Source organism: Gymnoscopelus microlampas, assembly GCF_963454915.1.
Source record: "Gymnoscopelus microlampas genome assembly, chromosome: 17".
Classification (NCBI taxonomy): Eukaryota; Metazoa; Chordata; class Actinopteri; order Myctophiformes; family Myctophidae; genus Gymnoscopelus; species Gymnoscopelus microlampas.
Genome location: NC_139954.1, coordinates 44,668,041 through 44,740,129, shown reverse-complemented (window position 1 = coordinate 44,740,129; position 72,089 = coordinate 44,668,041).

Here is a 72,089-nt window from a genome sequence, read left to right as displayed (position 1 = left end):
CCAAATTCCAAATAAACATTCGCCAAACTTCACAAAAAGGGTCACAGAAAGTTGAAATCAGTAACACAACTTACGACATTGCGTCCACAATGCTTCCAGGTGGGTTAGATGGGTTTAAAGGCTCACAGCTCTGAACAGGTGAGGTTTGTCTTCTCTGTGCATTGCTGCATCAACAGGTGCTGACAGGAAGTGACTCTTGTTATTAGTGTTTTCAAAATAAAATGCACTGGTACACGCCTTCACAATAACGTGGTATTCACGAGCATTTCTAATGTAAATAGGAATACAAACATGTTGCATAGAATTACTCAAAGTAAAAAATAAACAAAACAATTAACATAATTATGCAATTATTTGACAGCTTTAGTTACTAGTTACTTTGCAGATTTAGATTATTATCCGATCTACAAAATAGCCGATCTACAAGCTCACAATGCGTCACAATGCGTCATGCATTATGAGCTTGTAGAGCTGCTATTTTCAAAAGATTTGAATACATTTTGAACTTGCAAAAATGGGACATTCTGCACCATGAGTATACTTTTACTTCTTGTACTTTAAGTACATTTTGATGCCAATGCTTTTGTACTTTTACTCAAGTAAATTTTGATTACCGGACTTTTACTTGTAACAGAGTATTTCTTCACTGCAGTATTGATACTTTTACTGAAGTACAAAATGTGAGTACTTTTTCCTGAGATAGAGAGCCTCTTCAGGCATGGCAACGCGGTGCCGCCACGGCTTGTATACGTACGGGGCAGAAAGCAGAAAAAGGGATGTCAGTGTTTTCACAGTCACAGAGAGGAGGGGAGGTATTGATAGCTTCATTTATGTGTGCTGGGCTCCAGCGCTTAACTCACTGCCGTGTCGGATGGAACAAGCTGCCGCTTAATGATTATTGACAGGCTGGAGAGGATTGTTCTTTGGCTCTGAGAAGACGGAGAGAGAGAGAACAAGAGCAGGGGATTGATTGATCTCATTTTCCCCCCGGGAACTTTTCCATTCCGTTAAGAACACATTCGTTTCGTCCGGGAGTAATGGTCCCGACACGTAGAGGCCTTCACTACAAAACTCCCCTCCTTTTGCAGTTATTGATGTGACTCGAGCGCAGCCCTGAAGACCAAATAAATAAATACAAAATAAATAAAAACATCAGATCAGATCTCCCACAGAGCATTTTATGAATGTATTGAAAGTGCGGGGGGGGGGGTGATCAGTCCTTGCCAACCCCATGAATCACAACATCAATTAACCCATTGAGACCGGCATCTGTGTCATTTTTTGATTTGAGCTAAAAAGCATTATTTTACACTTTGACTATTCAAAAATAGCAGATATACAAGCTCATAGCGTGGCACCGAGTGCCGCGCTACGAGCTTGTAGATCTGCTATTTTTGAAAATTCGTGAAAATGTGTGCAAATCTTTGAATACATATATTTTTAAAGCGAAAATGTTTAACTCAAATCTTCGCTTCTGGGGGGTCCCTGGAACAAAAATATTTTGATGGGGGTCCGCGGCCAAATACATATCATTTTGGGGGTCCTTGACATGAAAAATATTGAGCACCACTGATATAGAAACATGACGTTTTTCAGAAAACTGTTGAGATTCAGGAGACATGTATAGAATCGGCTTCAGGTCTCAATGGGTTAAAGTCTAACGCATTTCTCCTCGTTGCCCCTTGGTGTTTACATAGTTCAGAGATCCAATAATCACTGCTCGTATATCACAGGAAAAATGTAGAAAGTTCAAAAAGAAAAAGCCAAAAGTATTACATGTTAGCATCCAAGAACCGAGAGACATATGAATACAATTTGAGTCTTGGCGGCGAGGTGGAAGGAGGGTTTCACAAAGTCGCTGCGTTCCCCTTACAAAAGGAGGAGGGGAGGGGGGGGGGGGGTGTTATTCTTCAAATTGCTGTTATGTTTTTCCTTTCTTTTTTTTTACAAATACATAAATATATACAGCAAATCGTTGCTGTCAGGTAGAAAGCTATTATCTCCATATTTCATACTTTTTATGTTCCCCCCGCCCCCCCCCTTATTTAATGCTCTACTTTGTCACACAAAAGGAGCAAAAATAGCAGATCTACAAGAAATCTCTGATTTCTGAGTTTGAATCCTGAAAGGTAACTGTCTTCTTGGACATGAGAGGTTTCCACCAGACAGAGATGACATGCAAAGGGAGAGAGAGAGAGAGAGAGAGAGAGAGAGGATGGATAGTACTGTACACTGGTATTGAACTGGATAAGTGAGGTGAATAATCCAAGTTTGTATTACTATACTTATGAGGACATCAATACTTTAGGACAGCCATTTTATGAATGCCATTTAAAAAAGATATATATTTTGCCATTTTTAACCGTAAGCCTAAAGCCGAAAAACAGCAGATCTATAAGCTCACAACGCGTCGCGCTGCGACGTGTTGTGAGCTTATAGATCGGCTGTTTTTCGGTGCATGACACTGGCGTGTAACTAAGTATAAATCATGTTTATAACTCTAATTCCAATCCCTAAACCTAACCTCTAAATGTCTAATCCTAACCTGAATGTTTTTCTAATTGTAAACGTATCTCTAAAAATGTTTTTTTTAACTATAAAACAACCATTTGTCTTGTGACGACCAGGAAAACGGTCCTCACAATGTAGATTTCTTCAAATTCTACTATACTTGGTCTTCGCAAGTATAGTAATACAAACACACACACACACGCACGCACGCACGCACGCACGCACGCACGCACGCACGCACGCACGCACGCACGCACGCACGCACGCACGCACGCACGACACACACACACACACACACACACACACACACACACACACACACACACACACACACACACACACACACACTGTATAAGTAAAAGTACAGTATGACATCAATGATGGAACAGCACACCCATTACCAGTATATAAAAAACTAGCATAATAGTATAATATTCAACATTTATACTGAAACACATTGGATTATGAGCATTTAATGTACTCTAGTATCACATTAAAAAAAACGTGTTTATACTGGATGTGACTGCTTCCTCTTGCCGTTGGCTGCCTCAAACGATAACATTGGGACATTTCCACGGATCTATCACACACGTTTCTCTCCTCTCTCTCCGCGAAAGAAACATCGTTGTAACTGCAGCTGTCACAGACGACTGTGTGGCAGAGACGAGAGTCAAGATATTAAGGAAGATGTAAGTATTTCCCATATTTAAAACATTCTAATAAAGTTCAAGATCCTAGAAGTTATTGTAAGGCGGGGGGGAGGCGGCTGAAGTTAAGCAGTCAACACCTGGTCTGAGTCAAAGTAATTGGCCTGGGCGTGACTAATACACCTGTTGTGCATTGAGCTAATTGATGACGAACACAGGCTATATCATCCAAGCTTGTATCAATTATCCTCAACATCTCATTTCCATGTGGCTGTCTACGGCTGTGGTTCTCAAAGTGGGGTCCGGGGACCCCCAGGGGTCCTTGGGGGGGGGGGGGGGGGGGGTTCCCAGCCAAATGATTGCTAGTTGGGAACCAAATGGACCCTTATGTGTCTGTAACTCCGACGGCGTACAGATGGAACCGGGTCCATTTCGTTCCATGTGTACACTCTTATTACTCTTAAAATTAACACTCATTAACACTATCAAAATGGTATAATATTCGAGTCCAATGCATTTCAAAATGGTTGAGAATCACACGTCTCACACGTCTCTCATGTGAGTCCTTTGCATGGCACATCTTTTCAAACGGGGGTCCGCGGGCCAAATATATATCAATTTGGGGGTCCTTGACATGGAAAAGTTTGAGAACCACTGGTCTACGCTACGGTATATAGTTACAACAACTAAGGCATGATGTTACATGATGGAAATAAAGAGCACTTTGATCTCTAAAGAGTCCCGCGGTCGTCTGTCCGTCCGTCTCCACCATTGAGCCTGTCACAGTACCGAGTAGGCCTACATCTATTCTGCCACAGCACAGTCGCTCAGTCAAATAGGTCCCATTGTTCTTGTTATTGTGCAAATAATCACTCTGTGTTGTTGAGGCTATTGTGCAGATACCACTGTGTGTGTGTGTGTGTGTGTGTGTGTGTGTGTGTGTGTGTGTGTGTGTGTGTGCGTGCGTGCGTGCGTGTGTGCGTGTGTGTGTGTGTGTGTGTGAGACTTGGCTCATCCCTCTCCCTGTAGTCACAGGAACTAACTGGGACCCTCTGATTTAGTTGCTGAAATGTTAACAAACGTGGAGCCAACACTTCCCTCACACTGCGGTGCCACTTCATCTATTACCACTTATGGAAAATACCTTCCTCGTGAAAAAAAAAAACTGCAGGGAGGGGGGACCGTACGGGGGCCCGTGATTGGCCCCGCCGAAGGATGTGGTTAAGTCACATATTCAATCCCTCATCATCGCCGCGGGGACGGGGCTCTCTCTCTCTCAGATGTGTGTTCTGTTGTGATTCTGATTGGCGGACGTGCCGCGGGATCGAGGGCCGTGTGTAAAAACAACAGCGAAGAGAGAGAAAAAAAAAAAAACACACTGCGCCTTTCCTGGTGTAAATCAAGTATACGACGGCCATTACGACTCCCCTCTCTGTCACTTCCATTAGATCCTTGGCAGCGGCTTGCATTACTCTTGGCATGCTCCAAAGAGGAGATCCACCCTGTGTAATTGCAGCCCCCTAATTGCTCAGGCACCGCTCGCTCGGGCTTTTTGGAAAAGGAGCCCCATCTAGATGCTAGTCCTTCAGGCAGCCCCCAAAATGAATGCCATGTGCTTGGGAGAACGCCTCAGCCACTGCTGAGAGGGCTGAGGTGGCGCCGTGACGCCTCGGGCCCAGCCGGCATGCCTGTCGCTGCCAAGAGGAACATAACTCAGCCGTTCCGTCTTAACCCTTTGAGACCTGGCTGGAACGCATATGTGTCATTTTTTTTTTTTAGATTTGAGCTCAAAAGCATTAGTTTACACCTTTGGCTATTCAAAAAATAGCAGATATACAAGCATATAACGCAAAGCTATTTTTTTGAAAAATCGTGAACATTTTTGGAAATCTTTCAATATATGTTTTAAGACGAACATTTTTTAACTCCGATCTGTGCTTCTGGGGGTCCCTGGAACAACATATTTTTTAGGATCTAGAAGACATTTGTAGAATCCCCATGCAGAAGCAAAGATTTGAGTTACAAACGTTCGCTTTAAAAATATATATATATGCAAAGATTTGCACATCATTTCCACGATTTTTCAAAAAAAGCATATCTGCAAGCTCATAGCGCGGCACTCGGTGCCGCGCTATGAGCTTGCAGATCTGCTATTTTTGAACAGCCCAAAGAAATCTAAAAATGACACGCAGGCGCGTTCCCGGTCTTAAAGGGTTAAACAGCAGACACTCCCCTCCTCACACTCGGCTCTGTCTCTCACTTCAACCCCCTCGCTTCTTTTCTTCTGTCTCTCCTCTCTCTCTCTCGGACTTTTTTTCCTCTTTTTCTCTCTTGTCCCGTGCGGTCTATCTCTCTCGTGTAACGCTCGGCACATCATCCCACACTCCGACTCTCTCCTCCCCTCTCTCTCTCTCCCTCTCTCCTTCGCAAAGCCAACAACCTTTTGTTCAAGGAAACTGGTCTCTGATGTCACCGTATGCATGGCATAAGGGCATAGGGGGGGAAACGCTACTATACGGGCCACAAACTCCCCCAGAATGTGGAACGCCACTCACTCACTCACTCGTCTCGTCCGGCCGGCCCGTTTATTTGGGAGCGTGCAACCCAACTGTGTATCTCTTCTTCTTCCATTGTGGGGCTTCCAGAACATTCTATTAAGTGCCAATTCCCTTCCATTGTGGGCCGCGTTATATTATACATTTAAGGTCAATTCCAACAGAGATGGGGGGGAGTTGTTGGAGTGCAAAGCTTTTTGATGTTTGAAAAACGGGACGAGAGGCGATGTGCGGTCTAACGTCACTTCTGTCAGTCATATCTGAAATGGCTCGGAGCGGAGGTTTTTAAGGGCCTAAAACTTCCTGTGGGCATTATAGCCACCTGGACTTATAACCCCAAACCCCTCCGACAAGCCCTCTGAACTTCCCTTTCAAATGTCTCTCTGCTCTCTCTATATACCCTACTGCCCCAGAGAATGGGGCAGGAAATGGGCTAAAAATAGCCCAAATCAAAGGTATGTTATTGGAGTGTAATGAGAGAGGGATGTGCTGTTGTAACAGGGGAACTTTTTTTTCTCTTTCTTTCTTTCTTTCTCTTTCTTTCTTTTTTCTTCCCTGGACATTCCTGAGCTTTTTTTCTCATGTGAAAGCTGGGGTTGGCGCCTTGGCAGGCACTAGAGGGACACATTTATTTTGCTTTCAGGTTCAACACACTGTGTGTCAGGGCTCATGGGCTCAGGGCAGGACAGCACTGTATACACGGCGTGGCCGTGGTCAACGGAGGTCAGCCCTGACTGAGGCGAGAGAGAAAAAAAAGAAAGAAGAAAGACAAATCAACTCTTTTATTTTAACCCAGTAAGACCTGAGGACGCATCTGTGTGTCATTTTTTGATTTGAGCTAAAAAAGCATTATTTTACACTTTGGGCTATTCAAAAATAGCAGATCTACAAGCTCGTAGCGCGGCACCGAGTGCCGCGCTACGAGCTTGTAGATCTGCTATTTTTGAAAAATCGTGAAAATGTGTGCAAATCTTTGAATATATATGTATATATTTTTAAGCGAACATTTTTAACTCAAATCTTTGCTTCTGGGGGTCCCTGGAAAAAAATGTTTTGAGATGGGGGTCCGCGGTCAAATATATAATTTTGGGGGTCCTTGACATGAAAAAGTTTGAAAACCACTGATATTATAGCAAAACATACGTTTTTTCTTAGGATTCTTGTTAGGATTTAGAAGACATTTGTAGAAGCAAAGATTTGTGTAAAACATGTTTGCTTTAAAAATTACTTTAAAAAATGTGTAAAAAAAACAACATGATTTTTCAAAAAAATAGCAGATCTACAAGCTCATAGTGCGGCACTCGGTGACACAGATGCGTCTTAGGTCTTAAAGGGTTAAGTCCTGAACGGGCTTTTCTTTTTCCTGGATATTATTGGAAATAAGAGATGGTGATGTATGACAGCATGTTGTTGACCTAAGTCACTTTTTTTTTACCCCTTTTGCAAACACGTTTTTTTTTTATGGCTTATAAGGATCAGGCGACTAAATTATCACCGACCAGGTCAAGTAACAGTAATAATAGTTTAAATTTCACTGATTTAAGGAGCCATGTCTGGCCTCTTAACCCATTAAGATCCAGGAACGTATCTGTGTCATTCTAAGATTTCTCTGGCTATTCAAAAAAATAGCAGATCTACAAGCTCATAGCGTGGCTATGAGCTTGTAGATCTGCTATTTTTGAAAAATCGTTTAAAAAAAAAATGCAAATCATTGAATGTATATATATATTTTTAAAGCGAACATTTTTAACTAAAATCTTTGCTTCTGGGGGGTCCCTGGACCAACATATTTTGAGATGGGGGGTCCGCGACCAAATACATATAATTTGGGGGTTCTTGACATGAAAAAAGTTCGAGAACCACTGATTATAGCAACATACGTTTTTTCAAAAAACTGTTGAAGACACTGATTTAGAAGACATTTGTAGAATCCCCCAAAAGCAAAGATTTGAGTTTGAGTTACAAACACATTTTCAGGATTTTTCAAAAATAGCAGATCTACAAGCTCATAGCGCGGCACTCAGTGCCGCGCTGTGAGCTTGTATATCTGCTATTTTATAGCCAAAAGAAATCTAAAAAAAATGACACAGATGCGTTCCCGGTCTCGACGGCTTAATGTATTCGTGTCTTTTCAAAACAAGCCTATAGCATTGGATAATATTTTTCATCATCATGTCCCCCCAGTCTCCCCCCCCCCCCCCCCCCCCCTCGCGGTCCCACCGTCGTACTCCAGAAGAAGTGCATTAAACGTCTGCAGAGCACCTGAGCAAGTGTGCGCCTAATGAACGGAAACCTTGTAAAATTAACTTCATTACCGAGGTTTCAAATAAAAACAGCTTGAAAAGCTCCTCTCTCAATTTTCTCCCTTCAGAGAGGCCCGGCAGGCAGGCAGTAATTTGGACCTGGCCCCTCTTCTCTCCTTTTCATCATTCTCAAATTAACCCTTTAAGACCGGGAAAACGTCTGTGTAACCACTTTAAACCATTATTTATTTTATACTTTGGCAATTAAAAATATTCCAGATATACAAGCTCATAGCTCATATTTTTTTAAGCAAACACTTTTAACTCATCTTTGCTTCTGGGGGTCCCTGGAACAAAATATTTTGAGATGGGGGTCCGCGGCCAAATACATATAATTTTGGGGTCCTTGAAATGAAGACGTTTTGAGAAAAAATTATATTATATTATCAACATAATTTTTTTCAAAAAACTGTTAGGAATTAGACGACATTTGTCGAATCCCCCAGAAGCAAAGATTTGAGTTACAAATGTTTGCTTTAAAAACAAATATATTCAAAGATTTGCACAAAATGTTCACGGTAAAATAAATAAATAGCAGATCTACAAGCTCATAGCGCAGCACTCGGTGCCGCGCTATGAGCTTGTAGATCTGCTATTTTTGAATAGCCCAAAGTATAGTACCAGATAATGGTTAGATACTGGTTAAAGTGGTTAAAATCTAAAATGACACAGATGCGTTCCCAGGTCTTAAAGGGTTAAATGCAGGGGGGGAATCCGATTAGAAAATTCGCCCCTCAGATATATATACACAAATATGAAACGGTAGATGAAATCTTTCGGGGGGGGGGGGGGGGGGTGGGGTGGGGTGCACCGCTTGCTTGCTTTCTCCACCGCGAGTTCTCTTGTTGAGAGTTTCAATATGCCACATTTATTTCTCTAACGCCCAAGAGGAGCTAAGAAAATGTTGAGCACACATTTCTAACCGTGATTCGTTTTACGGCAATTACAAACATCTGCCACCGTCGGGGGGGTACGAGGCAGGTTTTAAAAAGTCTGATTTATACTTTGACACGCGAAGGTGTGTAGCAGAGTGCCCGGGAAACAGCAGATCGACAAGCTCACAGCGCGTCGCTGACGCGACGCGCTGTGAGCTTGTCGGTCTGCTGTTTTTCCGGGGCACGCACGCGACACACCACCGCACGAAGGAGTATAAATGAACCATGAAGTGCGTCTCACTCAAACATGTGCGCAACAGCCACTCCGAGGAGGCCCATACCTGCACCCGTCCATCAATATGCAACCCCTGCTGTTCCTGTAGCTGTGTGTGTGTGTGTGGCGAGTGCGCACGTGTGTGTGTGTGTGTGTGTGTGTGTGTGTGTGTGTGTGTGTGTGAGTGTAAAAAGACGCTTTCACCTATACCCATAACTGTATGGTAGTCTGCTTATCATGTCTAGCATAAATACACAACCGATCAAGATCTTGTGTTGCATTTTTTTTGACTCTGACATAATATCTTTTGTCTTAAACTGAGTAAAGATGTTTCTCTTATCTCGTACGTCTTAAACTGAAAATCCAAATAAAGAAATATAAATTGTGTGTGTGTGTGTGTGTGCGCGTGTGCGTGTGTGTGTGTGTGTGCGATTGCGTGCATAGCGTCTGCTGTCTAACAAACTGGGAGCTTTACTTTAGTGCAGTGAGGACAGACACACACACACACACACACACACACACACACACACACACACACACACACACACACACACACACACACACACACACACACACACACACACACACACACACACACACACACACACACACACACACACACACACACACACACGCTGAATTATTGAACATGTATGTTTCATCACCAGCAGCATGCCGAGCTGATTTGGATCTGTATAAATGAGGACTCCACTATGGAGATAGTGTGTACTGTATGTAGCCTAGTGTTAAGACTCTGTTAGGTCTATATATGTAGGTCTGTAATCCACCAGAGGAGAGGTACTACTGGTACAGATAGTTAAAGCTGTGCTACAGTAGGTCTATAATCCACCGGAGGAGAGGTACTACTGGTACAGTACAGGACAGGACACAGACTAACATCTGGTGCCCTCCTTGTGAAACGAGTTCAAAGCGCTGCAGCTCCTTGATTATTTAAACTTTGAGCCAAATTAGACAGGCTTCTTTTTCCACAGTGGTGTTTGTGAACGTGTGTGTGTGCGCGTGTGTGCGTGTGTGCGTGTGTGCGTGTGTGCGTGTGTGTGTGTGTGTGTGTGTATGCATGTGCGTCGCTGCATGCATGCGCTCGTTCGTTCGTGTATTTGTTCGTTTATATGTGTGTGTGTGTGTGTGTGTGTGTGTGTGTGTGTGTGTGTGTGTGTGTGTGTGTGTGTGTGTGTGTGTGTGTGTGTGTGTGTGTGTCTGTGTCTGTGTCTGTGTGTGTCTGTGTCTGTGTGTGTGTGTGTGTGTGTGTGTGTGTGTGTGTGTGCGTGTGTGTGTGTGTGTGTGTGTGTGTGTGTGTGCGTGTGTGTGTGTGTGTGTGTGTGTGTGTGTTTTAGTACTCCCCAGAGAAGCTCTCAGTGAAGAGAAAGAGAGACATTTCTATAACAGGGATACTTGCTGCATGTTATCTTTTTCCTTTAGTATCTGATTCCAAATGTCAGGTTGCCCAGAACTACGACATTGACTTGACTTTGAAGTCTTTGAAACCCATACAGTACCTTGGACTGCATGCGGACATTTCCTGTGTGTGCACGCGAATGTGTGTGTGTGTGTGTGTGTGTGTGTGTGTGTGTGTGTGTGTGTGTGTGTGTGGTGACGTGGTCACATGTGTTATCTTTTCTAGGGTACAGAGTCAATTTTTCACATTTGGGTTTTTTTAACATCCAAGGATGGACTAAATCAGAACGATAATGGCTCCTTTGTTAACTTCAAGTCCTCCATATAAAGGGCTGGCTGAAGAGCAGCTGGATCAAAACCCTCAATTAATTGAGTTGTTACAGGGTTCTCTTTATTACAATACCCATGTTGTTCTGCTTTATACCGCTCTAGCACAGTTTTGGGTCTCAACCTGTGGGCCGGGTGCCCCGCTAGTGGGCCGTGAGGATATAGCTGGTTGGCCCCCAAATTAAATAATCCATCGCCAAGACAGTACATTTTCAGGGGATTCCCAGGGCAATAAGAGGGACAAAGAAGGGCATTTAAAATGCTGAATTATTTTGATGATCACTGCTTTTATGATGCTAATTAATTTGAGCAACTGGTCAAGGACCTCTTCAAATCACCTTTCGCCTCATAATGAGTCTGACACCTTCTTCAACACACATTCTTTTGTTCTCATGTATATGGATGTCTGTTGAAGGGAAAAACGGGGGTGTGTAGTGACAACTTCTTTTCAGGGGCTAAACAGTGAATTTTTAAGGGCAGAATAGGGAGGAAAAAATGCATTTTCAGGGCACTTTCAGGGAAAGAACAGTAACGTGTGAAGTTTTGAAGTGGCACATCTGTATGTCCAAAACTGGTACTTTTCAGGTCAAATTCACAGAGCGCCGCGTTTCGAGCTTGTAGATCTGCTACTTTTGATGTGGCACTGTAGTATGGTCAAGTGGGGCGTTAATTTACGAGAAAAACAAACATTTAGAATATGGAGATATAAAAAAAATGATGTAAACAAAGTCATGGCATAAGGAGTTTTCATTGTGATCCCGATCAATAGGAACATAAACTATACTGTGTGCGTTAGTTGCATCGATCCAAGCCGGAACACAATCAATGAATTGATCATTAAAATAAACATGATCTGAACATGGATTAGCATGTTAATAAAATAATGGCTGCATTATATTCATCTGTATGACAGAATATTAAGAACTGTAGGCAGACAGTACAGCAATGCACACAGACGCACACAAACACACCTACTGTATGAGCATGTGTGTGTGTGTGTGTGTGTGTGTGTGTGTGTGTGTGTGTGTGTGTGTGTGTGTGTGTGTGTGTGTGTGTGTGTGTGTGTGTGTGTGTGTGTGTGTGTACGAACGATTGAACATGTAAACGTGTATGTATGTATGTATGTATGCATATGTATTTATAATGACACACACACTCACACGCACATGCACACACATACACATGCACACACATACACATGCACATACATGCACATGCACACACACATGCACCCAAATACACAAATGTCCAAACACAGACATACGCGGTACACGCACGCACGCACGCACGCACGCACACACACACACACACACACACACACACACACACACACACACACACACACACACACACACACACACACACACACACACACACACACACACACACACACACACACACACACACACACACACACACACATTCCTGTGTACAAAACGGGTATAAAAACAGAACATTGATAAAGGTCACATGACGAGTTCAAAACAACACAGAGGTGAGTCATGTGTGAAGAAAGCTTTTCCTTTTTCCCAGGAAACGGCGAACAGAGCCACGGATACGTTACATTCCAGAGCTGTTTCACTATAACATGAGTGAACAAAAGCATGTACAAAAAAAAAAAGAATTAAAAAAAAAACAGCCGTCATGCGTGTGCTCGCCTCGTTGCTGACCGGGACACCACCAGGCCCAGTGGTGGAAAAAACACTCACATTTTTACTTGAGTAAAAGTATCAATACTGCAATGTAGAAGTATTCTGTTACAAGGAAAAGTCTGGTAATCAAAATGTACTTAAAAGTATAAAAGTATTGGCATCAATATATTTTTAAAGCACCAAAAGTGAAAGTACTCATTATGCAGAATGTTACGTTTCACAAGGTATCATATTATGTATAAAATGTACTAAAATCTTTTGAAAAAAGCAGATCTACAAGTTTTTACTGTACTGTATGCTTTTTATATAATAATTAAAATCTAAGTAACTAGTAACCAAGTTTTCAAATAATTGTGGTGGAGTAAAAGTACAATATTTGCCTCTGAGTTGTAGTGGAGTAGAAGTAAAAGCATTGGAAATTGGATATACTCAAGTAAAGTCAAAGTACCTCAAAATTGTACTGAAGTGCAGTACTTGAGTACATGTAATTAGTTACTTCCCAGCACTGCATCAGGCTGGGACACTGTCTCCTCCCCTGCACCCCGGGCCTGACATCAGGCTGGGACACTTCAAACAACAAGGAGGGACAGAGAGGACAGACCTTTCCCACATAAGGAAGGACTGTACTTAAGTACAGTTTTGAGGTCCTTTTACTTTACTTGAGTATTTCAATTTACTTTCTACTTCAACTCCACTACATCTCAGAGTCAAATATGTTTTACTTTTTACTCCACTACAATTATTTAACTTTAGTTACAAGTTACTTTGCACATTTAGATTATTATCACAAAACATGCAATAACCAGTTCAGACCTATATATATTCCGGCCATTTGAAAATAGCAGATCTACAAGCTCACAATGCGTCGCAACGCGACGCATTGTGAGCTTGTAGATCTGCTTTTTTCAAAATATTTTTTTATACATTTTGAACGTGAAATGGGACATTCTGCACAATGAGTGCTTTTACTTTTGGTCCTTAAAGTACATTTTGATGCCAATACTTTTGTACTTTTAGGCCTACTCAAGTACATTTTTAATACCGGACTTTTTACTTGTAACAGAGTATTTCTACACTGCAGCATTGATACTTTTACCTAAGTGAGTACTTTTTCCACCACTGACTAAGTGGTTAGCCTAAGTAAAAAAAGAAATCAGAGTACTTTTTTTCCCCCAGCATTGCACACATCAGGGCACTTCTTTGAGAGACAACTCCCGCGCGAGAGTCGCCGGACGCCGCGTGAGACAGAGTCCATCTCCAGCTGTTGTGAAAACAAAAACAGAGCCTGTGAAGCCGATATGTGAACCTCATACGCCGACTTCGACTTATTCCCGTTAATAACACTTACTGTTAGGTCTGTTGTTGGAAGCAGCAGCAGTGGAGACGTGATAGCAAAACACCATTACGCTGCGGCCCCTGGAGACGCGGAGGGAGGCTGATGGTTGATATCTACAAAGAACAAGGCCGCTGTCTCCGCCGTAGCATCTTGACGATGATGTCGTCTTCATGATCTTTAGTTGAGACTCTTTAAAGCAGTGGTTTTCAACCAGTGGTCCGGGGACCACCAGTGGTCCTTGAGGGAGTTCCAGGGGGTCCTCAGCTAAATTATAGATACGAACCAAATGGACCCTTATGGATCTGTAACTCTGAGAGTGTACAAATGGTACCAAATGGACCCGTACACTCTCAGAGTTAAATTAACATTGATTTTATAATAAAAATTGGGGTCCCAGAGATAGAAATGCCATTAAATGGGGGTCTGTAGCCCTAATGCATGTTAAACTGGGGGGTCCTTGAAATTAAAATGGTTGAGAATCACTGCTAGAGCCGTAAAAATCGTCTCTTATTGGGGATCCCTGGCATAACTTTTCAAATGGGGGTCCCTGGGCTAATGTGTGTCAATTTGGGGGTCCTTGACGCAAAAAAAGGTTGAAAACCACTGCTTTAAAGGACAACTTTAGTTTTTTACAACCAAGGTTTATATTTTAGCTTGTAATGAAAGTAAATAAATGATGAGTGTTATTTTTTTTTAATTTACTGCTTTCTATAGTTTTAGCAATTTTCGCAATCTTTTTTACAGTTGGCGGGGGGCATTCTGTCCGGTGGCTAAATATGTCTTTTTTTTACACAATAACCCAGCGTTTTCTTAATTATTATTTACAGTAGCTCTTCTAGCCCCCAATAACTCACATCTGGCCATCAAAGACCACAGGACCTTTTTTATTGTGTAAAAATGGCATATTTAGCCACCGGACAGAATGCCCCCACCCACTGTAAAAAAAAATATCACGAAAATTGCTAAAACTATAGAAAGCAGCAAATAAAAAAAAAAATAACACACATCATTTATTTACTTTAATTACAAGCTAAAATATAAACCTTGGTTGTAAAAAAAACAAAGTTGTCCTTTAAAAGGAATCCCTGGCTAATGAGCCAAATATGCCTTAATACCAATGGTGGAAAAAGTACTTAAGTAAAAGTATCAATACTGCAATGTAGAAATACTCTGTTACAAGTCAAAGTCAGAAATTCAGAATTTACTTGAGTAAAAGTACAAAAGTATCAAAATGTACTTGAAGTTACTTACTTCTTACGCCTGCTCTGGGGCATAGGCCGTCAACAAGCGATCTCCAGGCATCTCTGTCTCGAGCTGTTCTCTCCCGTTGGTTCCAGGTCATCTTCATGGGGTCTTGGTGTCTGCCTCCAGGACTCTCCGCCAGGTGTTTCTTGGCCGACCCCTTTTCCCGCTTGCCCTGCGGGTTCTCTTGTTGGCGTTTCTGTAACAAAGTAGTGTTTTACGGGGTAGGGTTGTTGTTAGCCCCCACGCCCAACCCCCAACCTGGAGGGCCAGGTGCAGTGGTGGAAAATAACTAAGTACATTTACTTAAGTACTGTACTTAAGTACAATGTTGAGGTATTTGTACTTTACTTGAGTATTTCCAATCTCCAATACTTTTACTTCTACTCCATTACATCTCAAAGGCAAATATTGTACTTTTACTCCACTACAATTATTTGAAAACTTTAGTTACTAGTTACTTTTCAGATATAAACTATGATATAATGAAACATACATTAACCATTTTAGCCCTATTTTATACATAGGCTATTTGAAAATAGCCGATCTACAAGCTCACAACGCGTCGCATAGCGACGCGTTGTGAGCTTGTAGATCTGCTATTTTCAAATATTTAGTACTTTTACTTTTGTTACTTTAAGTACATTTTGATGCCGATACATTTGTACTTTTACTCAAGTCAATTTTTCATTCTGGACTTTTAATTGTAACAGAGTATTTTTATATTGCAGTATTGGTACTTTTACTTAAGTAAATAATTTAGTACTTTTTCCACCACTGGCCAGGTGCCACTTTTCGTCCGGCCTCTACTCTAGAAACCTGCCCGGCATGGTTGCACCTGCTGAGGGTACGAACCCCCTCCGGTATAGCCTTCTGAGTCACGGAGGCAACGCAAGCCTCTCCACCACGTCAAGGTAGCAGCACAAGGAGAAGTCTCATTATGCAGAATGTCCCATTTCACAAGTTTTCAAATGTATACAAATCTTGAAAATAGCAGATCTACAAGCTCACAATGCATCGCATCACAAGCTTGTAGATCGACTATTTTCAAATGGCCGAAATGTATATACAGATGTGCCACTTCAAAACTTCACACGTTACTGTTCTTTCCCTGAAAGTGCCCTGAAAATGCATTTTTTTCCTCCCTGTTCTGCCTTTAAAAATGCACTGTTTTGCCCCTGAAAAGAAGTTGTCACTACACACCCCCGTTTTTCCCTTCAACAGACATCCATATACATGAGAACAAAAGAATGTGTGTTGAATAAGGTGTCAGACTCATTATGAGGCGAAAGGTGATTTGAAGAGGTCCTTGACCAGTTGCTCAAATTAATTAGCATCATAAAAGCAGTGATCATCAAAATAATTCAGCATTTTAATTGCCCTTCTTTGTCCCTCTTATTGCCCTGGGAATCCCCTGAAAATGTACTGTCTTGCCGATGGCAGGACATTTGAAGTTTTGAAATGGCACATCTGTATGTATATAGGGCTGAAGTGGGTAATGCATATTTTGTAATAATAATCACAATCGACAAAGTAACTAGTAAGCAAAGTTTTCAAATAATTGTAGCAGAGTCTGAGTATTATATTTGCCTCTGAAATGTAGTGGAGTAGAAGTAAAAGTTAGCAATACCTCAAAATTGTACTTAAGAACAGTGCTTGATTAAATATACTTACTTAGTCACTTTACACCACTGTATTTCCCGTTGTATTTCCTTAGGCATTTTAAAACTCCACTGAGTATCCCTCCTGACAGAGATCCCAGTTGATCTGAAGCCACAATCTTACCGGTGCTAATTGAGTGGTGTCAATTTGCACTTCAGAGAAACCAAACCACTGTCTTGTTCTTCTCAGGTATTAACTTTGATATCTGGCAGCGAGCTGCTGGATAAGTAGTGTTTGAATCGATGTGCTTGGTTGGCAGCATCAGCATCATTTGTGTTTAAATGGATGGATGTCACATTACATACATATTACTTACTTATGTTGGCAATCTTCACTGATCTTGGCTCTAAATGACACTTATAATTATTATAATTAGTATTACTATTATTACAATTAGGGTGATGTTTGAATGAAATGAAGGGCCGTTGCTGGAAATCTTAGCATTGTATTTAAAGTATTAGATAGCAATGGATAATATACAGTAAAACTGTGATAAATTATGACATGATGATATCTATTCTGATCTACAAGCTCACAACGGGTCGCGATGCAACACAATGTGAGCTTGTAGATCAGCTATAAAATATATATATATATATTTTTAAAGTAACCAGTAACGAAAGTTTTCAAATAATTGTAGTGGAGTAAAAAAGTACAATATTTATATGAGGTGGAGTAGAAGTAAAATGATTGGAAATAATGGACAGTAAATGTACTTAATGACTTTCCATCACTGGTTATTAATGCCAGTGGTTCTCAAAGTGGGGTCTGGGGACCCCCAGGGGATACTTGAAGGGGTTCCAGAGGGTCCCCAGAAATAAATTGTTAACATTAGCGTGATTAGCGTCACAATCAATTTAACAACTTTAACCATATTGTATACTTTGTCTATTAAAAAATGACAGAACTACAAGCTCACTATTTTTTTTTTACTTTCAGAAAAATCTTGAATATTTTTTGGAACATTTTGAATAATTTACAATTTTCCTTGTAATGCACTTCTCTTCTGGGGGTCCAACATCTTTTGAGGTCAAATAGATTTCAATTTGGGGGTCTCATGACATGAGAACCCACTGGCACTGTCTCCTTATTAGTCAGGTTGCTTAGGACCAGATTTTAGGAAAACGTGCTCTCCATCACCATAAGTTTCATTTTGGACGGGGAGCCACGTCATCAAGATGGCAGAAGGCGGCCATCTTGGATTTCAAAGATGGCCACCATGGGAATATCAACAAGTGACTATTTCCGCCATGATTTGGACATTTGGTTCATTCTGGCAATATATCTGATACGAGCGGTGCGTCATAATCACCCGTTGCTGAGCTTCGTGAGACGTTTTAAACCACATCGTGTTGTACCGCAAACTTAACTTAAACTGTCATTTACTTGACTAATTAGTCAATGATAAACACACAAAATGAGAAACACATGGCGTGGCTTCGATGTGGATCTCTGCCATCATGGTGATGATGTCATATTGATGACATCACTCTTGCCCAATTATGGAGGAGGCGGCATCCTGCACTCATCGCTGTTGCTAGGCATGCATGGCAACCGATTATGTTGTGAGTGAGGTCAGACCAAAGCTCTGCTCAGATATATGAGGTGTGAAGTTACTTTAGACTTCCACTTCTAGACCCGAAGATGCTGTGTCCACACGTGTTGTGAGAGAAAGGTATACAGAACTTTGGTAGACAAAGAATACAGGGAGATAGAGAGGGCACATTTTCCAGCCTCAACAGAACCTACAACTCTGTTCCCATCACAGTCCATGTACAGCAGCAGCGTTGACCATGAACCGCCACTCCTGGGAGGAGTGTGGTCCCAATCCTCCCAGACTAAGCTCTCTTGCTCTGAGTGTACCTTCACGTCTCATCCGAGCCACGACGACCTCAACCGCCAAACGGTGCTGAGGCATGGACATATCTGCTCAGAGGCCCGTCAGCAAATAGTCAGCTCTGTAACCAGCCGGAAACAAGGTGACACAGACCCACCAAAATCTCAAAGTCATCAACGGTTTACCGAGGTTTTAACTCAACCAGGAGATGTAAAGAAAAATCAGACGATTTACAAAGGAAAGAAAACTCACATCTGTAAACAGTGTCACAAAAGTTTCAGTAAGTCAGGTAGTCTGAACAGACACCAGCATGTCCACACTGGAGAGAAACCTTTCCACTGTAAACAGTGTGACAAGAGTTTCAATCAGATAGGTCACCTGAAGATACACCAGCGTGTCCACACCGGAGAAAAACCTTTCCACTGTAAACAGTGTGACAAGAGTTTCAGTGAGTTAGGTAGTCTGAGGAAACACCAGCGTATTCACACTGGAGAGAAACCTTTCCACTGTAAACAGTGTGACAAGAGTTTCAATCAGATATGTCACCTGAAGACACACCAGCGTGTCCACACGGGAGAAAAGCCTTTCCACTGTAAACAGTGTGACAAGAGTTTCAATCAGATAGGTCACCTGAAGACACACCAGCGTGTCCACACGGGAGAGAAACCTTTCTACTGTAAACAGTGTGACAAGAGTTTCAGTGTCTTAGATAGTCTTAAGAAACACCAGCGTATTCACACTGGAGAAAAACCTTTCTACTGTAAACTATGTGACAAGAGTTTCAGTGTCTTAGATAGTCTTAAGAAACACCAGCGTATTCACACTGGAGAAAAACCTTTCCACTGTAAACTATGTGACAAGAGTTTCAATGACTTAGATAGTCTTAAGAAACACCGGCATTTGTGAAACATGTATGATGATGATCCATAATGATCTCACAGAGCATTCCCATCCACGCTGGAGGCTAATATAACCAAATCAGGCTGTTGCTGCATGGTTACAGAGAGAGAGGAGCAACGATCCGGTGGGAGGTTACCATAATGCTTCATTCATGCACGTACCGCATGCTGCAGACCGCATGCTGCAGAAATACAAGGTTGTCCAGTTTTAAAGGTGTCCTACGACTAACAAAGATGAAAATGATGTAAATATGTATTGCTAGAATGAACATATTTATTTGATCTTGGTACAAACAAAAATCAAGTGGTATACTCAATAGCTTAAATGCATTCCTTGACAACAAAATGAACCTTCTAAATGGCTTGGAAGCCGAGATATTGGCACTTATAGCTATTACATGGTGGCCATAATTGAAATCCAAGATGGCCGCATTCTTGATGATGTGGCTCCTACCAAATATTTAAAGTTATGGTGATGGGGAGCATGTGGAAAGAATCTGGTGCTTTTGTTCGCTGTGTCCACATCTGGACCTAAGCGACCTGACTAATTGCCAGAATGAGCCAAATGTTCAAATATTGGCAGAAATAGTCACTTGCTGATATTTTCAATAGCTTTATCAAATTCCTTGACCCCAAAGATAAATATTTTGACACCAAGATTGAACTTCTAAGTGGCTTGGAAGCCGAGATATTGGCACTCATAGATATTACATGGTGGCCATCTTTGAAATCCAAGATGGCCGCCTTCTGCCATCTTGATGACGTGGCTCCCCGTCCAAAAAGAAACTTATGGTGATGGAGAGCATGTAGAAAAAAATTGGCGCTTTTGTCAGCCCTGTCCACATTTTTTTGCTAACAGTATAGTGCTGGCTTAAAGGAGTAGTTCACCCAAAAAATGTCTTAGTTCCTATCAATTACAAACCCCAGATGTTTTAGTTTTTGTCGCATTCCTAAGTCAATAATTTGATTACCGGTGGAAAGATGCTAATGTATCCGGTAGGAGACTCAAAGGAGACTCGTTGAGTCTCCTACCGGAAATGCAGCCGTCATCAAATTATTGGCTTAGGAATGCGACAAAAACGAAACAATCTCCATGAATTCAAGGCTTTTTTTTGGGTGAACTACTCCTTTAACAGTAACTACTCAGAGCTTGCTCAAGTCATGGGGCACAACACAGCACAGCAATGACACCAAATTGAACCGTAAAAAAAAAAAGAGGGTTGCCATGATTGCAAAAAAAGAAAAACAAGGAGGGCTCAGAAGCGTCGCTTTGCTTCATTCTTTGTGGCAGACCCACAGTGCTAAATGCGGTGAGCAAATAAGATATTCAGGGGTCTCATCATCGGGGATGATTGATGTAATGATGATGACAATGTGCAGGGCCTAGTGTCGCAACTTGTGTTGCATGCAATTGTCGAGTCAATATGCCATGATGGCACGCATGCCTCCTTCATGTGTGCACGGAATGATGTGAACCGTTGCACTTACAATAAAGCCCCTACGTCGTCTCTATCGGGGTGGAAAACCTCATAGAGTACTATGTCCATAACTGTTACTTTTCAGGATTCAAATTCAAAAATGAACAAAAGTAGCAGATCTACTTTTGTGTGACGCTGTGGTATGATCAAGTAGGGGTGTTAATTTCAGTGGTGTAAAGCAGTGGTTCTCAAAGTGGGGTCCGGGGACCCCCAGGGGTACTTGAGGGGGTTCCAGGGGGTCCCCAGCTAAATGATGGACAGGGACCAAATGGACCCTTATGGGTCTGTAACTCTGAGAGTGTACAAATGGAACCAAATGGACCCTAACGGGTCCATTTGGTTCCATTTGTACACTCTCAGAGTTAAATTAACATTGATTTTACAATATGAATTGGGGTCCCAGAGATAGAAATGCCATTAAATGGGGGTCCGTAGCCCTAATGCATGTCAAACTGGCGGTCCTTGAAATTAAAATGGTTGAGAATCACTGCTAGAGCCGTACAAATCTTCTCTTATGGGGGTCCCTGGCTTATCTTTTCAAATGGGGGTCCGCGGGCTAATAAGTGTCTATTTGGGGGTCCTTGACATGAAAAAGTTTGAGAACCACTGGTGTAAAGTAACTAACTCAGCTTGTGTCAGATGTAAGACAGGGACGGGGGGTTATTCGTCGTACGATGAATAGTGAAAACTATATTAAAAATATATATATATCCAAAGACATGCACAACATTTTCAAGATTAAATAGCGTGATGCCGTGCTATGAGCTTGTAGATCTGCTATTTTTGAATAGCCAAAGCTAAGTGGTTAATAATGATTGTACTCCTGCAAGGACCACTGGTGGTCCCCGGACCACTGGTTGAGAACCACTGTGCTACAACATTGTCTCTGTTTTAGTGGATCCATGCTGTGGAACGCCCTCCCAGACCATCTGAGAGCACCACAGTCCGTTGACACCTTTAAAAGGGGACTAAAACACCTTTCTTTTTTTTGCCTAGATGGACTCAGTGATGCCATGTGTGTTTGTTTAACTTTTAAAACGTCTTCTTAACTGTGTTTAGCTGACCTTTGATCTGTATTCATTTTCACTGTTTTATTATTATTGTTTTTTTTGTTCTTTGTTTTTAACATGTAGCACTTTGAGATTTGTTTCAAATATAAAGTGTGTTACAAATAAAATGTATTATTATTATTATTATTACTCTCCGCAGGAGAGTTTTGTTTTCACTTTCTAAATATGACACACCGATTGGTCAAGCCTCACGTGACACGTGACAATACGGAGAAATATTGTATAAATACACGGCGTCACTTTGGCGGTGTCTTTGTCACCGCCAAAGTGAGGTAAGACAGGAACCATCACGAAATGGCTGCATGGCTGATACATAATTGGCAAATAGGACAGATAGGACACTTACACAGACGGATAGGACACTTATAGTACACAGACAGGACGGATAGGACACTTATACAGACAGGACGGATAGGACACTTATACAGACAGGACGGATAGAACACTTACAGTATACAGACAGGACGGATAGGACACTTATACAGACAAGACGGATAGGACACTTATACAGACAGGACGGATCGGACACTTATACAGACAGGATGGATAGGACAGTTAGAACATAAGAATTAGAACATTCCCAACATTCCCAACACAAGTCTGGTAAGAGTGAGGTAAGACAGGAACAATCACGAAATGGTTGAGAAATGGCGGATACTGTAACAATTGGATAGGACACTTACACAGACAGGACGGATAGGACACTTACACAGACAGGACGGATAGGACACTTATACAGACAGGACGGATACAGGACGGCATAAGAAGTAGAATATTCCTAGAAGTAGAACACTCCCAACATTCCCAACACAAGTCTGCCGGCGGAGAGTTGTGCTCCGAGGAGCACTTTTTCTAGTTATTATTATTATTACTCTCCGCAGGAGAGTTTTGTTTTCACTTTCTAAATATGACACACCGATTGGTCAAGCCTCACATAACACGTGACAATACGGTGAAATATTGTATAAATACATGGCGTCACTTTGGCAGTGTCTGTGCCACTGCCAAAGTGAGGTAAGACAGGAACCATCACGAAATGGCTGCATGGCTGATACATAATTAGCAAATAGGACAGATAGGACACTTATATAGACAGGAGGGATATGACACTTACACAGACGGATAGGACACTTATAGTACACAGACAGGACGGATAGGACACTTATACAGACAGGACGGATAGGACACTTATACAGACAGGACGGATAGGACACTTACACAGACAGGACGGATAGGACACTTATACAGACAGGACGGATAGAACACTTACACAGACAGGACGGATAGGACACTTACATAGACAGGAGGGATATGACACTTACACAGACAGGAGGGATAGGACACTTACAGTATACATATACAGACAGGACGGATAGGACACTTACACAGACAGGAGGGATAGGACACTTACATAGACAGGACGGATAGGACACTTATACAGACAAGACGGATAGGACACTTACACAGACAGGAGGGATAGGACACTTACATAGACAGGACGGATAGGACACTTATACAGACAAGACGGATAGGACACTTATACAGACAGGATGGATAGGACAGTTAGAACATCAGAATTAGAACATTCCCAACACAAGTCTGGTAAGAGTGAGGTAAGACAGGAACAATCACGAAATGGTTGAGAAATGGCGGATACTGTAACAATTGGATAGGACACTTACACAGACAGGACGGATAGGACACTTACATAGACAGGACGGATAGGACACTTACACAGACAGGACGGATAGGACACTTACATAGACAGGACGGATAGGACACTTATACAGACAGGAGGGATAGGACACTTATACAGACAGGACGGATAGGACACTTATACAGATAGAACATTCCCAACAGCGGAGAGTTGTGCTCCGAGGAGCACTTTTTCTAGTTATTATTATTATTATTATATGTGTCTATGCAGATCACTGGTTCGCAAAAATGTCATGTCAAGGACCCCCAAATTGATATGTATTTGGTAGCGGACCCCCATCTGAAAATGTTTTGTGCCAGGGACCCCCAAAAGAGAAGATATGTGTAAAAAGAAATTGCTTACAAAATAAATATATTCAAAGATTTGCACAAATTTTCAAGATTTTACAAAAGTTGCAGATCTACAAGCTACGAGCTTGAAAAATCTGCAATTTTTGAATAGCCAAGGTATAAAATATGGTTTAAGTAGTTAAAATGATTGCGACGGTATATTAACCAATTTTGCTGGGGACCCCCTGGTAAGGAGCCCTGGGGGTCCCTGGACGCCACTTTGAGAACCACTGCAGCAGACATAACAAAGTTGAACTGAATTGAACATTTTTAATGAACTTGAACTTGAAAATGAACATTATATTGACATGAACGTGGGATGAAAATCCTTGTAACAAAAACTACATTTTTCAGAAGATTACAGAAAGGGGCTTCAGAGGCCAAACAACACTGAATGACTGTTTCTCTGTACGGCCAGTTACATTTGAATCACATTACAGGGGAATAAAACCTTCCGACTCCGGCAGAAACACCTAATTTATGGTGGCCAGAGGACTGACATTAAAGGTGGACTACTTAAGCGTTGATAATGCATGAACTAAAACTGAATGTTCTTTTTTTACCCTATTTTTTTTCTCTTTTTCTCTGCTATAGGGGCCATGCATGTAAAGTGAAACATTTCATCATTGGATCAAAGTTGGAATGTGAATTTATGTCACAGCATTACAACCAATAGACCGGAGATAATCAGTTCTATCTAAAGTATGATGTCCTTTGAAGCACAGGATAGGACTGGACATACAAGCAGGAAAAATCCATTACTGATCAAGTCCCGACCTCAGGATTTGCTTGGCAGGCACAACCTACGCTGTCATTAACCCTTTAAGACCGGGAAAGCATATTGCGTAATTTTAGATTTCTTTGACTACTCAAAAATAGCAGAAGAGCTTGTAGATCTGCTATTTTTGAAAAATCTTGAACATTTTGTGCACATATTTGAATATATATGTTTTTTAAAGCCACCGTTTTTAACTCAAATCTTTGCTTCTGGGGGGTCCCTGGAACAACATTTTTTGAGATGGGGGCCAAATACATTTAATTTTGGGGTCCTTGACATTAAAAAGTTTGAGAATCTCTGATTATAGCGACAGAACTGTTGGATTTAGAAGACATTTGTAGAATCCCCCAGAAGCAAAGATTTGGGTTACAAATGTTCGCTTTAAAAATATGATATTCAAAGATTTGCACAATTTTTTCACGATTTTTCAAAAATAGCAGATCTACAAGCTCATAGTGCGGCACTCGGTGCCGCACTATGAGCTTGTATATCTGCTATTTTTTAATAGCCAAATAAATCTGAAAATGACACAGATGTGTTCCCGGTCTGAATGGGTTAAATGTGACTTTTTCAACATGTAAGCAAGCAGAAATCACTTTGACTGCCTATATATCAGTGGCATAGCTGTTTGTGCGCGCAAGGTACACCAAAGGGCCTGTCAAAACCTCAAGACACACCTGTATTCATATGTGTGTAAAAGAGCCTTTATAACATGTGGTATCATTCTTGCTTTGTCATTTTTTTTTTACTATTGCCAAATAAAAAGTGTATCCACTTAAGCCATAATATTTCATACTTTCACAAATAAAATAAAAAAGGGTAAAATAGCCAATCTACAAGCTCACGTGTTGTATTGTGACACATTGTGTGCTTATAGATATGCTAATTGTGTTACTTCTTCTCTCCTAATGCTCAACAGTATTGTGAAAAACGTATGTTTCCATATCAGTGGTGCTTAATCTTTTTCATGTCAAGGACCCCCAAAATGATATGTATTTGGCCGCGGACCCTCATCAAAATCATTTGTTCCAGGGACCCCCAAAAGCAAAGATTTGGGTTAAAAATGTTCGCTTTAGAAATATATATATATTCAGAGATGTGCACACATTTTCACGATTTCTCAAAAATAGCAGATCTACAAGCTCATAGCGCGGCACTCGGTGCCACGCTATGAGCTTGTAGATCTGCTATTTTTGAATAGCCCAAAGTGTAAAATAATGCTTTTTAGCTCAAATCTTTAAATGACACAGTTCCAGGTCTTAATGGGTTAATACAAAAAAAGAGGGGAGGATTTCAAAAGCAGAGGTATGGACACCCCCCCCAGGCCCCAGCCCCCCCCCCCCCCCCCACCACCAAATCCAACCCTGATACTAACCATAAAGCTGCCTTACCGTTTAATGTGCCTGAAGTTGTGTTTCTCTGTGATGGCCCTTTCTTGTCATGTGTTTGTGTGTGTGTGTGTGTGTGTGTGTGCGTGTGAGTTTACAACTGTGGTGTGGTTATATATGCCTTTTCAATTTGGCACGGCCAACAAAGCCAGCCAAGTTGTTTGGTTTCAACTCTTCATGTATTTTGGATCTTTGTATCTGGTTTTTATCTTCAACATTTTGTGGTGTGGGGGTTGTTTCGCCACAGTCATGCTCAAAGCAATTGATGTGTCCATAATTAATACACAACTCAATGAATTTATACATAATTGGCATCGCGATTGAGACTGTTAGCTGCAACGCGTGCGCGTACGTGTGCGCGTACGTGTGTGTGTGTGTGTGTGTGTGTGCGCGTGTGTACGTGTGTGTGTGTGTGTGTGTGTGTGTGTGTGTGTGTGTGTGTGTGTGTGTGTGTGTGTGTGTGTGTGTGTGTGTGCGCGTTGTTAAATGAAAACGACAACACTATCTTCTTTCTGTTGCAAAAATTGGTTCATTGCCAAAACTGCCAGGAACGATTTTAAAGGAGTAGTTCACCCCAAAAAAAACATATTTTCTATAAATTACACACCCCATGGAGACTCGAATTCATGGATTATGTTTTGTCGCATTCCTATAAGCCAATAATTTGATGACCGGGTGCATTTCCGGTATAGGAGACACAAAGAGTGTACTTTGTGTCTCCTACCGGATACATTATAGCATCTTTCATGCCGGTAACCAAATTATTGGCAAAAAACAAAAAAAAGATCCATGTATTCAAGGCTTCATTGGGTGTGTAATTGATAGAAAATAAGTCATTTTTTGGGTGAACTACTCCTTTAAGACCCTGCTCCGTTTTCCAACCAGGTAAGAGTATATCTGTCTCATCGCTCATGTTCTTTTTCAGTCGACCTCTCGCCAGAGGTCCGCAACTGTTTCTTTAACTACATTTTTTTTTACATTTTGATTGGCAAGTATAAATAAAACCTGAAAATAAAACCTGTTATTTGTAACAGTAAGCACAAAAAAAGCGAAACTTGGTTTGCTGGCAGCTCCGAAGCCACAGAGTTAGCCTCTTGCTCCGAAATATGGCAAATCATCCAAACAGCTCCTGGCAAGCTCCGTCCCGCACCCATCAATGACAATTTATATCAAGCTTCTTTAACCCTTTGAGACCGGGAACGCATCTCTGTGTCATTTTAAGATGACTTTGGGCCATTCAAAAATAGCAGATCTACAAGCTCATAGCGCGGCACCGAGTGCCGCGCTATGAGCTTGTACATCTGCTATTTTTTGAAAAAAATCGTGAAAATTTGCGCAAATCTTCGAATATATATATATTTTAAAGCGAACAATTTTAACTCAAATCTTTTCTTCGGGGGGATTCTACAAATGTCATCTAAATCCTTACTGTTTTTTGAAAAAAAATATGTTGCTATAATCACTGGTTCTCAAACCTTTTTCATGTCAAGGACCCCCAAAATTAAATGTATTTGGCTGTGGACCCCCATCTGAAAATATTTTGTCCCAGGGACCCCCCAGAAGCAAAGATTTGAGTATAAAAAAAAATTGCTTTAAAAAAAAATATATATATATATATATATATATATCCAAAGATTTGAAAATATTGTTCAAAAATTGCTGATCTACAAGCTCGTAGCGCGGCACTCGGTGCCGCGCTATGAGCTTGTATATCTGCAATTTTTTTAATATCTTAAAATGACACACAGATGCTGTTCCCCGGTCTTAAGGGGTTAAAAGACAACTAATTATGATCCACTGCACAAATAACATAAGCAATTTATCTATTGCTTACATTAGGATCCTTGAGTGTGTGTCCTGTTTCGCAGCGTGGGGTTTGGCCCCGGGCCAAAAGCGAGAGAGAGAGAGAGAGAGAGAGAGAGAGAAAAAAAAAAAAACTTGGCAATCCCCGATTCCGTGGTTATTAATATTCCGCAAGGCCTGAGAAAATAAACTTCCTGTCAGTGGCTGTTGTTGCCATGGCATCTCAAGTTGACACAGCAGTCAAAACTTTCAGCTGGCAACCAACCGAGGGGCGAGTTAAAGCCCCGATGGCTTCAACACTGTATTGTGTTGTTCATCACCTCTTTCAGCCCAGGCCAAAAAAAAAGCCCTAACCATTCATTATATTTCAATTTATGGTTTTCTTTCCTTTCATTTAGCCTTTTACAACCCCCGGCCCCCAACCCACCACCCCCGCCCTCCTCCACCCCCTGACCCCACAACCCAGTGGTGGAAAAAGTACTCGTATTTATTTTTACTTAAGTAAAAAGTATCAATACCGCAGTGTAGAAATACTCTGTTATACGAGTCCGGAATTAAAAATGCACTTGAGTAAAAGTACACAAGTGTTATCATCAAACTTAAAGTACCAAAAGTTAAAAATACTCATTAGGCAGAATGTTTTCAAATGTATAAAATCTTTTGAAAATTAGACCTATAAGCTCACAATGCGTCGCATCGCTTGTAGATCGGCTATTTTCAAATGACCAAAATGTATATAGGGCTGAAGTGGTTAATGTATGTTTTGTAATAATAATAAAAATCTCCAAAGTAACTAGTAACTAAAGTTTTCAAATAATAACAAGTAAAAGTAATGAAAATTGGAAATACTAAAATAAAGTAAAAATGCATACATAAGTACAGTACTTGAGTAAATGTACCACTCCCCCCCCCCCCCCACCCCACCCTTAGCCCCCTGCGTTTCAATGTGACTGGCGAAAAACAATCTGTGACTATACGAAAGAGAAAAGGGCCCAGTGTGGCGAAGCAGGATGTGTCTCACTGAGGTCCCCATATCAACACATTCTCACTCCCAACTAGTCACTTAATGAAGAACCGTCAGTAGCACCTAAACGTCCGATTATGAAGGTCCTGGTTCCCCTAAAAGTCCGATTTTGCAGTCCTGGTTATTTCTCCCTAACGCCCTAAAAAGTCCAAACGGGACTATGTCGTTTGCGCATGCGCAAATGAACGTTCAACATAGTGTGGTGGATTGCTCCATTTACAACGCTAACGTCCAGGTCATAAACGATCAGATTTCAAATATGAAGTGCTTAACTAAAGGCCACGGATGTTATAATTGTGTACGTTCCAGCTTGAGTACCCATATCTTCCGTATTGTTCAATAAAAAGCCTTTTAATCCGATCGACGGCCATTTTCTCCGTCTTTTCATCAGCTTTCAACTATGCGATCCTATCGGTCGGGAGGTGTATTGCACATTATAACTCTATGCGAAAATGGCCGACGATTGGATTAAAATGCTTTTTATCCAACAATACGGAAGATATGGGTACTCATGCTGAAACGTCGGCATGTATAACATCCTGGGCATTTAGGTAAGCACTTCATATTTGAAATCTGAACGTTTGTGTAGACGTTACAGTTGTAAATTGAGCAATTCATCACACCAGGTTGAAGAATGTCCATGACCGTCATCTTTCAGGCCTACCGCTGATAACCATTAGCACATTGGTTCTCAAAGTGGGGTCCGGGGACCCCCAGGGGTACTTGAGGGGGTTCCAGGGGGTCCCCAGCTAAATGATGGACAGGGACCAAATGGACCCTTATGGGTCTGTAACTCTGAGAGTGTACAAATGTAACCAAATGGACCCTAACAGGTCCATTTGGTTCCATTTGTACACTCTCAGAGTTAAATTAACATTGATTTTACAATATGAATGTGGGTCCCAGAGACCTACATGCCATTAAATGGGGGTCCGTAGCCTAATGCATGTCAAACTGGGGGTCCTTGAAATTAAAATGGTTGAAATCACTGCTAGAGAGCCGTAAAAATCTTCTCTTATGGGGGTCCCTGGCTTATCTTTTGAAATGGGGGTCCGCGGTCTAATAAGTGTCTATTTGGGGGTCCTTGGCACGAAAAAGTTTGAGAACCATTGCATTAGCACATGAAGTCAATTCATTGTTTAATTTCAAATAAGTTTAATTTCACTTATACCACTTCATTCTGTTGATGTTTCTATTTTACTGCTACAGCAATTCATCACAAGGCTTTTTCTTTACTATTTAGCATAAACATAGTCCTGGTTATTTCTCCCTGGTTATTTGCCCCCCCCCTCCCCCTTTTTTGTACATACTTTTTATTTTATTTTGATCATGTTTTGTTTTGTATATATTTCATTATTTTCTCATGACCTTTTTTTGTACATAATTTTTTTCCCCTCTGTATTCTCATGTTGATTTTTGAACTGTTTGGTTTCTACTATATATGTCTATGAAATTAATTCAAGGACCCCAATGGAAACAAGCCCGCAAGGACTTTTTTGGCCGGACCTTTTAGACAAAAGCATTATAAATGTTACTGTGTTGTTTTACATTCTTTTGCCTAATAAAAATTTCAATCAATCAATTCAATCAATCAATCCCTAACGCCCTAAAAAGTCCAAACGGGACTATGTGGTTTGCGCATGTGCAAAGGAACGTTCAACATGGTGTGGTGGGTGTGGTGGGGATTGCTCCATTTACAACGCTAACGTCCAGGTCATAAACGATCAGATTTCAAATATGAAGTGCTTAACTAAAGGCCATGGATGTTAAAATGGTGTACGTTCCAGCTTGAGTACCCATATCTTCAGTATTGTTCAATAAAAAGCCTTTTAATCCGATCGACGGCCATTTTCTCCGTCTTTTCATCAGCTTTCAACTATGCGATCCTATCGGTTGGGAGGTGTATTGCACATTATAACTCTATACGAAAATGGCAGCCAATCGGATTAAAATGCTTTTTATTGAACAACACGGAATATACGGGTATTTTTGAGGGATCGTACATAATTTTAACGTCCGTGGCCATGGGGTAAGCACTTTATAGTTGAAATCTAGACGTTTATGTAGATGTACGGGCCGTAAATGGAAAAAGTGCAAACATCAGGTTGAAGTGTCATGATATGAAATCTATCTATCTACATTGGACTGACACAACGTGAGCTAAGAGACGTGGTTTAAATGCAACATAACACACATCACCACCCAAACAAACCTGGAAATATTCTGTGCATTTTCATATTTTGTTGATCATTTTTCGATAAGTGTTTGTTGAGAACGAGAGATTTGTTTAACTTTTCCAACCCCGTGACGTCACGTCAGATTACTTCCGCATTCCGCGTGTTCGTACTCATGTCTCTGTCAGTGTCAATAAAGATCTGACAAAACAAATGTTTTATGATCTATCTAAACGTTCAAATGTTTTAAAACGGTGCTGACCCTATGGCCACGGATGTTACAATTATGTGCGGGCCCTTAAAAGTACCCGTATCTTCCGTATTGTTTAATAAAAAGCATTTTAATCTGATTGGTGGCCATTTTATCAGAGAGTTGTAATGTTGCGTGAGTGCAGTACACCTTTCAACCCATAGGGTCAGGTGAAAACATATGGAGAAAATGGCCAGCAATTGGATTAAAAGGCTTTTTATTGAACATTACAAAAGATAGAGGTACTTTTGAGAACCCATACATGATTTTAACATCTGTGGCCATGAGTTAATAATTTTATATTTAAAGTGTGAAGATTTATGTTGATGTACAAGTTGTAAATGCAGAAGTGCAAACACCAGGTTAAAGTTTCGCCATGACTGCCATAATGTATTATGGTTTCCAAGTGCTATACTGCCACCGGACATAAACATTACAACATTAAAACAGATCAAATAATTGCTGTTTGTGGTTCTATAGGGCGTTGGTGTAAAGTAACTAAGTACATTTACTCAAGTACTGTACTTAAGTACAATTTTGAGGTATTTTTACTTTACTGGAGTATTTCCCAATTCTCAGTACTTTAAACGAAATGATGCAACGCTGATATCGCTTTTGTAATTCATTTTATAATATTTAAGGCACCCCGTGTGTATTGTATTCCAATAATAATAATAATAATAATAAGGTTAATAATAATCATAATAATAATAATAATAATGTAATTATAGAGCAGTAACACACTGAAATAATAAGGGTAATAATAATAATAATAAGGGTAATAATTGAATGTAGAGCAGTAACACACTGGAATAATAATGTAATGTATAGAGCAGTAACACACTGGAATAATAATAATAATAATAATAAGGGTAATAATAATAATAAGGGTAATAATAATAATAATAATAATAATAACATGTGTGAGGAAAGTTATATTGGCGCGTTTGAGCTGAAGAGCTGATAAATAATCCATTGTCCGATTCGGCGCCCCCTAGTGGCCAAGTTATTCTAGAAGGACCGTAACCCTAATTTTCAGAACCACATGTCTGTGTGAGAGGAAATTTATATTGGCGCGTTCGTGCTGAAGAGCTGATAAATAATCCATTGTCCGATCGTGTTCTCGCCCCCTAGTGGCCAAGTTAATCAACAAAGCACGTAACCCTAGCTTTCGCAACCACATGTCCGTGTGAGAGGAAACTTATATTGGCGCGTTCGCGCTGAAGAGCTGATAAATAATCCATTGTCCGATCGTGTTTTCGCCCCCTAGTGGCCAAGTTAATCGAGAAAGCGCGTAACCCTAGCTTTCGCAACCACATGTCCTCGTGTGAGGAAACTTATATTGGCGCGTTTGGGCTGATTAACAGATACGGAATCCGTTGTCCGATTGTGTTTTCGCCCCCTAGTGGCTGAGATAATAGCGAAAAACTGTTCAAAAATAGTAAAAACAAAATCGGACACCAGAATATGCATCAGCGCGCCACCCCGAACGTGCTCGTATAACTCTTCTCGCACACGGCCTTACCGTTCTCCTTAAATGGCTGGGGACTAATCTCAAATTATTTCGCAAAATAACACGACATATCTCCTTAACGATACGTTTTTAGAATCCGTCGTTCGGATATGTTGTACAGCTCGCCGAGACGCACGTATGGATGTCTTGTTTGTCCCGCTACGACACTTCTAACGTTTGCTTCTGACAATGACATAAGGTACATGGAGTCGTAGAACGTTCACCCATACTGAGAGCCAAATTCAGAAATTGGTAAAAATGTCGGTTAGGGACAAACAAGATATCCATGCGTGCGTCTTGGCAAGTTGAACAACATATCCAAACATTGGACAATAAGTCCTTATCGTATTTGAGATATTAAAACAAATGCAATTGTTTCGGCCGCGTCGACCTTTGCAGTCTTTTCGGTGAACTTTTGAACTTATCAGTGTCAGAAAAAATCAGGATTGGTTCCAATAAATCCGGCTTACTCTCAACATGGATGGAGAGAAGTTTCAGATTTTTAAAAAATATCTCCATTGATTTATCACAGATTAGGTGCTCGATACCGCACGTACAAATCAATGTTTGACAAAACCACTTTCCCAAAGTTTACAAAAATCGAGACCTATCCCATTCGATTCAGCGTCCTTTTTTGAGTCTGAAAAGGTGTTTTTTAATATAAAAAAAAAATATTTAAAAAAAAATGTGAGAAAAGCTAAACCTTGAACTATTTCAAAAATCGATAACTTCTTATTAAAGAATTCTAGACTATTGATGTAACCTACCATTCGACTCGAAATCATCTCAGTAAGCGGTTGGAAGGGTCGAAAAAAAAATAAAATAAAAAAAAATATTTTTGTGAAAAAAGCCTCACGTTTATGACAATTTAACGCTTGTTTAAACCACTTTCCCAAAAGTAAAAAAAAATCGAGACCTATCCCATTCAATTCAACGTCCTTTTCTGAGTCTGAAAATGTGTTTTTTAATTAAAAAAAAAATATTTTTGAAAAATGTGAGAAAAGCTTAACTTTATATTTCAAAAATCTATAACTTCTAATTGAAAAATTGTAGACTATTGATGTAACCCACGATTCGACTCAGCGTCATCCAATTAGTGAGGGAGGGTGTTAAAAAACAATAAAAAAAGATTTTAATTATTTGATCTGTTTTAATGTTTATGTCCGGTGGCAGTATAGCACTTGGAAACCATAATACATTATGGCAGTCATGGCGAACCTTTAACCTGGTGTTTGCACTTCTGCATTTACAGCCTGTACATCAACATAACTCTTCACACTTTAAATATAAAATTATTAACTCATGGCCACAGATGTTAAAATCATGTATGGGTTCTCAAAAGTACCTTTATCTTTTGTAATGTTCAATAAAAAGCCTTTTAATCCAATTGCTGGCCATTTTCTCCATATGTTTTCACCTGACCCTATGGGTTGAAAGGTGTACTGCACTCACGCAACATTACAACTCTCTGATAAAATGACCACCAATCAGATTAAAATGCTTTTTATTAAACAATACGGAAGATACGGGTACTTTTAAGGGCCCGCACATAATTGTAACATCCGTGGCCATAGGGTCAGCACCTTTTTAAAACATTTGAACGTTTAGATAGATCATAAAACATTTGTTTTGTCAGATCTTTATTGACACTGACAGAGACATGAGTACGAACACGCGGAATGCGGAAGTAATCTGACGTGACGTCACGGGGTTGGAAAAGTTAAACAAATCTCTCGTTCTCAACAAACACTTATCGAAAAATGATCAACAAAATATGAAAATGCACAGAATATTTCCAGGTTTGTTTGGGTGGTGATGTGTGTTATGTTGCATTTAAACCACGTCTCTTAGCTCACGTTGTGTCAGTCCAATGTAGATAGATAGATTTCATATCATGACACTTCAACCTGATGTTTGCACTTTTTCCATTTACGGCCCGTACATCTACATAAATGTCTAGATTTCAACTATAAAGTGCTTACCCCATGGCCACGGACGTTAAAATTATGTACGATCCCTCAAAAATACCCGTATATTCCGTGTTGTCCATTAAAAACCATTTTAATCCGATTGGCTGCCATTTTTGTATAGAGTTATAATGTGCAATACACCTCCCAACCGATAGGATCGCATAGTTGAAAGCTGATGAAAAGACGGAGAAAATGGCCGTCGATCGGATTAAAAGGCTTTTTATTGAACAATGCTGAAGATATGGGTACTCAAGCTGGAACGTACACCATTTTAACATCCATGGCCTTTAGTTAAGCACTTCATATTTGAAATCTGATCGTTTATGACCTGGACGTTAGCGTTGTAAATGGAGCAATCCCCACCACACCCACCACACCATGTTGAACGTTCCTTTGCACATGCGCAAACCACATAGTCCCGTTTGGACTTTTTAGGGCGTTAGGGATTGATTGATTGAATTGATTGATTGAAATTTTTATTAGGCAAAAGAATGTAAAACAACACAGTAACATTTATAATGCTTTTGTCTAAAAGGTCCGGCCAAAAAAGTCCTTGCGGGCTTGTTTCCATTGGGGTCCTTGAATTAATTTCATAGACATATATAGTAGAAACCAAACAGTTCAAAAATCAACATGAGAATACAGAGGGGGAAAAAAATATATACCATTATGTACAAAAAAGGTCATGAGAAAATAATGAAATATATACAAAACAAAACATGATCAAAATAAAATAAAAAGTATGTACAAAAAAGGGGGAGGGGGGGGGCAAATAACCAGGGAGAAATAACCAGGACTATATTTATGCTAAATAGTAAAGAAAAAGCCTTGTGATGAATTGCTGTAGCAGTAAAATAGAAACATCAACAGAATGAAGTGGTATAAGTGAAATTAAACTTATTTGAAATTAAACAATGAATTGACTTCATGTGCTAATGCAATGGTTCTCAAACTTTTTCGTGCCAAGGACCCCCAAATAGACACTTATTAGACCGCGGACCCCCATTTCAAAAGATAAGCCAGGGACCCCCATAAGAGAAGATTTTTACGGCTCTCTAGCAGTGATTTCAACCATTTTAATTTCAAGGACCCCCAGTTTGACATGCATTAGGCTACGGACCCCCATTTAATGGCATGTAGGTCTCTGGGACCCACATTCATATTGTAAAATCAATGTTAATTTAACTCTGAGAGTGTACAAATGGAACCAAATGGACCTGTTAGGGTCCATTTGGTTACATTTGTACACTCTCAGAGTTACAGACCCATAAGGGTCCATTTGGTCCCTGTCCATCATTTAGCTGGGGACCCCCTGGAACCCCCTCAAGTACCCCTGGAGGTCCCCGGACCCCACTTTGAGAACCAATGTGCTAATGGTTATCAGCGGTAGGCCTGAAAGATGACGGTCATGGACATTCTTCAACCTGGTGTGATGAATTGCTCAATTTACAACTGTAACGTCTACACAAACGTTCAGATTTCAAATATGAAGTGCTTACCTAAATGCCCAGGATGTTATACATGCCGACGTTTCAGCATGAGTACCCATATCTTCCGTATTGTTGGATAAAAAGCATTTTAATCCGATCGTCGGCCATTTTCGCATAGAGTTATAATGTGCAATACACCTCCCGACCGATAGGATCGCATAGTTGAAAGCTGATGAAAAGACGGAGAAAATGGCCGTCGATCGGATTAAAAGGCTTTTTATTGAACAATACGGAAGATATGGGTACTCAAGCTGGAACGTACACAATTATAACATCCGTGGCCTTTAGTTAAGCACTTCATATTTGAAATCTGATCGTTTATGACCTGGACGTTAGCGTTGTAAATGGAGCAATCCACCACACTATGTTGAACGTTCATTTGCGCATGCGCAAACGACATAGTCCCGTTTGGACTTTTTAGGGCGTTAGGGAGAAATAACCAGGACTGCAAAATCGGACTTTTAGGGGAACCAGGACCTTCATAATCGGACGTTTAGGTGCTACTGACGGTTCTTCATTAAGTGACTAGTTGGGAGTGAGAATGTGTTGCCCATATAAACCACCACATTGAGGGGGACACAACAAGACCATTGCCCCAGCGAGAAGGATGCTCCCCCCCCCCCCCCCCCCCCTCAAGAGCTCTCTCTCTCTCTCACCCGTGGCAAAAAAGAAAGAAAGTCAATTGTGGTTTAATAACCAGGCAGCTTGTCATGTAGCAATACTCAGTGGCACATACCGCTGGGGTCACGTTTAATTTCTGAGGCAAAGGGGAAGTAATTACTAATGCTGTTACACTTTCCACTTTGCAATCTGCATGGATTCAGGGGTGGCTCACATTCTGTCACTGGTTTAGAATGGTTTCCAGCATGACAACACACACACACATACAAGAAGAAAGTATATAGGGCCTAGAATAGATCCCTGGGGTACTCCGGCCAAAGAAGTGTATAGGGAGATTATGGTGGGTTTTGTCAGAGAAAAGAAAAAGAAGACAATTCTGGATATGGTCTCTGTCGGGTGGTCCAAAACTGTTACTTTTCAGGAGTCAAAAACAGAAAAAGCAGCAGATCTACAAGCTCAAAAGCTTGTAGATCTGCTACTTTTGGCGCTTTTGCGTGATGCTGTAGTGTGATCAGGTAGGGCGTCGATTTACGCAAAAACAGAAAAAGTTAGACTACGGAGATAAGAGGTTTCTGCCCGACAACAACGATATAATGCAGTGGTTCTCAAACCTTTTCGTGCCAAGGACCCCCAAATAGACAGTTATTAGCCCGCGGACCCCCATTTGAAAAGATAAGCCAGGGACCCTCATAATAGAAGATTTCTACGGCTCTCCAGCAGTGATTTCAACCATTTTCATTTGAAGGACCCCCAGTTTGACATGCATTAGGCTACGGACCCCCATTTAATGGCATGTATGTCTCTGGGACCCCAATTCATATTGTAAAAATGTTAACGGGTCCATTTGGTTCCATTTGTACACTCTCAGAGTTACAGACCCATAAGGGTCCATTTGGTCCCTGTCCATCATTTAGCTGGGGACCCCCTGGAACCCCCTCAAGTACCCCTGGGGGTCCTCGGACCCCACTTTGAGAACCAATGATATAATGTATCTCACTGCTGGCTCAGTATAGGCTTACCGGCTAATATGTGTGTCGTTTCTATATGTTGATACAATTCTCATTTATGGACTTGGGTTTCTCGTCACCCAGCACCTCTACCACCCACTAACTCACAGTAGAACTTGACTGCATTCCAGCAGAATCTGTATTTTTTATATGTTTTGACTACTGATACAGTAATGATTTCTATAAGCACTTAGCCTGCAGAGAACCCAGACGTTTAGATAGACTTCTTTGAATATACTTGTCCAAAAGTTTTACTTTTCAGGACACAAATTAAAAACCAGTGGTGGGAAAGTAACAAAGTACATTTACTTTTTAGGTATTTGAACTTTTTCCTACTATTTCCAATTTCCAAATCTTTTACTTCTACTCAGCTACATCTCAGAGGCAATTATTGTACTTTTACTCCACTACAATTATTTGAGAACTTTAGTTACTAGTTACTTTGCAGATATACACTATTACATTATAAAACATACATGAATCACTTAAGCCCTATTTTATACTAGGCTATTTGAAAATCGACGATCTACATGGGGTTGGTGAAAGGGCCTCGCTGTGTGGAGTTTGTAAACGTATGTTTTCTCATGTCAATAAAGCCCTTTGAATTGAATTGAATTGTGTTGAGTTTGCATGTTCTCCCCGTGTCCCCTAGGGTAGGTACCCTCACAAAAACATGCAGTAATCCTGGTCACTATTACTGCCTCCCCCTGGCCAGCCGGGGCACCTGATGGAGGGGAAGGGAACTGGTTGGAATAACGTGTTCCTTCCACGCGCTACGTCCAACCAGGGAAACTCTCCCCTGTCAGGTGACAAGAAGGTCAGTTGGCTCTCATGCATTGAAGGAGGCATGAGCTCGGCCCTGGCCTCCCTAGGTTGGCAGAGGATTACATAGACAATTGGCACTGGGTGTAAAAAATCACACCCAGTGTGAAGTGAGCGGTGCTATTTATGAGTTATTAATTTCATCATGCGTCTCGCTAGCCAATCACAGCACGTCCTGCACAGCTTAGCCTATGGGCGTGTTTTCAACAGCATGGCGTCACAGCGAAAGACAAATTTTCACGACGGAACGAAAAACTTTCACCACGGATGGGTCCTAAACCCTCTTATAGGAGCGGTTGTGACGCTCAAAAATGGGGTTACAAAATCGTGGGATAAAAATAAATAAATACATAAAAAGAAAACAGCCGATCTACAAACTCACAACGCGTCGCGACGCGTTGTGAGTTTGTAGATCGGCTATTTTCTAACATTTCAGTACTTTTACTTTTGGTACTTTAAGTACGTTTTGATACCAATACTTTAGTACTTTTACTCAAGTACATTTTGAATTCCGGACTTTTACTTGTAACAGAGAGTGCATCTACATTGCAGTATCGACACTCTTGCTTAAGTAAAACATTTGAGTACTTTTCCCACCACTGGTTGCGCCTCTAACAATAGCAGTGTCTCTCTCTCATTGATAAAACCAGAGAGGCGTCTGAAGCTATGGAAAGCTCTGGACCTTTTTTAGAGAATGAAGACGTTAAAGTTTGATCCTATAATAATGGAGTCATGATGACTGTATATGACGAGTGAAACATGCATGTTTGCGGCGGGGACGATCCCCCAGCATACTGTATTATTTGCTAGGACACGAACGAGAAGTGTTCTCAACTTAACCCTTTAAGCCCTGAAGAAGCATCTGTGTCACTTTTTGATTTGAGCTAAAAGCATTATTTTACACTTTGGCTATTCAAAAATAGCAGATCTACAAGCTCCGAGTGCCGCGCTATGAGCTTGTAGATCTGCTATTTTTTGCAAAATCGTGAAAATGTGTGCAAATCTTTTAATATATATTGTTTTAAAGCGAAAAATTTTAACTTGAATCTTTGCTTCTGGTGGTCCCTGGAACGTATATTTTTAAATGGGGGTCCGCGGCCAAATATATGTCATTTTGGGGGTCCTTGACATGGAAAAAAGAACCACTGATATTATGGCGACATACGTTTTTTTCAAAAAACTGTTGAATCCCCCAGAAGCAAAGATTTGAGTTACAAATGTTCGCTTTTGTAACTCAAATCTCAAGATTTGCAAAAAAAATAACGATTTTTCAAAAATAGCAGATCTACAAGCTCGTAGCGCGGCACTCGGTGCCGCGCTATGAGCTTGTATATCTGCTATTTTTGAATAGCCAAAGTGTAAAATTATGCTTTTTATAGCTCAAATGAAAATGTGACACAGATGCGTTCCAGGTCTTAAAGGCTTAACACAATGTAATTAACTCTTTAAGTTGTTTTGTTTATAGAGATGGCATCTGCTGTTCATTAAAGAGCCAAACACCCCCCCCCCCCCCCAATGCTCATAACATGGAAAACTTTTTTTTAAAAAAAGGAATGTTTTCCATTTCAAACAGTTCAAATTGTTCAGATTTTCGCAGGACTATCCTTCACACAGAACGGAAAGCCACATTAAACACATAAGTGGCTCTGTTTCTTTGCCACACTATCCATTACTTCCGCATACTTATCGCTTTTTCTTTTTTTTTTTGCCTTTCGACTAACACTGTATGTTCTCTCCCTTGTCTGTCGCACCCTTTTTTTTTCTACCCACACACACTAGACTGCATGTTTAAGCCATTACGACCGGGAACGCATCTGTGTGCCATTTTTAGATTCCTTTGGCTATTCAAAAATAGCAGATCTACATAAGCTCATAGCGCGGCACCGAGCTTGTAGATCTTATTTCTGTAAAATCGTGAAAAATTGGGCAAATCTTTGAATGTGTATTTATAAATATATCGAACATTTGTAACTCAAATGTTATTGATTCTGGGGATTCTACAAATGTCTTCTAAATCCTATTTTTATTATTATTATTTTTGAGTGGTGCCAGCCACTCCTACACTTCATGGGCCCGTCCGTCCATCCGTCCGTCCGTTTGAGCACGGCCTCAACAGCTGCAGCTGATTGTAACACAAGGATGCAATCAGTTACACTAATTCAAAGGCACCACTCTCTTCACACTGGGTGTGATTTTTTTTTTAACTTAAGTTGCTTAAATATCAGTGGTTCTTAAACTTTTTCATGTCAAGGACCTCCCAAAATGAATGATGTATTTGGCCGCGGACCCCCATCTAAAAATATTTTGTTCCAGGGACCCCCAGAAGCAAATATTCAAGTTAAAAATGTATATATATATTCAAAGATTAGCAAAAATATTCACGCTTAAAAAAGCAGATCTACAAGCTCATAGCGCTGCACTCGGTGCCGCGCTATGAGCTTGTAGATCTGCTTTGTTTTTGTAGCCCAAAGAAATCTTAAAAAAGACACCGGACGCGTTCCCGGTCTTAATGGGTTAACTAGGTATGGTTTAACGCCATAAAATAAGTGGGGGGGGGGGAGGGGGGGGGGGGGCTACTGCTTCATACTAACATAGTTTGTAAGTGCGAAACGTGACATGTGACAAAGCGAGTACAGGACCATCTAGATTCCAGATGGCTTTGGGCTGAAGTCATGCTGGCAGAAACCGCATGGGAACAGAATCTTTACAGGCTTGCAGAGAGAATCCACCGAGCAGTGGGCGAGACGGGGAATCATTGAGGTCACACACAGAGAATATCAAGGGCCTGAGGTAGTGTGACAAGACCTCACCAAACCAGGCTGGAGGGAGAGAGACGCTCAAGCTGTCCCTCGGACTCTCGGGTCGGGCTCTCGCGCTGCTCCTCCCTTTCTAGCACAAAAGACGACCCCCCCGTCCTCCGGCACCGCGTTTACCCGAGCCAAGGAATACACTTTATTAGCCCATTCAGACCGGGAAGGCATCTGTGTCATTTTTCAGATTTCTTTGGTTATTCAAAAAAAAAATGCAGATATACAAGCTCACAGTGCGGCACTCGAGCTTGTGGATCTGCAATTTTTGAAAAAATCGTGAAAATGTGTACACATTTTTTAATATATATATACATATATATATATATATATATATATATATATATATATATTTTTTTTTTAAGCGAACATTTGTAACTCGAATCTTTGCTTCTGGGGGATTCTACAAATGTCTTCTAAATCCTAACAGTTTAAAAAAAATGTATGTTGCAATAATCAGTGGTTCTCAAACTTTTTCATGTCAAGGACCCTCAAAATGATATGTATTTGGCCGCGGACCCCCATCTCAAAATATGTTATTCAAAGGACCCCCCAGAAGCAAACATTTGAGTTACAAATGTTCGCTTTAAAAAACATATATATATATTCAAAGATTTGCAATAATGTTCACGATAAAAATAAAAAATAAAACAGATCTACAAGCTCATAGCGCAGCACTCGGTGCCGCGCTACGAGCTTGTAGATCTGCTATTTTTGAACAGCCCAAAGAAATCTCGAAACGACACACGGACGCGTTTTCCCGGCCTCAACGGGTTAGACACAAATAACCGTAAATTAAAGTGTGTCACCTTTTAAGCCCAGGCACTTTTTATTATTGTTAGTGGAGCCTGTTGAGCCGACCTGAAGTTATGCCCCGCTGGGAATCCAAACGCCTTTCCCAAAGTTCTTCTCTCTAGCGCTGCTGCAGTACAAGGGTTGTGAAGGGGGGGGGGGGGGGGGGGTGGGTGGGGGGAGGGAGCCGTGCCAGAAACATTTCCCAGGGCTCTCGACTCCGTGATTGATAGCAGATGGTAAACATATTCATAAACAAGACAACAATGTTTTTTTTATGTATCTCTTTTTCCTCTCTTCTTCTTCTTCTTCTTCAACAGGGCCATCATTTTTCGCCCATGTGTGAAATTGACGCCCCCGAACAGCGGAGGCTAAAGTACACGATGTCCCTTTAATTTGGTCGGTAAATTACATAGCTTATACAGCGCAACACTGGTCGCAGAAAGAAAATATAGTTCCTTGAGGGAACCCGGTCAGGTAGAAAGGATTTCCCACACCTACAGTAAACTACGGAGGCCCTTTTAGAAAAAGTTTTGAAGGCCCTACTAAAGTAAACTTTTAACCCATTAAGACCTGCAGGCCGATTCTACAAAATGTCTTCTAAATCCCGAAATGTTTCTTAAAAACTACTGTATCAGTGGTGCTCAAACTTTTTCACGTCAAGGACCACCCAAAATGATATGTATTTGGCCCGCCGAACCCCATCTCAAAATATTTCGTTCCAGGGACCCCCCAGAAGCAAAGATTTGAGTTACAAATGTTTGCTTTAAAAAAATATATTATTCAAAGATTTGCACACATTTTCGAGATTTTTCAAAAAATAGCAGATCTACAAGCTCATAGCGCGGCACTCGGTGCCGCGCTATGAGCTTGTATATCTGCTATTTTTTCGAATAGCCAAAGTATAAAATAATTGTTTAAGTTGGTTACACAGATGTGTTCCCGGTCTTAATGGGTTAAGATATTTTAATTGGAATGTCTTGACATGTTTACAAATGGGAGTCGACAACATGGTTGCTGTTGGAATACAGGGGCATGGTGTAAATGAAGAGCACGTGCCTCTCATTTCTTAAATACCTTCTCCGGGGAGCAAATGATCCCTTGTCACATGCACGCGATCGTATATATATATACAGTACGTCTCAGTGTGAGGAGACCAAATTTGAAATTCCAAATGACGTGCAGTAATTCGGCGGGGGGGGGGGGCAACTAACACTACAGTATACGTGTAAAAAAACAAAGAACCTGTGCGCCGTCCGCGGAGCCGGAATTGCACGTCGTTTGACCTCCGAGATTCACTTTCCAGCTGAAACGCTCGCACTCGCCTGTGAGTCGAGGCCGATAGACAAAGCAAACATTCATATATTCCAATTAGATTTGTTACACTTGACTGGCTCCACTGTGGATGGGAGTCAGAGGACCTATTTATCCCTTTCTGTTTTACATTTTTGTTTGTGTCTGCAAATTAACTTAGCGTGAGTGTTTTTCACTGTGTTTTCTCTCTCACGACTTCTTTAAGCCATTGAGACCGGGAACGCATCTGTGTGTCATTTTTAGATGTCTTTGGGCTATTAAAAAAATAGCCGCGCTATGAGCTTGTAGATCTGCTATTTTTGAAAAATCGTGAAAATTTGTGGCAATATGGTGGTATATATTTTTTTATATATTTGTAAAATATTTAGTTTCCAGGAACCCCTGAAGCTAAGATTTGAGTTTCAAATGTCCGCAAAAAAAACAAAAAAAATACAATATTCGCTCGACTTTTCATGATTTTTCAAAAATTGCAGATCTACAAGCTCATAGCGTGGTGCCGCGCTAAGAGCTTGTATATTTGCCATTTTTGAATAGCCCAACGAAATCTAAAAATGACACACAGATGCATTTCCGGTCTTAAAGAGTTAATTGCCCGATGTGAAAAAAAATTCAAGCCATTCTCATACTGTATACGCTTGTGTGTGTGTGTGTGTGTGTGTGTGTGTGTGTGTGTGTGTGTGTGTGTGTGTGTGTGTGTGTGTGTGTGTGTGTGTGTGTGTGTGTGTAAATCAGGAACGAGAGGAACCACCACATATAGGGGATGGGTTGTGTGTGTGTGTGTGTGTGTGTGTGTGTGTGTGTGTGTGTGTGTGTGTGTGCCGCACATTCTCAGAATGCAAATGGACCCGACGCTGCTTATTCTATTACTGTAAATACTTTAGCGCTCCGAGCCCCGCGTGCGGAGTGAAGAAGGAAGGTAACCAGACAAGACTCAACAAATAACATGGCCTCCTCCTCACTGCATGGTGAGTTATTCTCATCCACCAACCAGGCAATTAGAGAATCAAGATTTGTGAGTGACAGGACAGACTGAGGTTCCAAAGCGGCACTACAATTAGAAAACACGGAGACAGGGCCCGCATCTCCACGGCGGCGCAGCCAGTCACCACCACCGGCCTCAGGAAAGTGTTAAGTATTGATAGTTCTCCCGGTGCCGGGGAGAACGCCAGGGCATTAAAGTTAGGTAATGCTCCCCTTGTCGAGTTTGACCAAGGGACTGGACTCTCTTAACCCCTTGATACCTGGAACGCATCTGTGTCACTTTAGATGTCTTTGGCTATTCAAAAATCGTGAAAAAATATTTTTTTATATTTTTTTCTGATTTATCTTTAGGATTTAGATTTTTTTTAGACGCGGCCTCAGGTTTTAACAATTCTTTGGCTATATACAAATAAATAGCAGATATACAAGCTCTAGCGCAGCACCGAGTGCCACGCTATACGAGCTTGTAGATCTGCTATTTCTTTAAAAAATCTTGGAAACTTCGTGCAAATCATTAATTATAATCAACACATTTTTAACTAAAATCTTTGCTTCTGGGGGGGGTGGGGGGGTCCCTGGAACAAAATATTTTGAGATGGGGGGTCCACGCACAAATACACATATCATTTTGGGTGGTCCTTGAAATTAAAAAAGTTTGAGAACCACAAAAAAAAAAACTGTTAGGATTTAGAAGACATTTGTAGAATCCCCAGAAGCAAAGATTTGAAGTTAAAAAGTTCTCTTGAAAAAATATTAATATTCAAAGATTTGCACAAATTCACAATATAAAAATAAGTAGCAGATCAACAAGCTCATAGCGCGGCACTTGGTGCCACGCTATGAGCTTGTAGATCTGCAATTTTTTTGAATAGCCAAAGAAATCTAAAAACGACACAGCTGCGTTCCCGGTCTCAATGGGTTAAGTGTAAATCAGACCATCATCTCTCTTGCCCAAATAGACTTCTTTCGAGTAAGGTACGCCACAAACAAGTGCTGTCAGCTCCACACAGGTTTGCTAAATGTCAGCCAAGCCACAGGGCACTATTCAAATAGACCACAGGTTAAATTACATGTCAGACGAGAACGTTTCTTAGGGGGGAAAAAAAAAGCACAGTAGAAAGGGGGAAAAAAAAAAAACGTAGATACGGTCATTGCTGAAATGAAACATTCTATCTTGCTTCAGGAAGCTCTCCAACATACCTGTGGGAATGAGGGAGGCGATGTTATTTAGTGGTTATAGCGCTGTGAAAAAATAAAGTATGCGTAAATTATTTGCAATGATACCTTCTCGCTAACCTGCATTTTTCACATGGTGCAATACTTGGGGGGAAAAAAAAGCGTATTTTGGGAACACGTACATCATATGTCACTGCTGTTTGTTTCTGTTCTGTTTCGTTTTGATTCGTATCGTTGTGTTTTGTTTAGTCTTTTCAATCACATGCATCGTATTATAGTGACCGCCGCTTTCTCAAAGGAACAATTCTACTCTAATTATTACAGTATGCTATAATAACGATACTGCCATTCAGAATGTAATGGCTGTTGGTGAGAAAATAATGTCGAACGCTGAAAATTTGTTGAAAGGCCAAAATGAGTGAGACATGCTCGGTAACCGAGCCCTTTATGAAAATCAATTTATGATTAAGTCGATCAAGACCACAGTCAAGTATGCGACCGCAAGAGCTGCATAAAAATTATGCTCACAGCTCCTCAGAAATCCTTGGCTGGCGCGCGGGACGAAAAAAAACCTGACAAACCCCTCCCTCCCCGCCGGTGGCGTCCCGTCCCCCCAGGAACGTAAACAATAAAATTAGTTTATACACAGGGACCCGCGAGGCTGCAAAAGAGTAACAGAAAATAATCCGCCGGCGGATCTTATATCAAGGGCATTGTCCGCTGGTCACTCAGAATATAAGACCTTTAACCCATTCAGACCGGGAACGCATCTGTGTCATTTTTAAGATTTCTTTCGGCTATAAAAAAATAGCAGATCTACAAGCTCGTAGCGCGGCTCCGAGCGCCGCGCTACAAGCTTGTAGATCTGCTATTTATTTTTAATCGGGAAAATGTGTGCAAATCTTTGAATATACGTATTTTTTAAGCGAACATTTTCAACTCAAATCTTTGCTTCTGGGGGGTCCCTGGAACAACATATTTTGAGATGGGGGTCCGCGGTCTAATACATAGCATTTTGGGGGTCCTTGACATGAAAAAGTTTGAGAACCACTGATTATAGCAATGTAAGTTTTTTCAGAAAACTGTTAGTATTTAGAAGACATTTGTAGAATCCCCCAGAAGCAAATATTTGAGTTACAAATGTTCGCTTTAAAAACATACATATTCAAAGATTTGCACACATTTTCACGATCTTTCTAAAATAGCAGATCTACAAACTCGTAGCGCGGCACTCGGTGCCGCGCTACGAGCTTGTAGATCTGCTATTTTTTGAATAGCCAAAGAAATCTTAAATATGACTCAGGCGCGTTCCCGGTCTTAATGGGTTAAATATCTTATTTTTGGCCCGGGTTTCTCTGTGTAACACAATGTTTATTTGCTCAGTCTGTCTCCCTCTCTTTTTCTGTCTCGGTAACTAACCAAAAGGAAGAGAAAAAAAAAAAAGGAACGTTCTGTGAGCTTTTTGCAGGCAAGACATCAACCCTCGTTCGACCACAGGGCCCTGAGCGCATGGGTGTGACTGCAAGCTCGCAGCACGACTCCTTGCCTTTCTCCCTCTCTCTCTCTCTCTCTCTCTCTCTCTCTCTCTCTCTCTCCTGGATCCTCCAAACCTTAGGAGCCAACCTGTGGTTTTGGCGTCGGCGCTGCAGAGCTAGTTAACCCATTAAGACCGGGAACGCAATCTGTGTGACCACTTCGACCATTATTTTTTTTTAATATTTTGGCCTATTCAAAAATAGCAGATATACAAGCTCGTAGCGCGGCACCGAGTGCCGCGCTACGAGCTTGTAGATCTGCTATTTTTGAAAAATCATCAATTTTTTTTTGCAAATTTGCGCAAATCTTTGAATATATAAAATGTTTTTAACACAAATCTTTGTACCTGGAACAACATATTTTGAGATGGGGGTCTGCGGCCAAATACATACAATTTTGGGGGTCCTTAACATGAAACATTTTTGTTGTTGCCAGGGACCCCCAGAAGCAAAGATTTGAGTTAAAAATGTAGTTAAAAGAATAAATATATATATTCAAAGATTTGCACACATTTTCACGATAAAAAGAGAACAGCAGATCTACAACATGTATAGCTGTATTTTTGCATAGCTAAAGTATAAAATAATGGTTATAGGCTATAGTGCTAAAAAATTCAAATGACACAGATGCGTTCCCGGTCTGATTGGGTTAACTGTTTTCTATAGTGTGCTGTACTGCAGTGATGTGTTGTTGACAGGGAGAGTCTTGGTATATACTGTGTGTCTGTCACAGGGTTTTTTATTGATTCCACTGTTCACCACATGAACCCCATGTTCTGGGCACGTCATAATGGCCAAACACTCGGCAGAAATAGGCGAGCATTCGGCCAAAACAACGCGTGTGTGATGAGCTTGTAAAATATTTTTTTTACGTACAAACATATTTTTCAGCAAAGAGATTTGGTGTAGAGGGGAAATAAGAGGAGTGGGTCTATAGCAGTGGGGTAAAGTAACTAAGTACATTTACTCAAGTACTGTACTTAAGTACAATTTTGAGGTACTTTTACTTTACTGGAGTATTTCCAATGTTCAATACTTTTACTTCTACTCCACTACATCTCAAAGGAAAATATTGTACTTTTACTCCACAACAATTATTTGAAAACTTTAGTTACTAGTTACTTTGCAGATATAAATGATTATATTAGAAAACATACATTAACCACTTTAGCTGCTGTTGAGCTGTTTTTAGGCTATTTGAAAATAGCCGCTCTACAAGCTCACAACGCGACGTGAGCTTGTAGATCTGCTATTTTCATTTTAGCACTTTTACTTTTGGTACTTTAAGTATATTTTGATGCCAATACTTTTGTACTTTTACTCAAGTAACATTTTGAACTCGGGCCTTTTACTTGTAACAGAATATTTCTACATTGATATACGTTTACTTAAGTAGAAAATGAGAGTACTTTTTCCACCGCTGGTCTGATAGCCTGGTATAATAGCGCCCTAGGGAACCTCAATCAAGTATAGGCTATAAGCGGTTAACACCATAAAGCACCTTTTTGGAAAGGTATTCGCTAACCATTGGAATTTTGCGTCACAATGGAACAATTGAGTGGCGAGCGGGGAAAATAGCAACATAATTAAAGAGGAAATGCGGCTACCCTATGATTTAGTATAACGCTTTAACAGAACATGCTGTAGCGCAACGGAGAGAGGCTTGTAAAAAAACAAGGGAATCCACTTTGACTTAACCCTTTAAGACCGGGAACGCATCTCTGTCACTTAAAGGAGTAGTTCACCCAAAAAATGACTTATTTTCTATCAATTGCACATTGCATTTTTTGGGTGAACTCTTCCTTTGAGATTTCTTTGGCTGTTCAAAAACAGCAGATATACAAGCTCATAGCGCGGCACCGAGTGCCGCGCTATGAGCTTGTAGATCTGCTATTTTGAATAGCCCAAGTATAATGTAATGGTTAAATTGGTTACAAAGATGCGGTCCCGGTCTTAAAGGGTTAAACTACTAAACCAATTCAAGGCTAATGTAAAAAAGATCTGTTTGGAGGTTGTATCCTGAAACGTGCGAGCAGGAGGCGTGTCATCTTCTTCTTTCCCCCTCCTCCTCCCGCCCACCGACATTATTCTGCTGCGTCACTGTCAGTGGTGGTAGAAATACTCACATTTTTTTTACTCAAGTAAAGGTATCAATACCACCATGTAGAAATACTCTGTTACAAGTAAAAGTCCATGTATTCAAAATTCACTTGAGTAAAAGTGCAAGAGTATTGACATCAAAATATACTCAAAGTGCCACAAGTAAAAGTACTCATTATTATGCATAATGTCCCATTTCATAGGTTTTCAAATGTATACAAATCTTTTGCAAATAGCAGATCTACAAGCTCACAACACATAGTTGTGAGCTTGTAGTGTGTACACTATATAGGGCTGAAGTGGTTAATGTACATGTTTTGTAATAATAATCCAAATCTACAAAGTCACTCGTAACTAAAGTTTTCAACTAATTGAGTGGAGTAAAAAGTACAATATTTGCCTCTGGGATGTAGTGGAATAGAAGTATATAAAGTATTGAAAATACTCCAGTGAAGTAAAAAATAGTTAAACATTTTTACTTAAGTACAGTACTTGAGTACATGTACTTTCCACCACTCGTGGTCGCTGTGACATTTCGTCGAGCAGACGAACAAAACGGAGGGAAAATAAGTTCAAGCTGCTGCTTCCAAAAGAGTCAAAACATCATGTCTGTCTGTGTGGACAATTATGGCAAGTGGATTGAAGCCATGCCGGGCCCATCACGCCACGACATCTGCACTGTGCCCTGTGACCCAACTTATACCACCTCATCTCTATCCCACACACACACACACACACACACACACACACACACACACACACACACACACACACACACACACACACACACACACACACACACACACACACACACACACACACACACACACACAGGTCTTCCGATGAGTTTGTATAATTCCACGGATAAATGCTTTTTGAAAGCTGTGTGATATTTATATATATTTTTTCATTTTTTCTAATGCTGTGTGTTTAGGATGCTTAGTGTAATCCGATTACAGGAGAATCTGACCAGTTTGTCATGCGGTGGCTGTGTGTGCGTGCGTGCGTGTATTACACATGTATTATGCGCGCGCGCGCGTGTGCGTGTGTGTGTGTGTATCTGGGGTGTATTTGTCTGATCTCCTGTCCATCAGCTAGGTCACATGATGCTCAGGTGGTGTGTACACATCCCGTACATATTTGCAGAAAGCCTTTTTTTGCTGCAGATGTTCGGAGGCCGTTTTGCATCACAGCCGGCAGTGCGTGTAAAAGTAACTAAGTGCATGTACTCAAGTACTGTACTAAAGTACAATTTTGAGGTATTTCTACTTTCTGCAGTATTTACAATTTTCAATATTCTGACTTACACCCCACTACCGTACATCTCAGAGGAACATATTATACCTTTACTCCACTACAATTATATGAAAACTGTAGATTTTGATTATTGTTACAAAACACACTAACCACACTTCAGCCCTATGTGTATTTCGGGCATTTGAAAATAACAGATGTACAAGCTCACGATGCGTCTTGTGAGCTTGTATATCGTCTATTTTCAAAAGATGTTTTAATACATTTTTAACGTGTGAAACGGGACATTCTGCAAGTACAGGTTTCTTCTACTTGTAACAGAGTATGCAGTATCTCTGGAAACCGGAGCTGTACTGAACTCACACACAAATTAGATAACACCTGTGCTGACATCTATCACTCAATTAAGACACACCTGGTGCTCGTTGGTGAGTGAGGTCACTCTGACCACTGAATTACTCCTCCAGCCTTTTTGCACAGTATCTACATTGCAATATTGATACTTTTACCTAAGTAAAACACGCGAGTACTTCGTCCATCGCTGACAGCCGGCCTGTTTAACGGTAACAGCTTAGCAGCGCGGCTAAAGAGAGAGAGAGAGAGAGACTCTATATTGTCGTGTTGTGTGGCTTGTATAAGCAGATGCCTCTCTGTGGGCCCATGCTGGGAGGTAACCGTTTTGTTGCTGCCAGTTTCTGACGTGCAACAAGGTTAATCCATTACGACCGGGAAAGCATCTGTGTAATTTTTTTTAGATTTCTTTGGGCTATTCAAAAATAGCGGATCTACAAGCTCATAGCGCGGCACCGAGTGCCGCGCTATGAGCTTGTATATCTGCTATTTTTTGAAAAATCGTGAAAATTTGGGCAAATCTTTGAATGTATATATTTTTTTAAGTTTTTTTTTTTTACTCAAATCTTTGCTTCTGGGGGGGGGGGGGGACAAAATATGTCCATGGGGTCGGCGGCCAAATACATATCATCTTGGGGGTCCTTGACAATAGTTTTTCAGAAAACTGTCAGGATTTAGAAGACATTTGTTGAATCCCCAGAAGCAAAGGTTTCAGTTACCAAATGTTCACAAAAAATATGTATCCACAAGTTTCCTAGGGCGCTGTGGAAACTTGTGGATAAGATTTGCACAAATATTCACGATTTTTCAAAAAAATTGCAGATATACAAGCTCATGGCGCGGCGCCGCACTATATGAGCTTGTAGATCTGCTATTTTTTAATAGCCAAAGTGTAAAATAATGGTTAAAGTGGTTACAATCTAAAATGACACAGATGCTTTCCCGGCCTTAATGGGTTAAGGACGAGAATTAAGTCTGTATAATGCCACCAAATGCCACAAATCAACACAGTGTCACATGAGGTGAACAGATGTTGACAATCTCAGATTATAGAGGGGGCGGGGCACTCTGTATTTCGTTACAATTTAGACACTATTACAATGTACTGTATATATAGCTTTATGATTGACATATTAGTCGTGAGGGGTCAGTGCATGTAGACAGTCTTTGATACTGCAATAATCACGGGCAGAGGTTTTAGTGAAAGGTCCCATTAAAGCCACATTGTGTAACTTTCCTCTTCTACCCTGGATTTGAACCCAGTTTCCAGTGGCGTGCACAGACATTTTGAGGGGCAGTAAATTATACTTTTTTTTGTTTACTTGGTCTGCTCTTTTTTCCCTCTACACCTATACCTCTTTGCCAAAAATAGCCGATCTACAAGCCCACAACGCCTCGCAGCGCGAGGCGTTGTGGGCTTGTAGATCTGCTATTTTTGGCTGAAGTTCTCCTCAGAAAAGGGATGTTAGGTTTCGAGTGGTTATGGTAAAAAGAAAAATCATAATCACATAAAGATTTGGCGGACCCCCTGTAGTAACTCTGAGGACCCCCTAGGGGTCCCGGACCCCCTGTTGAAGACCCCTGCTGTAAACTGATTTTTTTTCCAAAAGGGCACTTCTGGTCAAGAGGGCAAAGGGCAGGTGCTCAAGCAACACCTAGAGTCTATCTGTGCACGTCCCTGCCGGTTTCCTGCGCAAGTGCTGGATTTTTTTTTACCATTGAACTAAAAGTTACATAGTGAGGCTTTAATAAATATCAAGTAAAAGGTCTGTCCATATACTGTATATCCAATACGTCAAATTTCCCAATTTGGCGAAACCTTTCAAAAATAGCAGATCTACAAGCTGACAACGTGTCGCGCTTGAGTATTGGCTTTTATTTTTTGTGACCACATTCTTTATTTTTTATTCTTTACATCAGAGCAACCCGTTTTGTTCAACAATTTGGCTTACAGCGTAAGGACGTACACAATGCAAGGTTTGCTTGCACGTGTGCAAAACACGTGCACGTATACATCCACGATCACCCACATACACACCCACCCCTCCCACCCCACCCCTTCCTACAATCCCACCCTCCTGTCGGTTCCATCATGACTGCAGCAGAAATGACACTCCACATAACGCAACAAATACAGGCTCTTGATGATAACATTACAATTCAAGCAAATTATAAGTGAGCTGAAGCCTATTCTACAAATGTCTTCTAATTCCAAACAGTATTCTGAATATGTTTCTATATCAGTGGTGCTCAAACTTTTTCATGTCAAGGACCCCCAAAATGATATGTATCTGGCCGCCGACCCCCATCTCAAAATATTTTTGATCCAGGGACCCCCAGAAGCAAAGAATAGAGTTAAAAATGTTCGCTTTAAACAATATATATTCAAAGATTTGCACACATTTTCACGATTTTTCAAAAATAGCAGATCTACAAGTTCATAGCGCGGCACTCGGTGCCGCGCTATGAGCTTGCATATCTGCTATTTTTGAATAGCCAAAGTGTAAAATAATGCTTTTTATCTCAAATCAAGAAGTATCTTAATGGGTTAAGTACAGTACTTGAGTACATGTACTCACCGTAACTAGCTTCCACCATTGTCAGTAGCAGCACGATGCGCCGCAAGGACAAGCCATAATCAATCCATTACAATGCAGGTGGGTTTGTTGCAGGAGTTGACGCTGGCTCCGTCCGCCGCCTTGATGAGTGGGTTGCACTCTGGTTTGGGAACGTGAAATGATTATACGGTAGGTGAGGAACAACGAGGTCACTCCAAGTCAAACGACTTCCAGCGAACGGAACATAAAAATTCAATATTCACTAGACTATAGAGCAGGAGAGCACAAGGTCAAGTCAGGTCACCCCGCTCACCACTCTTGACAAAGTCTATAAAATAAACTCCTTCGACTCAATAAAAAGCCAACTCCCTCCCCAAGGTAATGATATTTTTTTCAAGTCCCAACGCCGACGAGCTAAAACCCACATTCCCCCAAGTGATAACCGCCGTTCCCTATCGCATATCAACAATAAAACGATACATTTGCTGGCACCGAGTCAGTATACGGTATAAAATTATACATGTCTTTGGAGAGGGAGGCCAAATTACAGCGCAAAAGCTTCCATCGACAACCTATAATTTAAGCCTCACCAAAAAAGGGGGGGGAAAAAAAACGATTTCATGCCAAATTGTGTGGGCTCCTTTGAATGCTTTGCTTATGGCAGGCTGCAATTATCCAATTTCAAGGAAATGTCAGTAATGCTTCTAAGACCGATATTTGCCGTTCACCTCCAGTTTAGCAAAACACAAAGTCGCTTGAACGCTGATTCCCCCGCTTTCATCCGAGTCCAACAGAACCAAAGTACCTTAAAAACCTTTCCAGTGAGAGCTGGGCTGCTTAATGTTTTGGCCCTGTTTCTTTTGTTGAAGCTCTGGTCTGCAGGATCATATTTGTTTTCACTAGTGTGTACCTTAAACAAAGAGGAGAGTCGAGTTTCAGAGAAATTACTAGCTGACAAGAGGCCCAGAAACCCGAGCGAGAGGAGAGGGCTCCGCGTGTTGTTGTGTCTTTGGCGTGGCGGGATAACTCGGTGAAGTCGATACAGTAGCCCGTCGGTATTGAGAAGGTTCGGTGACCACGCAGACCACGGGCCGGGGCTTCTTCTTCTTGTTGGGGGAGAGGAGAACCACATGCAAGAACATCCATGGGTTCCCTGTGTGTCCACGATTACAGGGGCCACGTACACACATGGCTCGAACTTACACAATTAGATATGCATGATCGGATAGCTTACGAGATCCGAGTGCGGTTGAAAAATCCCTTGATTTGACACACGGCATGGCATGGGGGGGAGGGAGAGAGAAAGAGAGAGACCCTGTCAGCGAACACCATTATAGAATGATGGAGAAGCTCGCTTTCAGCGCTCCCCAGACGACTATATACCAACGATGACCCCTCCTAACGTGTGACCGAGGTCACCGGAATGTCACGGGGATTTAGGAAAATGACCCCCACCCTCCCCCTGCACTCTCTTAGCTCGTCTGTACAATATGAGCTGTTCAATATAGGCTCTATGCACAGCAGCCATATTGGAAAGAAATTGGGCCTCTACTTACTTCCTTCACAGGTGTTACCAATGATGCTAATGAAGGCTCTGTTCCATTCTGGTCAGGGTGCTGATATTGTGCATGTTGGCTCACTGGAAACACTCCATTTTGGTTCCCAAATGGGCTGGCCCCTTATGGTGGGTGTGTAACTCTCAGAGTTATGGGGGCCTTTTAAAATAAGACAACCACTATGCCACACTAAATGGAACAGAGCCTTAATTAGTATTATTGGTGACACCTGTGAAGGAAGGAAGGAAGGAAGGGGCCCAATTCATTCCCAATATGGCTGCTGTGCATAGAGCCTATTTGGGAGTGAAACACAGGCAGACAGTTAGGCCTGGGCAATACCACATAATTATTTCACACTTTTGCCTGGATTACGATTAATGAGCGATGTATATATTTTGAAATAATCCTATAGGTCTATTAAAATTGGCTTAAAAAGGGATAGTTCACCCCCAAAATGACTTTTGACCGGTAGCGGTTCTGGTAGGAGACACAAAGAGTCTCCTTTGTGTCTCCTACCGGTACCGCTCAGCCTTAATGGGTTTGCCCTAGCACAGTGATTCTCAACCTGTGGGTTGGGGACCCCAGATGACAGTGAAGTGACAATTTAAGGACCTGTAGCACTACTATAAAAACTGGTCAAACTTTGGCCAAATTGTCAAATCATAACCACAAGTTTCCTAGGGTGTTGTAGTAGGCATCACTTCCTGTCGATTTGATCAGGTATCAGGGATCAAATCGACAGGAAGTGACGCCCACAATGCCCTATAGGAAACTTGTGGATAAGAGACAAACATTTTCAAAATAGCCGCTCTACAAGCTCACAACGCCTCGCAGTGCGAGGCGTTGTGAGCTTGTAGATCTGCTATTTTCACAATATTTATCTGTGGAACCGAGTGAGACAAAATGTAATGGCTCAGCTCCTTATCAGGGTGGGGGGGATCCCCATTATTTTGGGGGTCCCCAGTTCAAATATGATTATTTTGGGGAGTCCCCAGTTCAAATATGATTATTTTGTATGATTATTTTGGGGGGTCCCCAGTTCAAATATGATTATTTTGGGGGGTCCCCAGTTCAAATATGATTATTTTGAGGGGTCCCCAGTTCAAATATGATTATTTTGGGGGGTCACGGCCTGAAAAGGTTGAAAACCACCGCCCTAGCAGACAGTCTTCTCTGTTCAGAAGACAATTTCTCTGTTCAACCTCAGCGTCCATCTGTAGACACCGGTGCTCTCCTTGTCTCAGACAGATTAGAGCTCTGATGTAGTGTGTTGCACCAAGCACCAAACCACTGCTGACACAGGTGGTGTGTGTGTGTGTGTGTGCGTCCCGTGTTTCCCAATCGCATCCCGAAAAAAACGGCTTTACAGCTGCCGGGCCGGCGAGATAAAGCAGCGGAAAACATCTGTCCTCGCATTGCATTTTCTTTTTTTGTTAAGACCGATTAACGATTATAAAAAGCCCTGTGCGTTTCCAATCCAATCCCCTTATTACCGTACCTTGTCGGGGAGTTTCCAAAGCAAGTTGCTTGATCCACAGCAGAAGGTCTAACAGGGAAATGTATGCGGCATCATGTGTGAATTTTAAATCCTTAATTCTCCCATTCGCCGGCCCAACGAGTCAATGTTTGCTAAGGTGCGCCGTACCATGACGCGCGAGAACAGACGACTGTGTTTGCGAATGACCTGTATATCAAAGGCTGTTTACGTGTTTACTCAGCGATACGCAGACCTGCGCGTTCTGTGGGAAAATAATCCCCCCCCCCCTCCATTGAACAAACAGCAAATAGTGATAATAGCGCGTCATGCAAATACAGTATTAATGCTGGATTTATTCTCCGTCGTATGGCCGTGTCACACGTCGAATATAGCATTGAAAAGGCTCATGCTGTTCCCTCCCCTTTTAGTATAATGGCCTAGTATAATCTCCCTAGTGTGACCTAGGCCAACATAGGCCATTTTTTTGGCCTAGGTCACATGGTTTTGTGACTTAGGCCAAAAAAATGGCCAAATGATTTTGGCTTAGGCCAAGTTTTGGTTTAAGTCGGGTTTAATCCCATTTAAACCTATTTTTATCCTGGTCACTATACTGCCTCCCCCTGGCCAGCCGGGGCGCCTGATGGAGGGGAAAGGAACTGGTTGGAATAACGTGTTCCTTCCACGCGCTACTGTACGTCCAACCAGGGAAACTCTCCCCTGTCAGGTGACAAGGTCAGTTGGCTCTCATGCATTGAAGGAGGCATGAGCTCGGCCCTGGCCTCCCTAGGTTGGCAGAGTGAAGGTAGTGCCCAGGGTTACATAGACAATTGGCACTGGGTGTAAAAAATAGGGTTACAAAAATTGTGGGATAAAAATTTAAGTAAAAAAAAACATTTTTATGTATTTATTTTTATGTTAATAGTCATAATTTGTTATAAACGTTTTGCGTGAAGTTTTGTATTGGTTCAGTTTTTCTTCTGATAAACTTCCAAAAAATACATAGGCCATTAGTTTAGGAAGGTGCTATACCCCACAACAACGCCACAGCGCGCCGACGTGGCGCGCTGTGGCGTTGTAGATCTGCTATATAGACACGACGCAGTAGTATAAATTGGGCTTTAACTGCTATAAAACAGCCTGGTATATTCCGGATCGGAGTCAGTCAGTCGGGAGGGAAATGAAATATGCATGTGAGCATCTCGCACAAAAATAAACCTATTCGAATATCAAAGTGATTTCTCTCTCCTCTTCTTTCCTTTTTTTTTTTCTCGCGTGAGGTTTTTATGCAGAGAGGAGGACGGAGAAGGCAAGGCGAGGCGGCGATGCGCTGACTCCCACCACCTCTCTCCTCATCTCCTCCTCTCTCCCTCTCCCACAGTGGGGGGGGGGGGGGGGGGGGGTTGGATTAGGAGCACCGTGGTCCACTGCCAAGACCATGTTAGGTATGTATGTCCGCAGAAGGAAACAAACATTACTGAACCGCGCTGCACGGGAGGAGAGGAGAGGAGAGGAGAAAAGAGAGGAGAAAAAAAAGGTGGCAGCTCGAGGGAGCATGGTGAGATGTTGGAAGGGCAGGAGGCCAAGAGGAAGAAAGCCTGGCTACGAGAGAGAGAGAGAGGAGTTTTTTTTTTCGGAGTTGATCTTTACAGGCCAGCTGTTTTCTCTCAGGTCCTCTTTGTAAGGAGACTAGCAGGTTGTTTCGTACGTAGCGCCAGGGCCTATTCGCGTTATTTGACCCTGAGAGAGTTGCGGTAATGCTCCGGGTCACCTAAAGCGCTTCAAACTGGATTTTGGCGAGAGCCCCCGCGGGTTAGGAAATACATTAGGTGGAGCAAGAGTTCAGCGCCGGAGCTCTGCTAAGTTGCATGAACCACCAGCTCGCCTCTCTCTCTCTCTCTCTCTCTCTCTCTCTCTCTCTCTCTCTCTCTCTCTCTCTCTCTCTCTCTCTCTCCTCTCTCTCTCTCTCTCTCTCTCTCCTCTCTCTCTCTCTCTCTCTCTCTCTCTCTCTCCTCTCTCTCTCTCTCTCTCTCTCTCTCTCTCCTCTCTCTCTCTCTCTCTCTCTCTCTCTCTCTCTCTCTCTCTTCTGTTTTTATCAAGAGGAAACATGTCAGAGCATCTGCTGCAAGCCTCAATGCTGGAGGCACGTTTAGGTATGAACTGATCTCGGGCTGCATTGGGATGTATAGCGGCGCCTTATACTGTACGTAGCAGGGAAGTGTGTACTAAACAGTTCAATGACAAATGTCCTCGAGACACGAAGCACGAGATACTGTAGTACTTTAACGCATTGGTTCTCAAAGTGGGGTCCGGGGACCCCCAGGGGTACTTGAGGGGGTTCCAGGGGGTACCCAGCAAAATGTGTAAATATAGCATCAGAATAATTATGATCTTTTATACTTTTGGCTATTCAAAAATAGCAGATATACAAGCTCATAGCGCGGCACCGAGTGCCGCGCTATGAGCTTGTAGATCTGCTATTTTTGAAAAAAATCTTGAAAATTTGTGCAAATCTTTGAATATATATTTTTTAAAGCAAACATTTGTAACTCAAATCTTTGCTTCTGGGGGTCCCTGGAACACAATATTTTCAGATGGGGGTCCGCGGCCAAATACATATCATTTTGGGTTGAGAACCACTGCTTTAACCCATTAAGACCTGAGACCGATTCCTATACAGTTTTCAGAAAAAACCTATGTTGCCATGTATCGTTGCTGTCAGGCAGAAACCTCGTATCTCCATATGTGACCGATTACAGTGGTTTGGTACAGAAAATGTTATGTTTTTCTTTAATTAACGGCCTACTTGATCATACCACAGCGTCACACAAAAGCATCAAAAGCAGCAGATCCACAAGCTCAAAACGCGGCGCAAAGCGACGCGTTTTGAACTTGTGGATCTGCTTATTTTACTACTTTTGAATATGAATCCTTAAATGTTACAGTTTTGGACATATACAAGGTTTCAGGTGGGACAAAGTCCAAGTAAAGTCTCAAGTCTTTGCTCTCGAGTCCCGAGTCAAGTCCCAAGTCAACACAGGCAAGTCCCAAGTCAAGTCCAAGTCCTAAACTTTTAGTTTCGAGTCCCAAACAATTCCTAAAGCTAATTAATGATATGTAAAGATTTTCATAAATCATGAGCATTTTGCGCTCGGGTGGCGTAGTGGTAAAGTCCCTGCCCACTGTACTAGGTGATATTGGTCATTGCATATACTCCTACGGGCTAGGCGGCACATGTCAGCAGAGTGTTGGGCGGGAGGAGACGAAGGCCCTACGTCCTCCTGGTGGGGGCTCCTCATTGGCAGGTGTCAGTAGGGTACAACAGCAGTGACTAACAGAAATGTTTGTGGGGAGGAATTAATTGGATAGCGACTAAATTGTGGAGAAAAAGGGGGTAAAAAACATAATTGGCTACTCTAAAAAAAAGAATAACAAGGAAGAAAAGGAAGAAAAATCATGAGCATTTTTCGCAATTTTCATTTTGTTTTTAAACAAGGGTTCTTCCAGTCCAACAGAACGCAGTGCTGATACTGTACTTTTAATTTCCCCCTTGAGGACAGGGTTTAACAAAACTATTTTACATATCATACAAAAGATAAGATGAACTTAAATAATTTGAAAGTTGGACTCTTTGCACAAAAATAAGGAAGACTCAATTAAATACAATTAAACAATTAAACTACTGATGCTCTGATTCACTGTTCCAAAACAAAACAAAAGATAATCAGATAGCTGTAGCACTATCAACCATGACAACATAACTCCAGTTCCCAGCATGCTACTGGCTTGGAACTTGGCGAGTGGTCTTACGGGACAAGCTGTAATTGCTTACGCCCTGCCCCCTCTGTCTTCCTATTGGCTGGGCTTTAAACAGCCATAACTCCAGTTCCCGGCATGCTACAGGCCCCAAACTTGGTGGGCGGTCCCACATACCTCCAATTTCATCAAAAATTACCACTTTTTTTCCTACTTCTTCCTGCTTCCGAAGGTTTATCTGATTGCCTTGAAAATTCACCCACACACTCTCTGAGGGGTGTGGAGTTCAATGGTGCCACCCGTAAGTGGATCTGTTCACTTCCAGTTTCCCAGGAAGTGATCACATTTTTGGGTACGAGGACAAGACCGGAAGTCATTCCAACCACCAGAAGTGGGTCAAATTGCACTCCCTCACCACTATAATAATTGATTTGCCCCTACCTCCCGAACACAAGAAAGAAAAAACATCATATTGGGGGTGAACTATCCCTTTAACATTGATACCGTTTTTTCTCCAGAGTGGATACGCTGATGTCTCTTCAGATTATATAATTGACCAAAAACCTTGCTACACTGTCTACAGTGGTAAGGTTTTTCTCCAGTGTGGACACGCTGGTGTTTCTTTAGACTACCAACATGATTAAAACTCTTGCTACACAGTCTACATTGGTAAGGTTTCTCTCCAGTGTGGATACGCTGGTGTTTCCTGAGGTCACCTGACTGACTGAAGCACTTGTGACACTGCTTGCAGATGTAAGGCTTTTCTCCAGTGTGGATACGCTGGTGTATCTTTAGACTACCAACCTGACTAAATCTCTTGTCACAATTATTACAGTGGAAAGGTTTTTCTCCAGTATGGACAAGCTGGTGTCTGTTCAGACTGCATAACATACTGAATCTCTTGACACATTGGTTACAGTGGTAGGGTTTTTCTCCGGTGTGGATACGTTGGTGATTCTTCAGAGTTCCTAACTTATTGAAGCTCTTGACACAGTGTTCACAGATGTAAGGTTTCTCTCCAGTGTGGATACGCTGGTGAGTGTTCAGGTCACCTAGCTGACTGAAACTCTTGTCACAACGTTTACAGTTGTAGGGTTTTTCTCCAGTGTGGACGTGCTGATGTGTCTTCAGGTTCCACAACTGAGTGAATCTCTTGTCACAGTGACGACAGGGGAAAGGTCTTTCTCCAGTGTGGATAAGCAGGTGGCTCTTCAGGTGACCTGACCGACTGAAACTCTTGTTACACAGCTTACAGGTGTGGCTTTTCTTCCCTGTGTAAGTCAGCTGATGTATATTTAAGTCTTCTGGCTGGGTCGAATTCTTGGTAAACCGAATGCAAGATCTTGGTTCGTCTGTGTCTCCTTGTTCCTGGCTGGTTATTTGCTGACGGACTGCCGAGGGGACGCGTCCATTCCTCAGCATTTGGCAGTAGAGGTCATTGTGGCTCCTGGCGTATGGACACACAGAAAAGGAGAAGACCTGAGTGTCGTCAGAACGTCTGCTATACATGATCCTGAGGTGGGGTCGGAGAGTGGGTCTTTTTGGTGCAGGATGATTAGGCCTTATATGTTCTCCCTCGGTCTCTCTATCTCCCTGGAACTCTCTCTCTTTCGTTTGCTGTCTTTATCTAGGTCCTATATGGGCAAGGTAGACATCCTCACACCTTATATTAGGCTGACCAGGAGCTCGGCTCTGACATCACACACAACACAACCTGTTTCCATGCCGGCTTAACAACGGTGAATTGCACAGAATTTGGTGTTTTACGGGACTAGATGTTCAGGCCCCAATTCGGCCTGCATAGGCATTTTAGCCTGTCAGGGGGGTCACCATCTGTGAGGAAGTGCACAGTATATGGTATGGTTAACTTGGTACACATATGGAAGTAATAGAGAATAGTTTATACGAGTTGCATAAGGAACTGAGTCCAGCATATAGGCTACAGGTTATGTGGCAGTTATATATCTGTAATTGGCAGGTGGGCTGGGTTCACACAGATCAACACATTGTCAGCAGACAACACTATAAATCTACTGTCACCAGTATGGCTAATGCAGTGCATATTCATCACCCTAGAAACATATGAACACTGAATAAAAACGGTACTACCATCTGCAAAGTACTTAAGCCAATAAAACAAACAACAAACAATGTAACAAATCATGTAACCTTCCATGTAAGTGTCACAGCTTGCTTACGCGTCAAATGTCTCACGCACATGTCAGGGTGATAGATATACAGTCCTTATTATTGTAGTTTGATCGGTTTTCAGAGGAAAAAAATATGCTTGTTACCTAGCTCAAAGAGAGAGAGCTCCATCCATGACGTCACCTTATTAACGCCTTGGTTTAAGTACCTGGCAGGCTTTCATTTCATACACCATCTATTTACAGTAATGCCATGAGAATGAGAACTCAATACATAACTAGATTAATCAATTAATAGAAAAAATAGATCAGAATTGGGCTGGCCAATCAGGGTGGGGGCAACTTACCCCTCCCCCTAGCAGATCTACAAGCTCAAAACATGTCTTGCGACACGTTGTCTGAAGGAAGCCAAACAAACAAAAAGTTTTTATCAGATCTACAAGCTCACAAAGCATTGCGATGCGACACGTTTAGAGCCTGTAGATCTGCAATTTTCACTATTTCAGAAAATTAGGGGGGCAGGGGACTGTCTAAATTTCAATTCAAAATAAAATGTACTTTGTCAATTGTACTTTTGAATACCATTAGGCCTACTACTATATTTAAAGGCAAGTGGTCCAGTACTTGTAACTCAAGTACAACATTGACTGAGCAACATTCGTAGTTGAGTAAATACTTGACCAGGAGTAGTCTATCTATACTTTGACTCAAGTACTGGGAGGGGGGGGAGTTGAGTATTTTGTCCGCTGCTAGTTTTATTTCACATGCAAACATTTTATAATCCCGTTCAAGTAACATCTGAGAAAAAGGAGGCATGAGCTCGGCCCTGACCTCCCTAGGCTGGTGAGGGGAGTGTAGCGCCCAGGATCACTTAGAAAATTGGCACCGGGTGAAATAATAAGGGTTACAAAATCGCGGGATAAAAAATTAGATAAAGAAACCTAAACAAATAAATAGAAAAACGTAAGTTGAATAAAAACAACGGAACCATTGTGCTACATCATTGTGCAACATTATGTTTCTATCCAAACAGACACTTGGAGAAGTCTCATTTGTTTGATTAGAATTAGGTCGAATTATCTTTAATTTAATTGCAGGTGATAAGGGTGGCATGTTTGTTCATGATAAAGTGTTGTTGTTGTTTGTTTTTTTTTGGGGGGGGGGGGGGGGGGGGGGCTGTTTGGTTTGGTTTTTAGTCTTCCTAATCCTACCTCAGCCTTTTTGTCTCCGCCAGGAGACTATTGTTTTCGTTCTCGTCCATCCGTGTGTCCACCGGGCTAACATTGGTCAAGCTTCACGTGACATGTGACAATATGTTGAAAGGGTGTGCTTTGATTGGCTAGCGAGACGCATGACGAAATAGAGCCCTATAAATAGGTATAACACTTCAAAACATTGTTGACATCAGTGCCGACATGTTAGCTTGGCTGACATGTTCTAATCCTTAGATGTTCTAATCTAAGAATCAGAACATTTCTAGAAAACTATGGTTAAAGATAGGGTAAGTGATTTCCTTTGGTTAAAATAGCACGGGTCTGCTGGCGGAGACTTGTGCTCCGAGGAGCACATTTTCTAGTTCTGTCATTGTGAACATGCAATCTAAAAAAACGTCTCAAGTGGAAACCTCATATGTCCAAAGTTAGTTACTTTTCAGGATTCAAATAAAAAAATAGCAAAAGTAGCAGATCTACAAGCTCGAAACGCGGCGCGAAGCGACGCGTTTCGAGCTTGTAGATCTGCTACTTTTGATGCTTCTGTGTGTCGCTTGTAGTATGATCAAGCAGGGCGCCAATTTACGAACAAAAAAAACACTAAAAGTCACAACACGGAGATAGGAGGTTTCTGACTAAATGAAGTGTTGTGTGCTTGCGTGGAAGCGGCTCTCCGGGCCGTCCTGGGTGCCAGGGAATCCCCAAATGAAGCGTGACTTGAACTCCGAGTCACACAAGTGTCAAATGACACATATCTTCAATAAAAAAAAAAGAAATAGCTCAGCAATTCCAAATTCGGTGCGGATGCGTGCGTAGAAAAGGCTGTGCTATTTCCAACACATCTGTGCTGCTGGTATAAGAGCCATTTTATGTCGTGTGTATATGATGTGTTAAACGTATTTGACTTTCGTGGCTTTTTAACCACTTAATGTAAGCCCTCTACCGTGTATACAGCTCAGCTCGTACAGCGAATACGGAGAAAAATTGCTGATCTACAAGCTCACAAAACCCATCGCATTGCGTGAGCTGTAAGCTTGTACATGGGCTATTTTCTCTATTTTTGACTTTGTTTTTTTATTGACATGCCCAAACTAGGGATGCCAGGTTTGAAGTGGTTAACCACCTAAAGCCTCTATTAGTAAAACAGACTGGAGTCACAACTGTACTTGGACCGCTTTTTTCCATCTGTACGCCAAATGTCTTCGCCAAAAGATTCTTCTGATCTACAAGCTTGTAGATCTGCTATTTTTGGCGAATGTCCCCCGCCGCAGAATAGGCATGCTGGGGTTCAAGTGGTTAAAAATACCTGAACAAAACACATCGTCTCTATCAAGTAGAAACCTCATATGTCCAGAACTGTTACTTGTCAGGACTGAAATTTAAAAATAGCAAACAGCAGCAGATCTACAAGCTCAAAACGCGTTGCTTTGCGTCGCGTCTACAGCTTGCGGATCTGCTACTTTTGATGCTTTTGTGGCACGCTGTAGTGTGATCAATTAGGGGCATTAACTTACGACAAAACACCAAAAAGTTTGATTATGGAGATAAGGTTTCTACTCGACAGCAATGATATTTGCATTGTAAATTACGCAAGCTGTGCTAAACACCCATCCCCCCTCCCACACCCGCTCCCTCCCTCTCCAAACACACGTGTGCTGAAAATGACAGGCTTTGTTAGAAAGAAATAACCCAGTGACATCATAGCTCCCTTTGACAGGACTAGCAGGCCGTTGGAGGAGGGAGGGAGGGAGGTGGAGGGAACAGCTGCTTTCTCCCTGTCTGTCACTCCCCCCCCCCCTAAACATCCCATCATCAGGTATACCGGTGGAGTTATGAGTTATACGAGAGGGCCCGTAGGCCCAGGGCCCGAGCGCTCGGAAACGTAAATGTTCTGCCTTGTTTGGAGTCACCAAGCCGTACCGCTCAGGGAAAATCCAGCGTGTTTCCCATTTTAACCCCTTAAGACCTGAGGCCGATTCTACCAAAAATGTCTTCTAAATCCTAACTTTTTTTTTTTTTTTAAACGTATGTTGCTATATCAGTGGTTCTCAAACGTTTTCATGTCAAGGACCGCCAAAAAATGCATTTGGCCGCGGACCCCCATCTCAAAATATTTTGTTCCAGGGACCCCCAGAAGCAAAGATTTGAGTTACTGACTTTCGCTTTAAAAATATATATATTCAAAGATTTTCACGAGTTTTCACGATTGTTCAAAAATAGCAGATCTACAAGCTCATGCCGCGCTATAGACCTTGTAGATCTGCTATTTTTGCATAGCCAAAGAAATCTAAAAATGACACAGATGCGTTCCCGGTCTTAATGGGTTAATACCTACCTCGGTGTGTGTGTAACCTAACCCAGATGTGTTTGAGCATTAAATTCATCTTTTTTTTTTACTCCCTCACAAGATTTTCTTTTTCTCCTCTCTCTCCTCTGCGTACGGTACATGTATATGCACTCCAAAAGATGACTTAGGGTCAGGGTCCTCCGGCTCAGTGGCTTCAACTAAGTGTTGATTTATGATAGTCACTTAATCCCTTTGTTTGCACTTCATTTGTACACATATGCTGATGTGCTTTTGCTACATAAACATTGGTATATATCTGCTGCGATGAGTCCACCACCATTCAAGCGGTTGACACCCCTGCAATTCCCTTCCTCTCTGTGTTTTTTTTCCCGGGTTAGAGAGAGAGAGAGGACCTCCTTGGAATCAATTTATCTTAAAAAACACTCACAAATCATAATGAATGAATTCCAAAATGCTCCAGGAGATAATAAAGCGCTCCTTAGGAATTGTTTTCTCAGGCAATGGTTTATGCGTGACACTCCTGTTGTCCATAATGTGTCGGAATATACGCTAAAAATAAACGGTTACTTTATGGTTGGCCGTTATTACTTTCATTGATAATTCTCGACGGCGCAGCCGTTGAATGGTCTCGCATGTGGGGGCTTAATCCATTGAGACTGGGAACTCATCGGAGTCATTTTTAGATGTCTTTGGCTATTCAGCAGATATACAAGCTCATAGCGCGGCACTGAGTGCCGCGCTATGAGCTTGTAGATCTGCTATTTAAAAAAAAAAAAAGCGATATACATATTTTTTAAAGCGAACATTTGTTCCAGGGACCTCCAGAAGCAAAGATTTGAGTTACACATGTTCGCTTTAATTAAAAATATATTCAAAGATTTGCACTTTAAAAAAAAATAGCAGATCTACAAGCTCATATGAGCTTGTAGATCTGCTATTTTTGAATAGCCAAAATATAAAATAATGGTTATCGCTGAAAATCTAAAATGACACAGATGCATTCCCGGATTGAATGGCTTAATGACATGGCAACAAATCGGTTTTAGCTTTTTTTTTTACTATATATAGACGACTCTCTCAGACCTCCTTCACCTCGTGTGAGAAACCTCTGAAATATTTTCCCTCGCTCTCTTGCCCGTCCCCTCGCTCTCGGCCGGGGGGCTGGCCCGGCCGCAGGAGGAAACAAGCAAAGGAGAAAAAAAAGGGGGGCTTGCGTTGTGTGCACGTTTCTCCTAGCCCATTGAGACCTGAAGCCGATTCTACATGTCTCCTAAATCTCAACAGTTTTCTGAAAAACGTATGTTTCTATATCAGTGGTGCTCAATCTTTTTCATGTCAAGGACCCCCAAAATTATACTTATTTGGCCGTGGACCCCCATCAAAATATGTTGTTCCAGGAACCCCCCAGAAGCAAAGATTTGAGTTAAAAATGCTTAAAAATATATATATATATTCAAAGATTTGCACACATTTTCACGGTTTTTCAAAAATAGCAGATCTACAAGCTCGTAGCGCGGCACTCGGTGCCGCGCTACGAGCTTGTATATCTGCTATTTTTGAATAGCCCAAAGTGTAAAATAATGCTTTTTAGCTCAAATCTAAAAATGACACAGTTCCAGGTCTTAATGGGCTAGTGATGTCACAGGAACAAGCCCAGGAACAACCCAGAGCTCTTATTGGAATGGAGCTCGGCAGAAAGAAAAAAGAAGAAGGCAGCGTGGGCAGACAAGCGTGGGGAACGTGTAAAGCATCAGAGTGTTATGATAACATGAATCAGGCCCCCGAGCAAATGTCCTCTGCACATTCTGAGCACCTAGGGGGTTATTACTTCCTGTGTTCCTCAACGGGGAGGGATGGGAAGGTCCCAGACAGGAAACTGGCCCTGTCCGATCTCCAGATTGTGACGACTTTGAGAAAACAGGGGTGTTTGGCCCCACACTCTCTTTCCCAGGGTGAAGCTAGTGAGAGCGAGCTCGCAGAATGCATGCAGGATGTAATTTCTCCTCTTCCAGTCCATCACTCTTGATATCTCAGTGCATCAGTATTTCAGGCTCGAAGGGTTACGGTCCCTTGTCAAGACTAAGTACCTTTTTGGGGCTTCTGACTTTCCCATGATGCTGCAGTGTGGTTTATTATTTATGGTGTCACTGCACTGATGTGCTCGTCACTAAATATAATACTTGAGCAGTGGGCCGGAAGGAGTACTCAGATTGTTTTTTTACTTATGTAAAAGTTGCGATACCACGATATCGTTGCTGTCGGGCAGAAATCATCTCCATATTCTAACTTTTCGTGTTTTCTCGCAAATGTTATGCCCTACTTGATACACACTGTACACACAACAGCGTCACACAAGATCAGATCTGCAAGTTCGAAACACGTTTTCAGCTTGAACATCTGCTACTATTGCCATTTTTTAAATTTGAATCCTAAAAGTAAAAGCCCTGTATTCAAAATTGTACTTGAGTAAAAGTTAATATAGTAATGGCATCATAATACACTTAGTACCAAAGTAAAAATACCCAAATGTTTCAACATAAAAAAAAAAGTTTTAAAATCATAGCTGATCTACAAGCACATCGCAATGTGACGCGCTGTGAGCTTGTAGATCGGCTATTGTCCAATAGCCAAAGTATTAAATAGTGCTAGAGTGGTTAATGTATTTCTGTATTAGTGCTGCACTATGAAACTTTCCTCTTCCACCCCGGATTTGAACCCGGTTTCCTGCGCAAGTGCTGACATTTTTACCATTGAGCCAACAGAGCCTGCCTGCTTGCTCAGGGGGATAAATTGAATCTTGCCAAAATTCGTGTCAGATCCTGAGTCATGGTGAGACGTGACCTTTGACAATATCTAAATGTCTCAGGGAGACAAAATACAACCACCCCAATTGTATAAGTTATATTGTATTAACATTACAAAAATGACATTGTATTCATTGAAAAAAAGGTTACATAGTAATACATAGTGAACCTCAAAATTGTACAGTACTTGAGTAAATGTACTTTCCACGACTGATACTGAGACATACAGTGAGAATTGTCTCCCCCCCGCCCCCCATACACACACACACACACACACACACACACACACACACACACACATCTAACGATCCTCAGGATTATTCACATCCATTCTTCTTGTATATCATTGGATAAGCAAATATAGCAGGGACCTTGTACATATCTCTGGGGAACCCCCTGTGCATGCATGGGGGGGGGGGGGGGGGGGATCATGAATATTCATCTTCTATAAGGCCCACATGGCTGCGAGTCATTCTCACCGTCTTCTTATCTGTATACATTATTACCAGTCATTAACGTGGCGGCTACGGCAAGACAAAATGCAAATGAGAGGAGAAATCAGCATGTTTATTTTAACCCATTAAGACCTGAAGCCGATTCTACATGTTTCCTAAATCCCAACAGTTTTCTGAAAAACGTATGTTTCTATATCAGTGGTGCTCAATCTTTTTCATGTCAAGGACCCCCAAAATTATATGTATTTGGCCGCGGACCCCCATCAAAATATTTTATTCCAGGGACCCCCAGAAGCAAAGATTTGAGTTAAAAATGTTCGCTGTAAAAATATATTATATTCAAAGATTTGCACAATTTTCACGATTCTTCAAAAATAGCAGATCTACAAGCTCGTAGCGCGGCACTCGGTGCCGCGCTATGAGCTTGTATATCTGCTATTTTTGAATAGCCCAAAGTGTAAAATAATGCTTTTTAGCTCAAATCTAAAAATGACACAGTTCCAGGTCTTAATAGGTTAATCAGTCACACACTCGCAAATTCGGTTCCACTTTCCAGAGGAATTGGTTGGTTCCTTGAGTACCTGGAAATAGGTTCGCCGTTTAGCTCCGAGGCCTTCTAGCGTAATTAAGATTCAGTGCAGCTCAGGGTGAGGCTTTTATTAATTGGGAGTCATACGGTACTTCCAGGCTTCAAAGATGTCCTTTTTTTTTTTTACCAATGGTAATAATGCAAAAGCTCCAAAAATAATTTACAGCCTATATAATCGCTGCTGTTGGAGCAGAAACCTCCTATCTCCATATTCTAACTGTGTTTTTCTTTTCTTCGTAAATGAACGTCCTACTTGATGATACTACAGCGTCACGCAAAAGCATCAAAAGTAGCAGATCTACATGAAACGGCGTCGACACGAAACGTTGAAATATGGAGATACAAGGTTTCTAGCCTCTGACATTATACGAGTCCTTTACCATTACATGGTGGTGTTGTCATAAGAACATTCTTGTAAGTCACATATTTTGACAAACCATTTCCTGTTTATGTCAGGGGCCATTAAATTACTAGTGAATGCAGGCACACTGAACCGGGTTCACTTGATGCAGTCTTTCTTCTTTTAACCACTTAAAAACCCTCTGTTCTCAGCGAGACAGACCTGAGTTACAACAACTATATAACTTGGACCGCTGTTTTTACTGTCTACACCAAATCTCTTCACCAAAAATATCTCTAAATATCTACAAGCTTGTGAGCTTGTACAGGTACATCGGCTATTTTTGGCTAATGATGCTGTGATTTAAAATTTTGCTTTATTGGCATGAGAAAACATATGTTTACATTGCCAAAGCAAGTGTCAAAAAAATATTAAAAACAATTTAAGAAAAGGGTGAACAGCTACGGCATTGTATTAAACAAAGCTATGTTGCAACGTTATATACATGTTGGCATGGGTATGAAGTGTTTTGAGACAAATGCAATCTTTTGTCACTTTTGGCACAATTAGCAGCATTTTCCTCGAAACTATTTAAATATACCAAAAAATGCCTCAGATTTCAAATGTGTTTAAAGGTAGCAGCTCTATGTCAGAGCTCTATGTCACTGCAAGCTCATAGCGTGGCACAGAGTGCCACGCTATGAGCTTGTATATCTGCATTTTTTGAAAAGTTTTGAATTTTTTTTTAAATCATTGAATATATATATTGCGAACATTTGTCATTTGTCAAATGTTCATTTGTCAAACATTAGACAGATATCTTCTAAATCCTAACAGTTTTCTGAAAAACTATTGTTGCTATATCAGTGGTGCTCAAACTTTTTCTTGTCAAGGACCCCCAAAATGATATGTTTTTGGCCGCCGATCCCTATCAAAATATGTTGTTCCAGGGACCCCCAGAGGCAAAGATTTGTAGGGTTGTCCGATATTGGCTTTTTTACCGATAACCGATATACCGATATTGTCCAACTCTTAATTACCGATACCGATATCAACCGATACCGATATATGCGGGGATTATTGTGATTATGGTAAGCTCAAAATTCATATCACACACACCATATACAGTAAGAACTCCTGTAACTTATTTATAAAGCAAAAAAAAAAAAAAAAAAAAAAAAAAAAAATTTTTTTTTTTTTCAAAAACCGATACCGATATTTTCCCGATATAAATTTTTATGCTAATATCGGCCGATAATATCGGGAGGCCGATAATATCGGACATCCCTAAAGATTTGAGTTAAAAATGTTGGTTAAAAAAAAATATATATATGTATTCAAAGATTTGCACACATTCTCACCAAAAAAAAGCAGATCTATAAGCTCGTAGCGTGGCACTCTAAAATGACACAGTATGCGTTACCGATCTAAATGGATTACGTCAAATTTAACAATTTCCCATGGAAATGGCTTTGTGCCCAATTCAAATACTTGTCCGAGCATTCCCTAGTCCCTATAGTTATCAATGTCCACATCTGACAGGGAACGAGGAGGGTATTTACGGGAAAAATGCTGACACCACAAAATTCACAATGAGTGACTGTGGCTACA